The 66974-nt window shown below is 42.7% G+C and overlaps 52 non-coding genes across 52 annotated transcripts; all 52 read right to left on the reverse strand.

Annotated features, from left to right (window-relative positions):
- Nucleotides 1-18607: 18607 nt before the first annotated feature.
- On the reverse strand, nt 18608-18714 carry LOC130168759 (U6 spliceosomal RNA). Its single transcript, XR_008827687.1, has one exon. It is a non-coding gene; the product is annotated as a U6 spliceosomal RNA (small nuclear RNA).
- A 477-nt stretch (nt 18715-19191) lies between these two features.
- Nucleotides 19192-19298, reverse strand: LOC130168762 (U6 spliceosomal RNA). The gene has a single exon (XR_008827689.1). It is a non-coding gene; the product is annotated as a U6 spliceosomal RNA (small nuclear RNA).
- Nucleotides 19299-19857: 559 nt separating this feature from the next.
- LOC130168763 (U6 spliceosomal RNA) lies at nt 19858-19964 on the reverse strand. The gene has a single exon (XR_008827690.1). It is a non-coding gene; the product is annotated as a U6 spliceosomal RNA (small nuclear RNA).
- A 477-nt stretch (nt 19965-20441) lies between these two features.
- LOC130168764 (U6 spliceosomal RNA) lies at nt 20442-20548 on the reverse strand. Its single transcript, XR_008827691.1, has one exon. It is a non-coding gene; the product is annotated as a U6 spliceosomal RNA (small nuclear RNA).
- Nucleotides 20549-21025: 477 nt separating this feature from the next.
- LOC130168765 (U6 spliceosomal RNA) lies at nt 21026-21132 on the reverse strand. The gene has a single exon (XR_008827692.1). It is a non-coding gene; the product is annotated as a U6 spliceosomal RNA (small nuclear RNA).
- Nucleotides 21133-21609: 477 nt separating this feature from the next.
- On the reverse strand, nt 21610-21716 carry LOC130168766 (U6 spliceosomal RNA). Its single transcript, XR_008827693.1, has one exon. It is a non-coding gene; the product is annotated as a U6 spliceosomal RNA (small nuclear RNA).
- Nucleotides 21717-22208: 492 nt separating this feature from the next.
- On the reverse strand, nt 22209-22315 carry LOC130168767 (U6 spliceosomal RNA). The gene has a single exon (XR_008827694.1). It is a non-coding gene; the product is annotated as a U6 spliceosomal RNA (small nuclear RNA).
- A 477-nt stretch (nt 22316-22792) lies between these two features.
- On the reverse strand, nt 22793-22899 carry LOC130168768 (U6 spliceosomal RNA). Its single transcript, XR_008827695.1, has one exon. It is a non-coding gene; the product is annotated as a U6 spliceosomal RNA (small nuclear RNA).
- A 477-nt stretch (nt 22900-23376) lies between these two features.
- On the reverse strand, nt 23377-23483 carry LOC130168809 (U6 spliceosomal RNA). Its single transcript, XR_008827735.1, has one exon. It is a non-coding gene; the product is annotated as a U6 spliceosomal RNA (small nuclear RNA).
- A 387-nt stretch (nt 23484-23870) lies between these two features.
- On the reverse strand, nt 23871-23977 carry LOC130168769 (U6 spliceosomal RNA). The gene has a single exon (XR_008827696.1). It is a non-coding gene; the product is annotated as a U6 spliceosomal RNA (small nuclear RNA).
- A 578-nt stretch (nt 23978-24555) lies between these two features.
- LOC130168770 (U6 spliceosomal RNA) lies at nt 24556-24662 on the reverse strand. The gene has a single exon (XR_008827697.1). It is a non-coding gene; the product is annotated as a U6 spliceosomal RNA (small nuclear RNA).
- Nucleotides 24663-25240: 578 nt separating this feature from the next.
- On the reverse strand, nt 25241-25347 carry LOC130168771 (U6 spliceosomal RNA). Its single transcript, XR_008827698.1, has one exon. It is a non-coding gene; the product is annotated as a U6 spliceosomal RNA (small nuclear RNA).
- Nucleotides 25348-25824: 477 nt separating this feature from the next.
- Nucleotides 25825-25931, reverse strand: LOC130168773 (U6 spliceosomal RNA). The gene has a single exon (XR_008827700.1). It is a non-coding gene; the product is annotated as a U6 spliceosomal RNA (small nuclear RNA).
- Nucleotides 25932-26509: 578 nt separating this feature from the next.
- Nucleotides 26510-26616, reverse strand: LOC130168774 (U6 spliceosomal RNA). The gene has a single exon (XR_008827701.1). It is a non-coding gene; the product is annotated as a U6 spliceosomal RNA (small nuclear RNA).
- A 578-nt stretch (nt 26617-27194) lies between these two features.
- Nucleotides 27195-27301, reverse strand: LOC130168775 (U6 spliceosomal RNA). The gene has a single exon (XR_008827702.1). It is a non-coding gene; the product is annotated as a U6 spliceosomal RNA (small nuclear RNA).
- Nucleotides 27302-27878: 577 nt separating this feature from the next.
- On the reverse strand, nt 27879-27985 carry LOC130168777 (U6 spliceosomal RNA). The gene has a single exon (XR_008827703.1). It is a non-coding gene; the product is annotated as a U6 spliceosomal RNA (small nuclear RNA).
- A 477-nt stretch (nt 27986-28462) lies between these two features.
- On the reverse strand, nt 28463-28569 carry LOC130168778 (U6 spliceosomal RNA). The gene has a single exon (XR_008827704.1). It is a non-coding gene; the product is annotated as a U6 spliceosomal RNA (small nuclear RNA).
- A 493-nt stretch (nt 28570-29062) lies between these two features.
- LOC130168779 (U6 spliceosomal RNA) lies at nt 29063-29169 on the reverse strand. Its single transcript, XR_008827705.1, has one exon. It is a non-coding gene; the product is annotated as a U6 spliceosomal RNA (small nuclear RNA).
- Nucleotides 29170-29885: 716 nt separating this feature from the next.
- Nucleotides 29886-29992, reverse strand: LOC130168780 (U6 spliceosomal RNA). Its single transcript, XR_008827706.1, has one exon. It is a non-coding gene; the product is annotated as a U6 spliceosomal RNA (small nuclear RNA).
- Nucleotides 29993-30469: 477 nt separating this feature from the next.
- LOC130168810 (U6 spliceosomal RNA) lies at nt 30470-30576 on the reverse strand. The gene has a single exon (XR_008827736.1). It is a non-coding gene; the product is annotated as a U6 spliceosomal RNA (small nuclear RNA).
- Nucleotides 30577-30963: 387 nt separating this feature from the next.
- On the reverse strand, nt 30964-31070 carry LOC130168781 (U6 spliceosomal RNA). Its single transcript, XR_008827707.1, has one exon. It is a non-coding gene; the product is annotated as a U6 spliceosomal RNA (small nuclear RNA).
- A 495-nt stretch (nt 31071-31565) lies between these two features.
- Nucleotides 31566-31671, reverse strand: LOC130168813 (U6 spliceosomal RNA). The gene has a single exon (XR_008827739.1). It is a non-coding gene; the product is annotated as a U6 spliceosomal RNA (small nuclear RNA).
- Nucleotides 31672-31994: 323 nt separating this feature from the next.
- Nucleotides 31995-32101, reverse strand: LOC130168782 (U6 spliceosomal RNA). The gene has a single exon (XR_008827708.1). It is a non-coding gene; the product is annotated as a U6 spliceosomal RNA (small nuclear RNA).
- A 495-nt stretch (nt 32102-32596) lies between these two features.
- Nucleotides 32597-32703, reverse strand: LOC130168783 (U6 spliceosomal RNA). Its single transcript, XR_008827709.1, has one exon. It is a non-coding gene; the product is annotated as a U6 spliceosomal RNA (small nuclear RNA).
- A 387-nt stretch (nt 32704-33090) lies between these two features.
- On the reverse strand, nt 33091-33196 carry LOC130168814 (U6 spliceosomal RNA). The gene has a single exon (XR_008827740.1). It is a non-coding gene; the product is annotated as a U6 spliceosomal RNA (small nuclear RNA).
- A 231-nt stretch (nt 33197-33427) lies between these two features.
- On the reverse strand, nt 33428-33534 carry LOC130168811 (U6 spliceosomal RNA). The gene has a single exon (XR_008827737.1). It is a non-coding gene; the product is annotated as a U6 spliceosomal RNA (small nuclear RNA).
- Nucleotides 33535-34027: 493 nt separating this feature from the next.
- Nucleotides 34028-34133, reverse strand: LOC130168815 (U6 spliceosomal RNA). Its single transcript, XR_008827741.1, has one exon. It is a non-coding gene; the product is annotated as a U6 spliceosomal RNA (small nuclear RNA).
- Nucleotides 34134-34456: 323 nt separating this feature from the next.
- LOC130168785 (U6 spliceosomal RNA) lies at nt 34457-34563 on the reverse strand. The gene has a single exon (XR_008827711.1). It is a non-coding gene; the product is annotated as a U6 spliceosomal RNA (small nuclear RNA).
- A 387-nt stretch (nt 34564-34950) lies between these two features.
- Nucleotides 34951-35057, reverse strand: LOC130168812 (U6 spliceosomal RNA). The gene has a single exon (XR_008827738.1). It is a non-coding gene; the product is annotated as a U6 spliceosomal RNA (small nuclear RNA).
- A 493-nt stretch (nt 35058-35550) lies between these two features.
- On the reverse strand, nt 35551-35657 carry LOC130168786 (U6 spliceosomal RNA). Its single transcript, XR_008827712.1, has one exon. It is a non-coding gene; the product is annotated as a U6 spliceosomal RNA (small nuclear RNA).
- Nucleotides 35658-36150: 493 nt separating this feature from the next.
- Nucleotides 36151-36257, reverse strand: LOC130168787 (U6 spliceosomal RNA). The gene has a single exon (XR_008827713.1). It is a non-coding gene; the product is annotated as a U6 spliceosomal RNA (small nuclear RNA).
- Nucleotides 36258-36752: 495 nt separating this feature from the next.
- On the reverse strand, nt 36753-36859 carry LOC130168788 (U6 spliceosomal RNA). Its single transcript, XR_008827714.1, has one exon. It is a non-coding gene; the product is annotated as a U6 spliceosomal RNA (small nuclear RNA).
- Nucleotides 36860-37354: 495 nt separating this feature from the next.
- Nucleotides 37355-37461, reverse strand: LOC130168789 (U6 spliceosomal RNA). The gene has a single exon (XR_008827715.1). It is a non-coding gene; the product is annotated as a U6 spliceosomal RNA (small nuclear RNA).
- A 695-nt stretch (nt 37462-38156) lies between these two features.
- LOC130168790 (U6 spliceosomal RNA) lies at nt 38157-38263 on the reverse strand. Its single transcript, XR_008827716.1, has one exon. It is a non-coding gene; the product is annotated as a U6 spliceosomal RNA (small nuclear RNA).
- Nucleotides 38264-38756: 493 nt separating this feature from the next.
- On the reverse strand, nt 38757-38863 carry LOC130168791 (U6 spliceosomal RNA). The gene has a single exon (XR_008827717.1). It is a non-coding gene; the product is annotated as a U6 spliceosomal RNA (small nuclear RNA).
- Nucleotides 38864-39358: 495 nt separating this feature from the next.
- Nucleotides 39359-39465, reverse strand: LOC130168792 (U6 spliceosomal RNA). The gene has a single exon (XR_008827718.1). It is a non-coding gene; the product is annotated as a U6 spliceosomal RNA (small nuclear RNA).
- Nucleotides 39466-39960: 495 nt separating this feature from the next.
- Nucleotides 39961-40067, reverse strand: LOC130168757 (U6 spliceosomal RNA). Its single transcript, XR_008827685.1, has one exon. It is a non-coding gene; the product is annotated as a U6 spliceosomal RNA (small nuclear RNA).
- A 479-nt stretch (nt 40068-40546) lies between these two features.
- LOC130168793 (U6 spliceosomal RNA) lies at nt 40547-40653 on the reverse strand. The gene has a single exon (XR_008827719.1). It is a non-coding gene; the product is annotated as a U6 spliceosomal RNA (small nuclear RNA).
- A 479-nt stretch (nt 40654-41132) lies between these two features.
- LOC130168794 (U6 spliceosomal RNA) lies at nt 41133-41239 on the reverse strand. The gene has a single exon (XR_008827720.1). It is a non-coding gene; the product is annotated as a U6 spliceosomal RNA (small nuclear RNA).
- Nucleotides 41240-41840: 601 nt separating this feature from the next.
- LOC130168796 (U6 spliceosomal RNA) lies at nt 41841-41947 on the reverse strand. The gene has a single exon (XR_008827722.1). It is a non-coding gene; the product is annotated as a U6 spliceosomal RNA (small nuclear RNA).
- A 479-nt stretch (nt 41948-42426) lies between these two features.
- Nucleotides 42427-42533, reverse strand: LOC130168797 (U6 spliceosomal RNA). Its single transcript, XR_008827723.1, has one exon. It is a non-coding gene; the product is annotated as a U6 spliceosomal RNA (small nuclear RNA).
- Nucleotides 42534-43134: 601 nt separating this feature from the next.
- LOC130168798 (U6 spliceosomal RNA) lies at nt 43135-43241 on the reverse strand. Its single transcript, XR_008827724.1, has one exon. It is a non-coding gene; the product is annotated as a U6 spliceosomal RNA (small nuclear RNA).
- A 493-nt stretch (nt 43242-43734) lies between these two features.
- LOC130168799 (U6 spliceosomal RNA) lies at nt 43735-43841 on the reverse strand. Its single transcript, XR_008827725.1, has one exon. It is a non-coding gene; the product is annotated as a U6 spliceosomal RNA (small nuclear RNA).
- A 492-nt stretch (nt 43842-44333) lies between these two features.
- LOC130168807 (U6 spliceosomal RNA) lies at nt 44334-44440 on the reverse strand. Its single transcript, XR_008827733.1, has one exon. It is a non-coding gene; the product is annotated as a U6 spliceosomal RNA (small nuclear RNA).
- Nucleotides 44441-44917: 477 nt separating this feature from the next.
- LOC130168800 (U6 spliceosomal RNA) lies at nt 44918-45024 on the reverse strand. The gene has a single exon (XR_008827726.1). It is a non-coding gene; the product is annotated as a U6 spliceosomal RNA (small nuclear RNA).
- Nucleotides 45025-45501: 477 nt separating this feature from the next.
- On the reverse strand, nt 45502-45608 carry LOC130168801 (U6 spliceosomal RNA). The gene has a single exon (XR_008827727.1). It is a non-coding gene; the product is annotated as a U6 spliceosomal RNA (small nuclear RNA).
- A 477-nt stretch (nt 45609-46085) lies between these two features.
- On the reverse strand, nt 46086-46192 carry LOC130168802 (U6 spliceosomal RNA). Its single transcript, XR_008827728.1, has one exon. It is a non-coding gene; the product is annotated as a U6 spliceosomal RNA (small nuclear RNA).
- A 475-nt stretch (nt 46193-46667) lies between these two features.
- Nucleotides 46668-46774, reverse strand: LOC130168808 (U6 spliceosomal RNA). Its single transcript, XR_008827734.1, has one exon. It is a non-coding gene; the product is annotated as a U6 spliceosomal RNA (small nuclear RNA).
- A 477-nt stretch (nt 46775-47251) lies between these two features.
- On the reverse strand, nt 47252-47358 carry LOC130168803 (U6 spliceosomal RNA). The gene has a single exon (XR_008827729.1). It is a non-coding gene; the product is annotated as a U6 spliceosomal RNA (small nuclear RNA).
- A 477-nt stretch (nt 47359-47835) lies between these two features.
- On the reverse strand, nt 47836-47942 carry LOC130168804 (U6 spliceosomal RNA). The gene has a single exon (XR_008827730.1). It is a non-coding gene; the product is annotated as a U6 spliceosomal RNA (small nuclear RNA).
- A 477-nt stretch (nt 47943-48419) lies between these two features.
- Nucleotides 48420-48526, reverse strand: LOC130168805 (U6 spliceosomal RNA). The gene has a single exon (XR_008827731.1). It is a non-coding gene; the product is annotated as a U6 spliceosomal RNA (small nuclear RNA).
- Nucleotides 48527-49019: 493 nt separating this feature from the next.
- Nucleotides 49020-49126, reverse strand: LOC130168758 (U6 spliceosomal RNA). The gene has a single exon (XR_008827686.1). It is a non-coding gene; the product is annotated as a U6 spliceosomal RNA (small nuclear RNA).
- Nucleotides 49127-66974: the final 17848 nt, after the last annotated feature.

A 66974-nucleotide genomic window follows, 5' to 3' on the forward strand; every position in this document is an offset into this window, starting at 1 on the left:
AAAAGCCAATAATACTATTAAATCCATGTGTTGATGTAGAACTCTAAAGGATCTATTTTTATCAACAACGGACTGAATGTGGATACGCAACATATACAGTGCATTCAGAATGTAATATTGCAACCTTATGCTAAAATTAAAAAAAAATCTCTCATCAATCTACACTCAATACCCCATAATGATGAAGCAAAGTATGCCCCTGATCTTATTAACATTTTATTGATGCCTGCGTGTTTTTCAGAGCTGAGCAGGCCTATATGCTCAAGTTGCGTAGGGCTTCGCAAACTATGCAAGGACCCTATCTCAGCTTCGAGTGAAAGTGTGTGCTAATGTTTACAACTTCATGAGAGGATAAAGTGAAACTATCCTTCTGTTCACAAAATGAGAAAAAAACACCATGAGAATGAATTGCAAAAACAACAATCTGGTAAACTTGTCCTCTCCTCTCCAAGTTTGATGTCAGCAAATAACAGTAGGCTCATGTTAAGTACTAGCTTGCAGTGCATCTCACTAGTCTGTCTGTCTCGTTAACCGAGCTGGGCAGTGCGTCTCTTGCTCTGTTCTGTGACTTTGTGCCTGACAAAGGTTAGAGTGAAATACAAGTATTTATTAAGTTTGATAAACACATAATAAATAGCAACCTTAAACATATTATAAAATCCAAAATATACAGACAATCGAGAAGGCAGATATTTGCATTCTGTTTACACTCTTAAAGTACTATAGCCACTCCCACAGATGTGATACAACAGACATTATGTAAACCAAAGGAACTTTATTCCTCTATTTCACTTCAGCATTTTCTTTCCAAAGTTTAGCATATGAAAATCAGACTGCAATAAAGGGAAGCAAATGAAAAGGACTGAATATAACTGTGTCAGCGTGACAGGAGAATAAAGGCAGCACCAAGTCATTTTGGATGCAGTGTGACTGGCCCTCTCTCAGCCCCTTTTTAGCAGGGCAGGGGTTCATAATTACAACATAGCCTACAGACAAATGCACAAACCTGTGGCACTCTCATTATTGTTCTTATTGAGGACACATTTCCACAAAAGGAAAACAGTCATAAATACTGCCTTATAGGAAAATAACCGATGCTGTTTTATTAGTTCGAGTGTTTTTTTCCCCCCATTTCCTATTGAAAATTCAATAAATCTGTATAAATTCACACAGTCACACGCAAACTGCCTTGTGCAGCTTATCCTTGCAGGCATTTTGTCCCAATCTCAGACACTGGCTAGTCAAGAGATGGCAACAACAGTGATATTACAGTCTGTGTCATTATCACAGACCTTATCAGGCCTCATAAGCACTTATATTCAAGAAGTAATGTATTAAACATAGAAAAAAACACAAAGTAATATCTTTTGTTTGTTTCAGAGCAGAAACCATATGAAAAATGTAATATATGGTCCTTCTTGAAGACAGCAATACTGTGTATACCAGTCAACAAAAGCACAAATTAATTAATATGAAAGCTGATGTTAACATTTTCTAGCATTTCTCTCACTTTGGAAAATAGGTATGCATGTTCACTGAATGCTGATTTTGAAAGTGTGGAACGATGAAAAACGACTGTAGACGATAAAGAGTGAAAAAAGGAAGGACATAAGAAGGACTTTAATATTTCAAGAGTTCAATCATTCTTCAGCCTAAGATGGCTTGGTGAAATTGTGTTGAAGTGTGTGTGGGTGGATGTGCCAGCTCTGACAATAGTCAGGTACATCAACTATGCAGTCATAATCCCTCTCACGCTGCTGGGGACCCACTGCAGTTATGAAGGTGCTGTTCCATACAAATACACTGGATTACCCAGAGTACCCAGCAACAGCAAACAGATGTCACAGAACACCGTACTGTCAATTTCTCAAGACAGGTGGGAATCACGCTTCAATCGGTGACACTGTAAATCAGGCTTGCTAGTGAATTACAGTATATTGAGACAAGCCAGTGGGAAATATCTGCTATCTTTTCATACTGTAATGTTTAGGGGAGGGACAGAAGTCATGTTACTATCAAAGAACAACTTGACAAAAGGCTAAAATATATATATAGTGGAAGTATAGTATATATAGTGACTCTTTTGGTTAAAAATTTCAAGTCTGCATGTAAAAAAGCCTGGCACACTTCAGTGCATTTACAGCTCTAAACCATACCACAAAAGATCTACTAGCCTTCCCTCCACCATTGTTGTTGAGGGTTTAGAGTCACACTTTTAAGTACCCATAAAAGACATTTAGAAACACTGCTTTCAGTCTTCACCTTTTAACTGGTCCAATCAATCAGTATCAACCCTTAAACCATGTACATAATTTCACAGGAACCTATGTCCCGTGGTCCGTCCCTGAAAGATGCCAGAGCAAAAGCGTCCCATCACGTCAGAGCCTCCAGTGTGGCCTTTATTAGTCTGTGAGTTTATATTGAGCAGGCATCTCTATTACACCGTAACTTTTTCCAGCTGGGGTAATCTGGGCAGCATTCAGTGACAAAACACTTTGATGAATTTATAAAGCAATGGATTTTACCCCCAAAATGACACCAGAGTAGTTTCTGAGGTGAATGAGAGGCACAAGGAAGTACAGCCAATGAAATGTTCAATACCACACCACATAACTCTGCTTGTGGGTTTAAAATAAATTATAATAAAATTAAATTTAAAATTTGTCATTGTTTGTGTGCAAAGTCTTAGCTTTGAACAGAAGTGCAAATTCTACAATGACAACACTATCAGCAACTCACCAGAATCTCATGAGCCCATCACAATCTGTGACAATGAGTTTTGGCCAAGAATGTCAGGATTTTTTTCCCCAATCCTTTTTTCCTCTTTTTTCATTTGGCTTGGCATGCCATGAAGTAAAGTCTAATTAAACAATCAAGCCCATGCAGTCTCATTCCCCCTCTGTCCTATTGACTTTGTCACAGCACTCATCCACTCCCCAGTATAAAGTCCCATGTCTAATGCCAGCCAGGGAGAAGGGCTGTTGTCACACACTGTTTGTTCTCCTATCTCTCTTCGTCTCTGTGAGCACAGAGTCAGCATCAAAGCAGCAGTCGTTGAGCTCTGAGAGAGCAAACTAAAGCTTTGAGTGTAGAGTTTAAGCAAAACTGCTGAGCACAAATATGACTGAAGTTGTATTGCAGACTTGCATCTCTAAAGTGTATTTTAATGACTTTCTCTTTATTAGAGGATGCAAGAAATTAACCATTTGACACAGCGCTCACTCTTAACAAGGTGCAAGGATACATAGGCACTTCAATGCAAAAAACTACACTATTCACCAACAATGTCACCCACAGTAAATATCAATCTCAACAAAGTTATATAAAGTTAACAGCAAAAGACTCCAGGTTCATTATTTGAGTTGTAAGTTGCATCACAATGTATTTATATTATGTAAATGAGCATAAACACAAGCATAAAACACACTTGTGTATTTGAGTTTTCTTTGAATTTGTATTCTTTTTCTAACAGTCTCATTTTTACTGGGAAATATTTAACTCTCTTTATTGTCAATTGAACCTATTAAAGTTACAAAAGTTTTAAGGTGGGTGAGTGAAAGTAGTCATCGTTCACATGGGGATAATGGTGCAGTCTCTCCTGCAAGGCATTCATAGTGTCGTAGTCATTTATACCCATGAAAAGTGACAAAAGTGATTGTGAAAGGAATATAAATAAGAGCAAGAGACTGAAATTAAAACCCCGCCTACTTTCTCACTTCTGCACACCTGGCTGGTCATTACATGAAGTGGGTGAGATCTCGATTGTTGGTTTCAGTAAGTAACAATACTTTTTGGACGCAGCCCCCAAAATTCAATATCAGCAAGGTGCAAGTGGAAGGGGTCTCAGGCACTGTTCAACCAGCTAGCAAGCACTTTGGTTGAAGCACCTTAAGCACAGCTACACACAGACTGAACATCCTGCTCATGCTGCCATCTAGCAGTTGTGGTGTGCTCTGTCCTCACCTTGAGGCACTCTTCTGGAGCCAACCACAGTTATATACACAGACATCAGAACCACTCAGATTTTGACCCCCATCTTAACTACAACACTCCCAGTGTTTTCTGCTCATAATGGTCGAATATGTACTATAATTTGCAATGTATCTATAATGCACTGCACTGCAATAGCATAACACAGATTGGAATGGTCAGAAGTACAATAGATATGAATAGAATTCAATCCATAAAGTGCATATTTATAGTGTATAATTCTTGCCTGAGTGTTAAGTTGCTCTTGAAATATGGAATTTTTGAATGTGAGAAATATGGGAGATGGCATGAGAATGAAGTGTGTTAAAATGTTACAGACATATTGAGGGGTTTCATATTTGTACACTGAGTCTGTTGTGATGTTGTTATCACAGGTGTTATCACATTTGAAGGTGTTTTAAATCATGGTCCCCAGGAACTCAAACCAGTCAGTCATGTAAACAGTCATGGCATCTATTTCTCATGGGAAATCATCAGGCAACTTCAGTCGGCTCAGAGAGTTGTACCTGTAAAGGTTGATCAAGTTGTCAAGTTCCAAAAACATGTACTGACAAGTCACCTGCTCCAGGTAAGCAATCTTGTGGATTTTAAAGACCATAGGGGTGGTGTCTTTTCTAAATTCAGCAATTTAAATGGAGTCACTGGTGACATTTATTCAACAGTATACAAGGAGTAGATAAAGTCAGGAGCAAGTAACTTTGTGGTGCACTTATGTTCACTGTTAAAGAACAAGGAATACTTGGTTTGCAAATATTGTGTTGTGTTTTTTATAAAGTCAAAGATTAACAGTAGATAAAAGATAAACATTTTCATTTTGCTGTGCTCTGTGGTGATTGTTTTGCTAAAAATCTACAAAAACGTGCTGAAATCTTTGTTGATTACACCGTCTCAAAGTCTTATGGTAAAGATATACTCTTTCAGGTCAATGTCATCCACAGTTTAAAAAAAAAAGCTGTATATACAGCAGCATTTTTTTGAACGTCGAAATTTGAAGATGTGGCGAGATACTGATTGTTATAGATAGTCTAGGAACTACAAAGCGCACGTGTTTGTACAAGAGATCAATAAACAGGCTAGAAAATAAAAGTTGGCATTAAATACTTGATCAGATTCAACTTATATAATTATTATTATATATAATATTTCCTGATCTAAGTAATAATTTAAATATCATTTTAACTTTTAAAGGTAGTGCAATTTGTTTGTTGCAGTTGTTTGTGTTAACAAATCATTGAATTGAGTTGAATTCTGCCAAATTAAAGTAAAAAAGCTTTAGAGAAAAACCTATAAATGAGGCTTTTTACAAACACCCTAGTTTGAGTGATTAGTTAGTTATTATTAATTAGTTATTCGTTTCTGTACCAAATATATTGGCATCAGTTTTGGAAAGTGCCACCAATGCCATCCGCCTTATCAGACTGCCTGGTTTGCATAGGTGTGTTATCTGTAAACTTCTCAGATTACTACATATGATGCGTTATGGTTTATGAATAACACTCACTTGACTTTAAAAAAAAAACCCCAAAAAAAACATAATAGCTTAAATGTTAACTTTTTAATTGTGATTAAAAAAGCAAAAAACTAAATTATTATTATCTGGCTCATGTACTTGGCTCATTTCAAATCTTACAAACTTGATTACAAATTTTACAAATCTTATAATTTAGAAAATCAGTCACTACTGATTGAAGAGCAGTGATTCAAGTGTTGTTAGTGTTGTTTATGTAACACTGCTGGTGATTACTAGGTTTCCCTGTGAGCTGTCATGGTTTCTGCTACAGCACGCAGCGGCTTCAGACCACACCCTGTCTCTCTCAGCAGTGGCATTGAGTATGCACACGTGCCAGCCCTGGGCATCAGCAGAGAGATGGTGTAGAGGGCTGAGAACACTCAGTCGTACTACTCAGGATGGATGTTTCCCATCATGCAGCTCAATCAGCCGCCCAATGATTCATTTCACAGACACTTGGCTAATTATAGGAGTCTGCTCTTCACCTCTAGGGATGAAACTGCATGAGCACAGCCAGGGTGGGGAGTGGGGGTGGGTGGTGGTTGGTGGAAGAAGCAAAGACGGAGTGAGAAGTAAGTGAGTGAAAACAAAGAGACAGGAATTACGAAAGTGAAGATGGAGTAGGAGATGCAATGAAATTAATTTAACTGATGTCAGTGGTCTTGCTCAGGAAAAACAATATTTTCATTGACTCCACAATGAAGCAAACTAATCAGTCCTTTGTGAGCCCTGCAAACCATTTACAACTAATGTGACAGAACAAACAAATGTAATGAAAACATACAGCACATGACCTTTTAAGGTGGAAAGTAAAACAAAGGCTGTAAAAAGGTCTCTATGGTGGGGCAGGAATAAAGATGCATGATGAAAGACTAAAAAGAGCTTGTGAAGAACACAGGTGATGAAAAGTGTGCAAGCTCCCCCTATTGATGAAACTGAGAAAGCATTTTTACACCATGTACCCTCAGCACAAGTCCTACGTGGACATACAGCAGCGTTTTAGGCTCAAACATCCATTCAGTTAAACATTATGGTATGCTCTGTATATGAAGGATGTTTCTGAATCAAGCAGCAACTAAACAGAACAATCAGGAGGTAAAAAAAAGAACTTTTCAAGATTTTCATGAACTCAATAGTCTAGTGAGTTCAATGGAGTGTACAGAATATTGATTTGGATGACAATAATTGCATGGAAAAGTGTGGGGGAGACTGGTTCAAAAAAACAAGGTTGTGGGAGCTGTTTCAATCGTTACGCAGTGCTAAGGATGTAAAGGGAGCCCATTGATTCTTTTGTGTTTGTTTCCAAATGTGAGATATTCATAGTGGATCTGTACTTAAGCGTATCAGATTGAACTGGCTGACTAATTTTGCTCAGTGGACTGTTTATAGCCTTTAATGGCCCAGGATTTCACTTCCAAGTGAATCATTTGTAGTTGCATTGCCCAGTGTATGTAGGAGTCTGTGTGTCAACTGTAACATTCAGTCCCATCGACAGCCAAAAACCATGTTGAAGTGTCTTGAAGAAGATACTAAAACATAGTTGTCCCTTTCATTGTCAGACACCCTGGATAAGAGAGTCAGTCAAATACATTATTTGTAATAAAGTCATTTCATGTAGCTCTGTGACAGACACTCTGTTAATCAATTGGTCAAAACTATAACTATATTTGTGACAGTCAAAAAAATAGGAAATAATTTAAATATTGACTTTTATAATAGTTTACTAAACTAAGATGGTGAATTATTATGTTTGCATATTCTTGCTATGTCTAATGGGAAATTTTTGAGCTCAAAAGGTCATTTTAAGACCTTAACAGAATTTTTTTGATCAGTGGTTATCTCAAAATAATTACATTTTAAAATCATTCTTTGTAGGGCATGTGTTTGCATGAGGTATGCTACAAATGTAAAGCAACAACTAAGATGATCTACCTCTCTTTCCTGTGTTTCTGTCTCTACTCCTCCTCCTCCCCATGCCCCCTCCCATCCTCCTCAAGCATTTTCTATCCATGTTGTGACTATTTTTCTATAGCCTCCAGTGCTGTGTTCAGAAATGTGATGCTTTGTTAGAAATTCCAAGGCTATGGAGAGCAGGTGCAGGGCCATTGTGACAAGCACAATTTATCGGCTGCTCCCAAGCAAGGGAACACATTCAATAATGTGCTGGGAAGATTAATCCATCCCCCACATGGGGCTGGGCTCATAGGGTGCGGCAACAGAGGTAATTTACACTTTCAGGTATCCCAACTCAGCAGTTGAGGCCTTTGAGTTGTAAAATACCTGTATATTAGCAGTTCCAATCCATTTAATTACACTTTAAACTTTCTGGTCTGACACCATCATAATTTAAAACTACAAGGCTGCCACATAGACTATATATTATGACCTCTTGTATTGTTTGTTCTAGGACATCCTATGTGACTTCTAAAACATGCTCCTTCTGCACACTATATCTCGGCGTAGTTCATTAATATGAGGTATGTGATTATGAACAAAGGCCAGGTGAAAGAAAATATGCTTTACAAGTGAATACACTACTCAGGATAGTGGGAATGTTTCACCAAACCTCTACTTTATCCAGAGATAAACGAGGAACTGCTCATCGCCATCATATTGCATAAGTCTGAAGGTAAACCACAGGAGTGCTCCTAGCTGAAGGCTACAGTGCCAGTTTCTGCTTTCTTCCATAGAAGGAAAGGATACAGGAGGGTGGATCATTGACAGGCAGTGAGAGCAGCAGGCAGTTAGACAGACATGATATACAGCTCTGCATAATCAGCTCTCAGCCCCATTAATCTGGGCAGACTGCAGCACTTGATGAGACTGTGATGCATTTGGTGAAAGGTCCCTCCCTCAGATGTCATTTTGAAGAACAGTGTCAGTGCTACAGCCAAAGCAGGAGCCCAATGATGCGGCCACACCTCTTACCACAATACCATCATGCTCAGAGGACAAATGCTCCAACACTCTGAGGACATCTGGAGTCTTACCACTCCAGCAGTACAGCTAAACTTATAATCACACTGATGAACATGGAAAAAAACCAACAAACAAGCAAAAAAACAAAAAAACAAAATCACATGCATAGTCAGCATCTGCTGGTGCAAGCACAGACACTGGGTCTCATTTCAGAAATCAAACAGATCTCCTTCATGATTGTCTCTCCAAGGGCATGCAGTGATATGCCTAAATCCTAAGTACATAGCTCTTATAGCCACAGGATCACAATGAGAAAATGTGATCTGGGCTCCTCTTGTGGTATCTTGAAGTGCTCATGTGAAGAAGTGATAACCGCAGACACGTCTTTACTTGCAATCAAAAATAAATTTATTTACAAGAAAGAAACAGTGTCAAAAAATGCCGAATCTTGGAGTATCTCTGCCAATGTGAGATCTCTCTCATACTGTCTCACAAACCCCTCTATTTATCTGTCTCATCCCACCTTTGGGATGTGCCCTTCTTTTAATAGAAGGAGCCTTCACCCAAATGGTTGACCATATCTGGTCAACGACCTCTGGTCTCTGGCCTTTTGACCTTTTAGGCCAGAAAAAAACCCCACATCCTGAACCTCTTATATTGTAGGAGACAGAAAACCGATGGGTAAGCAGGTCTGCCCCCTAATGCACATTCCTTAAACTTAACTTAGTGGTTCAAAGTAACCTTTGACAAAGCCTTAGTTGACACCTTTCCTTAACTTATTAATAAAACTTACACAAAAGAAGAACCTACAACAATTTAGACTGTTTAAAGAGGAGGAAATGAAGTGGATAATACACTACACTCTCAAAGGAAAAAGTGCATCATACAAGTGTGCACAATGCATGACTTACTGTATAGGATGACAAGGTTAACTGGACCTTTTCCTCCGTAGCTTTAGCTCTTTCCTCAAGGTAGGTTGCAGTAACATGCTTAAATATAGGCAGTGTTCATTTCTGTAAATCAAATGAAATTGTAGCTGCAAAGTATTCATGAAGTTCTCCTTATTATGGGTAAGTGGCTGACCTTTATTTGGATACCATGACAGTGGATTCACAAACCATACTTGTGGTGCAGCTGCTAAATGGACCTTATGGTGAGACCCATTTGTAAAAGTAAAAAAAAAAAGCTTACAAGAGAAATAAGACTAAGTTATCCTGACTTTTACTTCCCAGAGTAAGTCAAGCTCCAAAAAACACAACCAAGAGCATATTTTGTTACTCTATATTCATCTGTTAAAAGGGCAATAGTGCTATTCGGCTGTACAACACCCTGTGGAGGCACACTCTGATTCCTGGATCCTGACGCAGCTGGACGAGTACAAGGCCAGGATCACGTCCACCTTCAGATCCATCTTGAAGATGGATTTGAGTAAGAAGGTGAGTAAAGTTTATCAGAGTTTATTAGGTTCTTACAGCTGCTGTTACATCACACGTTTCATGTCTCATAGCTTGCAATTACGCTTATCATGTATTCATATGACATGCAAAAGTAAATTCCATTTTTGATCCAAACCCCTTTTCCTCAAGGACACGAGCTAGTGCCTGGTTGATGGATGGTGAGGTGGAATGAGGACTGCGCAGCCGCAGCTGCACCGCCAGCCGCAGCTGAGGAACAGGTAGTGCCTTTGCACTCCTACTGTGGCCACCTCAAGCACGTCCTTAACCAGAAGAGCCAAAGGGTGCTTGGCGTTCAGATGGTTAAAGACTGCACCAAGCCTGCTGAGTACACAGGTACGTGATGTCAAACTTCATAACTAGACGCTAACGTTTGAACTATGACAAAAGGATCACTCATCAGATCCAGAGCTCTGTCTTTGCTGTCTCGCAAGGGAACTCATCGGGGTGGAATTTCTGTTTGACCAGACAGGCAGAGTGCTTGAGGACTTCAGCATGGACCCTGACATTCTGGACGAGGCCACTGCCGTCGAGTTGCTGGAGGAGGTGGATGAGGGTATCCGGGAGGACGTCGACCACCCCACCGTCTTTGGGCCGGATAACCCATCCACCATCGCGGTGGCCCAGTCAGGTGATCCAGCTGACGCACCCAGGTCTGAACCATCCAGTCCAGCCGCCTCTGACCAAGATGCCCCTCCTGAGGCCCCCGAGGTTGAGGTCCCTGCTCCCTAGCAGCCCTCCTCAGACTCTGATGTATGTTGACTAAGTGTAAAAAAATGATAGTAGGAATAATAATGATAATAATGAAATTCTTTTTGCTTTAATTTGGAAATATGCAACATTTTATGCTGCCTGCCTCTCAATGTTTGTCTCCCCCCACCTCATTTTTCTTCTCAGGAGGAGACCCATGGGTCCAATGGCCAGCCGGGATACCAGGATGTCTTGAAGCTGGCCGTGGCCCTGGTGGAAGCAAGGGGCCTGCGGGGGCTTTCTGACAGGAGGGTAGACAGACTCATCAGGCTCTGGCACCACCTGCTGGAGCCCGACAAATGGTGGGCCGTCTACCCTCCCAGACACCAGGAGGGGCAGGCCAAGGGGCGGTTCAAGGCAGTTAAGGGGAGGGAAACCTCCTATCCTGTGGAACAGAATGTTGAGCGGTATTATTAGCTTCAAATATCAACGTTTCCTCTAAGGAAGATCAGATCTACGTTAATGCACTCTGCCCTCTACGATTACCTTTCAGCTGTCTTGTCGGAGTGAACTCGGGTCCCACAACATGGCCCAGTGTCAGACACTGAGGGGAGGCCATTTGCAGCCAGCTCTGCCGTCCTCACCCCAAGGCCATGCAGTACTGAGGGATCACCACATCTCATTGGACCCTCATCCTGCAGGACTACGTGGCCATTAAAGAGGCAGTGCTGGCCAGCCCGAGGCTGATGACAAACATCCAGCTATTTGAGGTGAACGGGAGGACCTTGTCTCAGTGGTAAGAGTTTGTCATGTTGCTGTGTTGTAATCTGTCCTGTGATTTCTATTCAAAAAGTCTGAAACAGTCTGAAAGACAATGTTAAGGACAGCCGATACTCAAGCTGTTGAGGATGGGCGAAGTGGCTGTCCTTGATTCAGGTGGGACAAGGACAGCTCTTCAGCTTTTACGTTCCAGGGGAGCAGCCTGGGCCCTCTGACAGGGGTCTGCCTTCTCCCCCTCCTGATGAGGAAGAAACTCAACCCTTGTTTTGATACTGGCGCCCCTCCCCTCACGCCGCTCCAATCATCCTCTCCACTGCCCATTCCTCATTTGGCCACGCCTGTTTTATGTACTGCTTTCAGTTGCAAAGCCTTGCAAGGAATACCAGTCATTCCATAAAATGCAATGGGCAGCCGTCCTCATTCCTCTTTTTGCCATGCCTGATCTATGTACTGCTTACAGTTGGAAAGCTTCGCAAAGAACACCAGTGATTCCACACATGCAACAGACAACCGTCCCCATTCCTCATTTTGCCACGCCTGCTCTATATACTGCTTTCGGTTGCAAAGCCTAGCAAGGAACACCACTCATTCCACACATGCAACAGGCAGCAGTCCTCATTCCTCTTTTTACCAGTTCCTCATTTGGCCATACCTGCTCTATGTACTGCTTACAGTTGCAAAGTCTCGGAAAGAAAACAAGTCATTCCACACAAGCAACAGGCAGCCGTCCTCATTCCTCTTTTTGCCAGTTCCTCATTTGGCAATGCCTGCTCTTTGTAATGCTCAAAGTTGCAAAACCTCGCAAGGAACACCAGTGATTCCACACATGCAACAGGCAAACGTTCCCATTCCTCATTTGGCCACGCTTACTCTCTGCACTGCTTTTGGTTGCAAAGCCTCGCAAGGAACACCAGTCAGTCCACACATGCAACAGGCAACCGTCTTCATTCTTCTATTGCCAGTTCCTCATTTGGCCACGCCTGCTCTATGTACTACTCACAATTGCAAAGCCTCGCAAAGAACACCAGTGATTCCGCACATGCAACAGGCAACCGTTCCCATTCCTCATTTGGCCACGCCTGCTCTATATACTGCTTTCGGTTGCAAAGCCTAGCAAGGAACACCACTCATTCCACACATGCAACAGGCAGCAGTCCTCGTTCCTCTTTTTACCAGTTCCTCATTTGGCCATACCTGCTCTATGTACTGCTTACAGTTGCAAAGTCTCGGAAAGAAAACAAGTCATTCCACACAAGCAACAGGCAGCCGTCCTCATTCCTCTTTTTGCCAGTTCCTCATTTGGCAATGCCTGCTCTTTGTAATGCTCAAAGTTGCAAAACCTCGCAAGGAACACCAGTGATTCCACACATGCAACAGGCAAACGTTCCCATTCCTCATTTGGCCACGCTTACTCTCTGCACTGCTTTTGGTTGCAAAGCCTCGCAAGGAACACCAGTCAGTCCACACATGCGACAGGCAACCGTCTTCATTCTTCTATTGCCAGTTCCTCATTTGGCCACGCCTGCTCTATGTACTACTCACAATTGCAAAGCCTCACAAAGAACACCAGTGATTCCACACATGCAACAGGCAACCGTTCCCATTCCTCATTTGACCACGCCTACTCTCTGTACTGCTTTCGGTTGCAAAGCCTCGCAACGAACACCAATCATTCCACACATGCAACAGGCAGCCGTCCTCGTTCCTCTTTTTTCCAGTTCCTCATTTGGCCATGACTGCTGTATGTACTGCTCACAATTGCAAAGCCTCACAAAGAACACCAGTGATTCCACACATGCAACCGTTCCCATTCGGCCATGCCTGCTCTATGTACTGCTTTCGGTTGCAAAGCCTCGCAATGAACACCAGTCATTGCTAACATGCAACAGGCAGCCGTACTCATTCCTCTTTTTGCCAGTTCCTCATTTGGCCATGCCTGCTCTATGTACTGCTTACAGTTGCAAAGCCTCGCAAGGAAGACCAGTCAGTCCACACAAGTAACTGGCAACCCTCACTTTTAGTTGTGTAGCGTACATACATGGCCTGGCATCAGTCAAAAGCCATTAAGGAAGTTCATTATAAGGACCTGCAGAGTTAAGGACCCACAATTGATACTTTGCGACTCTTTCCACCATCAAACTATCAGATTGATAGGAAACAGAGACAAAGGACCCCTCTTCCACAAGCAGACCATGCTGTTAGCATGGCCGAACGACACAGAACCAGACCAAAGATCAAAGGGTCAGCTCCAGAGGATCAACCAATGGACACCAGACAACTGGAGACTATAGGCAAAATCTCCAGTTTGTAACAATAAGACTTTGTTTAATGATATTTGATTGTTTCTTGTATAGGACAAGTAACAACAAAAGGACTGATTAACACTAAGGTGTGAATCCTGCTCTGTCTGTGCCATGCATGAACACACAAACGCACACACACCAACCTCCCTTCCTCTGTCCCTCTCTAGATAAGAGTCATAAACTACAACCCACATTCCAATCCTGGGTAGTGACCAGCAGAACACTCTTCACAGACACAGATCACAGGATGAATGTATAATTAAATATCTAACTGTTCCCTAATTTATGAGATTTTCCTATGCAATAGTTTAATCCCAAACTTCTATCCCATAGACTGTTTGAAATGTAACATGTAGACTTTAAGACAATGTCCTTCATGTGACCATACTGTCAGCATCCTTCACACGAGGTAACACACACTACATGACATCCAGAATGTCCATATTATCATTATTACAGTCGAAGAACTGCTGTGTAATCCATATGTATAGACCATTAGCTTTGGGAAATGTTTATATTGTTGTTTGATCAATTAACCACTTGTATCATAATTAATTCCAGGTTTGAAGAATGTAATATGAAATCGTCATCGTCGTCGTCTCCCGCTTATCCGGATCCGGGTCGCGGGGGCAGCAGCCTCAGCAAAGAGGTCCAGACGGCCCTCTCCCCACCCACTTCCACCAGTTCCTCCGGGAGAATCCCGAGGCGTTCCAAGGCCAGCCGGGAGATATAATCTCTCCGGCGTGTCCTTGGTCGGCCCCGAGGCCTCCTCCCGGTGGGACATGCCCAAAACACCTCCCCGGGGAGGCGTCCAGGAGGCATCCTCACCAGATGCCCGAACCACCTCAACTGGCTCCTCTCGACATGGAGGAGAAGCGGCTCTACTCCGAGCCCCTCCCGGATGACCGAGCCCGGCCACCCTGCGGAGGAAACTCATTTCGGCCGCTTGTATTCGTGTTCTCGTTCTTTCGGTCATTACCCAAAGCTCATGACCATTGGTGAGGATTGGAACGTATATCGACTGGAAATTCGAGAGCTTCGCCTTCTGGCTTAGCTCCCTCTTCCCCACAATGGACCGATTCAGCGCCCGCATCACTGCTGACGCCGCCCCAATCCGCCTGTCGATCTCCCGCTCCATCCTACCCTCACTCGTGAACAAGATCCCGAGATACTTAAACTCCTCCACCTGAGGCAGAGCCTCCCCCCCGACCCGGAGCAGGCAATCCACCCGTTTCCGGCTGAGAACCATGGCCTCAGACTTGGAGGTGCTGATCTTCATCCTAGCCGCTTCACACTCGGCCGCGAACCGCCCCAGCGAGAGCTGAAGGTCAGTGCTCGATGAAGCTAAGAGGACCACATCCTCCGCAAAAAGCAGAGACGAGATCCTCCCGCCACCGAACCCAAACCCGCCCACCACCCGGGTGCGCCTAGAAATTCTGTCCATAAAAGTTATGAACAGAACCGGTGACAAAGAGCAGCCCTGGCGGAGTCCAACCCTCACCGGGAACAGGTCCGACTTACTGCCGACTACGCGAACCAGACTCACACTCCTTTGGTACAAGGACTTAATGGCCGCTAACAAGGGGCCATCCACCCCATACTCCTGTAGCACCCCCCATAGGGAGCTCCTGGGAACACGGTCGTAAGCTTTCTCCAAATCCACAAAACACATGTGGACTGGATTGGCAAACTCCCATGCTCCCTCCAGCACCCTAGCGAGGGTAAAGAGCTGGTCCACAGATCCACGCCCAGGACGAAAACCACATTGCTCCTCCTCGATCTGAGGTTCAACTATCGACCGGACCCTCTTTTCTAGTACCCTGGCATAGACCTTACCAGAGAGGCGTGACCAGAGTGTAATTCCCCGGTAGTTGGAACACACCCTCTGGTCACCCTTCTTAAAGATGGGGATCACCAACCCGGTTTGCCACTCCAGAGGCACTGCCCCCGATGTCCACGCAATGTTGCAGAGGCGTGTCAACCAAGACAGTCCTACAACATCCAGAGCCTTGTGATACCCAGGGCGGATCTCATCAACCCCCGGGGCTTCGCCACCGCGCAGTTGTTTCACTACCTCGGTGACTTCTGCCCCGGAGATTAGACCATCCACCACCAGGTCTCTTGGCTCTGTTTCCTCCATGGAATACGTGTTGGTGGGATTGACCAGCTCCTTAAAGTATTCCTTCCACCGTCCGACTATATCCTCAGTTGATGTCAGCAGTTCCGCGCCCCCACTGTAAACAGTGTGAGCGAGTTGCCGCCTTCCTCCCCTGAGGCGACGGACGGTTTGCCAGAACCTTTTTGGAGCTGAACGATAGTGTTCCTCCATTGTCTCACCAAACTCCTCCCACACCCGAGTTTTTGCCTCAGCAACTGCCGCGGCTGCACTCCGCTTGGCCCGCCGGTACCAGTCAGCTGATTCCGGAGACCCACAGGCCAACCACGCCCTGTAGGCCTCCTTCTTCAGCCTGACGGCTTCCCCCACCCCTGGTGTCCACCAGCGGGTACGGGGGTTACCACCACGACTGGTCCCAGCTACCTTGCGGCCGCAGCTTGCAACAGCCGCCTCAACAATAGCAGAGCGGAACAAGGCCCATTCGGACTCAATGTCCCCCACCGCCCTCGGGACGCGATCGCCGGAGGTGTGCGTTGAAAATCATCTTGACGGGTTCTTCCGCCAGGCTTTCCCAGCAGACCCTCACAACCCGTTTGGGCCTGCCAGGTCTGCGCGGCGTCTTCCCCCGCCATCTGATCCAACTCATCACCAGGTGGTGGTCGGTTGACAACTCTGCTCCTCTCTTCACCCGGAGTGTCCAAAACATGCGGCCGCAGGTCTGATGATACGACTACAAAGTCGATCATAGACCAGCGACCTAGGGTGTCCTGGTGCCACGTGCACCTGTGGACATCCTTATGTTTGAACATGGTGTTAGTTATGGCCAAGCTGTGACTAGCACAGAAGTCCAATAACTGAACGCTGCTCGGGTTCAGATCGGGCAGGCCGTTCCTCCCCACCACACCTTTCCAGGTCACGCTGTCATTGCCCACGTGAGTGTTGAAGTCTCCCAATAGGACAATGGAGTTCCCTTTCGGGGCACTTTCCAGCACCCGTCCCAAGGACTCCAAAAAAAGCGGGTAGTCTGAACTGCTGTTTGGTGCATAGGCACCGACAACAGTGAGAACCCGATCCCCGACCCGAAGGCTCAGGGACGCAACCCTTTCGTCCGACAGGGTAAACTCCAACATACAGGTAGAGAGCCTGGGGGACACCAAATAGCCCACCCCGGCCCTCCGGAGCAACTCCAGCAAAGAGGAGAGATCAGCCCCTCTCAAGGACTTGGGTTCCGGAGCCAACGCTATGTGTCGAAGTGAGGCCGACTATATCTAGCCGGTATCGCTCAACCTCTTCCACAAGCTCCCGCTCCTTCCCCGCCAGAGAGGTGACGTTCCATGTTCCAAAAACCAATTTCCGTAACCGAGGATCGGATTGCCAAGGCCTCCGCCTTGGTCTGCTGCCCAATCCACACTGCACCGGATCCCGCTGACTCTTCCTGCAGGTGGTGAGCCCACTGGGAGACAAACCCATGTAACTGGTTCGGGCTGGGCCTCGTCCACGGGCCCCAACCCCAGGCCTGGCTCCAGGGCGGGGCCCCGGTGTCCCTCCGGGCCGGGTACTCGGGTTCTTGCTTTTATTCATCATTAGGATCTTCTGAACCGTTCTTCGTCTGGCCCTTCACCTAGAACCAATCTGCCTTGGGAGACCCTACCAGGGGCAAAATGCCCCCGACAACATAGCTCCTAGGGTCATTAGGGCTCTCAAACTCCTCCACCACGGTAAGGTGACGGTTCAAGGAGGAGAATATGAATTCAACACTCCTATTACTCCTCTCTGCTATTATTAGTGCAAGTACTTTTATGTTATTTCATTTAATATTTTGTGGTCATGGTGGAAGAATGATGTGCGAGTTTATAGGTAAACTCTAGATTTAAATTATTCTAAAGTTCAGTGGAAACACAGGAGAAGATGGGTGACGCCCCTGAAACATGCGCCAGCCCCCAGGGGATAAAACAGTTGTGAACAATTCACACATAGCCTATTCTAAGCCTATTCTAAAGCCAAAAGCAAGCCTAAGCCAATTCCAGGCCTAAGCCTAAATCAGAGTTCACAGACAAGAAGATGCGAGAAACGATGCAGAAACTAGAAGTTGAGAACTTTGCTCAAAGCTCAGAGTCCCGGCTCAAAGCCCGGCTCTGTAGCCATGTAAACTCTTAGCTATAAGCTGCTAGCCAAAAACTCATGGCTCTTAGTAATTTTTGCACTTTCGGTGTATTTTATTTTTCTTTGCCACAAGCTACAAATAACATGATTTTTGTCTACATGCGCAATCTTTTATTTTTATAAGCCAAGTCAAGCCCAACTGAACCAAAGCAACAGAAGTGCCTCAGAGTAATTTTGTAACTTTTAATCATCAAGTTTTCCTTTTTGAAGATTTTGACAACTTTAGAGTCATCTGGTCAAAGCCAGTCTGCTCTAAAGTTAGCTAATCTTCTCTGTATCGATTCCAATTTTTCATATGTGCTGCCTGAGCAAGCACACTGGTCCCCATTCCTCATTAGGCCACGCCTGTTTTATGTACTGTTTCCGGTTGCAAAGCCTCGCAAGGAACACCACTCATTCCACACATGCAACAGGCAACCGTTCCCATTCCTCTATTTACCAGTTCCTCATTTGGCCATGCTTGCTCTATGTACTGCTTACAACTGCAAAGCCTCACAAGGAAGACCAGTCAGTCCACACAAGCAACAGGTAACCGTCCTCATTTTGCCAGTTTTGCCAGTTCCTCATTTGGTCATGCCTGCTCTATGTACTGCTCGCAGTTGCAAAGCCTGGCAAGGAAAACCAGTCAGTCCACACAAGTAACTGGCAACCCTCACTTTTAGTTGCTCTACGGCAGCAGATGAAAATGTGGAAACGCTTCACGAATTTGCGTGTCATCCTTTCGCAGGGGCCATGCTAATCTTCTCTGTATCGATTCCAATTTTTCATATGTGCTGCCTGAGCAAGCACATTGGTCCTTGTGCGACGGCTGCATTATATACCCAGGTCGGGAGATCAACCCCGTTGCAGTGGTGCAGACTCAAGTTCTCCCATCCCTAATAGGTGGCATCACAAGAATGGGAGTAGTTATTTCTTCACTTATCAATTTTACATTTGTAATAATAGTATACTAACTACTTAATTACATGATTACAAAATTAACTAGCACAGTACGACCAAAATCTCTGAAACTGAAAACAATTTTTCCAGCCTCAACAGGAAACCATCCCCATTCCTCATTAGGCCACGCCTGTTTTATGTACTGCTTACAGTTGCAAAGCCTCACAAGGAAGACCAGTCAGTCCACACAAGCAACAGGCAACCAACCTCATTTTGCCATGCCTGCTCTATATACTGCTCACAGTTGCAAAGCCTCGCAAGGAAGACCAGTCAGTCCACACAAGTAACTGGCAACCCTCACTTTTAGTTGCTCTACGGCAGCAGATGAAAATGTGGAAACGCTTCACGAATTTGCGTGTCATCCTTTCGCAGGGGCCATGCTAATCTTCTCTGTATCGATTCCAATTTTTCATATGTGCTGCCTGAGCAAGCACATTGGTCCTTGTGCGACGGCTGCATTATAAGCCCAGGTCGGGAGATCAACCCCGTTGCAGTGGTGCAGACTCAAGTTCTCCCATCCCTAATAGGTGGCATCACAAGTATGGGAGTAGTTATTTCTTCACTTATCAATTATACATTTGTAATAATAGTATACTAACTGCTTAATTACATGATTACAAAATTAACTAGCACAGTACGACCAAAATCTCTGACACTGAAAACAATTTTTCCAGCCTCAACAGGAAACCGTCCCCATTCCTCATTAGGCCACGCCTGTTTTATGTACTGCTTACAGTTGCAAAGCCTCACAAGGAAGACCAGTCAGTCCACACAAGCAACAGGCAACCAACCTCATTTTGCCATGCCTGACACTGAAAAATCTCTGACACTGAAAACAATTTTTCCAGCCTCAACAGGAAACCGTCCCCATTCCTCATTAGGCCACGCCTGTTTTATGTACTGCTTACAGTTGCAAAGCCTCACAAGGAAGACCAGTCAGTCCACACAAGTAACTGGCAACCCTCACTTTTAGTTGCTCTACAGCAGCAGATGAAAATGTGGAAACGCTTCACGAATTTGCGTGTCATCCTTTCGCAGGGGCCATGCTAATCTTCTCTGTATCGATTCCAATTTTTCATATGTGCTGCCTGAGCAAGCACATTGGTCCTTGTGCGACGGCTGCATTATATACCCAGGTCGGGAGATCAACCCCGTTGCAGTGGTGCAGACTCAAGTTCTCCCATCCCTAATAGGTGGCATCACAAGAATGGGAGTAGTTATTTCTTCACTTATCAATTTTACATTTGTAATAATAGTATACTAACTGCTTAATTACATGATTACAAAATTAACTAGCACAGTACGACCAAAATCTCTGAAACTGAAAACAATTTTTCCAGCCTCAACAGGAAACCATCCCCATTCCTCATTAGGCCACGCCTGTTTTATGTACTGCTTACAGTTGCAAAGCCTCACAAGGAAGACCAGTCAGTCCACACAAGCAACAGGCAACCAACCTCATTTTGCCATGCCTGCTCTATATACTGCTCACAGTTGCAAAGCCTCGCAAGGAAGACCAGTCAGTCCACACAAGTAACTGGCAACCCTCACTTTTAGTTGCTCTACGGCAGCAGATGAAAATGTGGAAACGCTTCACGAATTTGCGTGTCATCCTTTCGCAGGGGCCATGCTAATCTTCTCTGTATCGATTCCAATTTTTCATATGTGCTGCCTGAGCAAGCACATTGGTCCTTGTGCGACGGCTGCATTATAAGCCCAGGTCGGGAGATCAACCCCGTTGCAGTGGTGCAGACTCAAGTTCTCCCATCCCTAATAGGTGGCATCACAAGTATGGGAGTAGTTATTTCTTCACTTATCAATTATACATTTGTAATAATAGTATACTAACTGCTTAATTACATGATTACAAAATTAACTAGCACAGTACGACCAAAATCTCTGACACTGAAAAAAATTTTTCCAGCCTCAACAGGAAACCGTCCCCATTCCTCATTAGGCCACGCCTGTTTTATGTACTGCTTACAGTTGCAAAGCCTCACAAGGAAGACCAGTCAGTCCACACAAGCAACAGGCAACCAACCTCATTTTGCCATGCCTGCTCTATATACTGCTCACAGTTGCAAAGCCTCGCAAGGAAGACCAGTCAGTCCACACAAGTAACTGGCAACCCTCACTTTTAGTTGCTCTACGGCAGCAGATGAAAATGTGGAAACGCTTCACGAATTTGCGTGTCATCCTTTCGCAGGGGCCATGCTAATCTTCTCTGTATCGATTCCAATTTTTCATATGTGCTGCCTGAGCAAGCACATTGGTCCTTGTGCGACGGCTGCATTATATGCCCAGGTCGGGAGATCAACCCCGTTGCAGTGGTGCAGACTCAAGTTCTCCCATCCCTAATAGGTGGCATCACAAGTATGGGAGTAGTTATTTCTTCACTTATCAATTATACATTTGTAACAATAGTATACTAACTGCTTAATTACATGATTACAAAATTAACTAACACAGTACGACCAAAATCTCTGACACTGAAAACAATTTTTCCAGCCTCAACAGGAAACCGTCCCCATTCCTCATTAGGCCACGCCTGTTTTATGTACTGCTTACAGTTGCAAAGCCTCACAAGGAAGACCAGTCAGTCCACACAAGCAACAGGCAACCAACCTCATTTTGCCATGCCTGCTCTATATACTGCTCACAGTTGCAAAGCCTCGCAAGGAAGACCAGTCAGTCCACACAAGTAACTGGCAACCCTCACTTTTAGTTGCTCTACGGCAGCAGATGAAAATGTGGAAACGCTTCACGAATTTGCGTGTCATCCTTTCGCAGGGGCCATGCTAATCTTCTCTGTATCGATTCCAATTTTTCATATGTGCTGCCTGAGCAAGCACATTGGTCCTTGTGCGACGGCTGCATTATAACCCAGGTCGGGAGATCAACCCCGTTGCAGTGGTGCAGACTCAAGTTCTCCCATCCCTAATAGGTGGCATCACAAGTATGGGAGTAGTTATTTCTTCACTTATCAATTATACATTTGTAATAATAGTATACTAACTGCTTAATTACATGATTAGAAAATTAACTAGCACAGTACGACCAAAATCTCTGAAACTTAAAACAATTTTTCCAGCCTCAACAGGAAACCGTCCCCATTCCTCATTAGGCCACGCCTGTTTTATGTACTGCTTACAGTTGCAAAGCCTCACAAGGAAGACCAGTCAGTCCACACAAGCAACAGGCAACCGTCCTCATTTTGCCAGTTCCTCATTTGGCCATGCCTGCTCTATGTACTGCTCGCAGTTGCAAAGCCTGGCAAGGAAAACCAGTCAGTCCACACAAGTAACTGGCAACCCTCACTTTTAGTTGCTCTACGGCAGCAGATGAAAATGTGGAAACGCTTCACGAATTTGCGTGTCATCCTTTCGCAGGGGCCATGCTAATCTTCTCTGTATCGATTCCAATTTTTCATATGTGCTGCCTGAGCAAGCACATTGGTCCTTGTGCGACGGCTGCATTATATGCCCAGGTCGGGAGATCAACCCCGTTGCAGTGGTGCAGACTCAAGTTCTCCCATCCCTAATAGGTGGCATCACAAGAATGGGAGTAGTTATTTCTTCACTTATCAATTTTACATTTGTAATAATAGTATACTAACTGCTTAATTACATGATTACAAAATTAACTAGCACAGTACGACCAAAATCTCTGAAACTGAAAACAATTTTTCCAGCCTCAACAGGAAACCATCCCCATTCCTCATTAGGCCACGCCTGTTTTATGTACTGCTTACAGTTGCAAAGCCTCACAAGGAAGACCAGTCAGTCCACACAAGCAACAGGCAACCAACCTCATTTTGCCATGCCTGCTCTATATACTGCTCACAGTTGCAAAGCCTCGCAAGGAAGACCAGTCAGTCCACACAAGTAACTGGCAACCCTCACTTTTAGTTGCTCTACGGCAGCAGATGAAAATGTGGAAACGCTTCACGAATTTGCGTGTCATCCTTTCGCAGGGGCCATGCTAATCTTCTCTGTATCGATTCCAATTTTTCATATGTGCTGCCTGAGCAAGCACATTGGTCCTTGTGCGACGGCTGCATTATAAGCCCAGGTCGGGAGATCAACCCCGTTGCAGTGGTGCAGACTCAAGTTCTCCCATCCCTAATAGGTGGCATCACAAGTATGGGAGTAGTTATTTCTTCACTTATCAATTATACATTTGTAATAATAGTATACTAACTGCTTAATTACATGATTACAAAATTAACTAGCACAGTACGACCAAAATCTCTGACACTGAAAACAATTTTTCCAGCCTCAACAGGAAACCGTCCCCATTCCTCATTAGGCCACGCCTGTTTTATGTACTGCTTACAGTTGCAAAGCCTCACAAGGAAGACCAGTCAGTCCACACAAGCAACAGGCAACCAACCTCATTTTGCCATGCCTGCTCTATATACTGCTCACAGTTGCAAAGCCTCGCAAGGAAGACCAGTCAGTCCACACGAGTAACTGGCAACCCTCACTTTTAGTTGCTCTACGGCAGCAGATGAAAATGTGGAAACGCTTCACGAATTTGCGTGTCATCCTTTCGCAGGGGCCATGCTAATCTTCTCTGTATCGATTCCAATTTTTCATATGTGCTGCCTGAGCAGGCACATTGGTCCTTGTGCGACGGCTGCATTATAAGCCCAGGTCGGGAGATCAACCCCGTTGCAGTGGTGCAGACTCAAGTTCTCCCATCCCTAATAGGTGGCATCACAAGTATTGGAGTAGTTGTTTCTTCACTTATCAATTACACATTTGTAACAATAGCATACTAACTGCTTAATTACATGATTACAAAATTAACTAACAAAGTATGACCAAAATCTCTTTGACACTGAAAACAATTTTTCCAGCCTCAACAGGAAACCGTCCCCATTCCTCATTAGGCCACGCCTGTTTTATGTACTGCTTACAGTTGCAAAGCCTCGCAAGGAAGACCAGTCAGTCCACACAAGTAACTGGCAACCCTCACTTTTAGTTGCTCTACGGCAGCAGATGAAAATGTGGAAACGCTTCACGAATTTGCGTGTCATCCTTTCGCAGGGGCCATGCTAATCTTCTCTGTATCGATTCCAATTTTTCATATGTGCTGCCTGAGCAAGCACATTGGTCCTTGTGCGACGGCTGCATTATATGCCCAGGTCGGGAGATCAACCCCGTTGCAGTGGTGCAGACTCAAGTTCTCCCATCCCTAATAGGTGGCATCACAAGTATGGGAGTAGTTATTTCTTCACTTATCAATTATACATTTGTAATAATAGTATACTAACTGCTTAATTACATGATTACAAAATTAACTAACACAGTACGACCAAAATCTCTGACACTGAAAACAATTTTTCCAGCCTCAACAGGAAACCGTCCCCATTCCTCATTAGGCCACGCCTGTTTTATGTACTGCTTACAGTTGCAAAGCCTCACAAGGAAGACCAGTCAGTCCACACAAGCAACCAACCTCATTTTGCCATGCCTGCTCTATATACTGCTTACAGTTGCAAAGCCTCACAAGGAAGACCAGTCAGTCCACACAAGCAACAGGCAACCGTCCTCATTTTGCCAGTTCCTCATTTGGCCATGCCTGCTCTATGTACTGCTCGCAGTTGCAAAGCCTGGCAAGGAAAACCAGTCAGTCCACACAAGTAACTGGCAACCCTCACTTTTAGTTGCTCTACGGCAGCAGATGAAAATGTGGAAACGCTTCACGAATTTGCGTGTCATCCTTTCGCAGGGGCCATGCTAATCTTCTCTGTATCGATTCCAATTTTTCATATGTGCTGCCTGAGCAAGCACATTGGTCCTTGTGCGACGGCTGCATTATATACCCAGGTCGGGAGATCAACCCCGTTGCAGTGGTGCAGACTCAAGTTCTCCCATCCCTAATAGGTGGCATCACAAGAATGGGAGTAGTTATTTCTTCACTTATCAATTTTACATTTGTAATAATAGTATACTAACTGCTTAATTACATGATTACAAAATTAACTAGCACAGTACGACCAAAATCTCTGAAACTGAAAACAATTTTTCCAGCCTCAACAGGAAACCATCCCCATTCCTCATTAGGCCACGCCTGTTTTATGTACTGCTTACAGTTGCAAAGCCTCACAAGGAAGACCAGTCAGTCCACACAAGCAACCAACCTCATTTTGCCATGCCTGCTCTATATACTGCTTACAGTTGCAAAGCCTCACAAGGAAGACCAGTCAGTCCACACAAGCAACAGGCAACCGTCCTCATTTTGCCAGTTCCTCATTTGGCCATGCCTGCTCTATGTACTGCTCGCAGTTGCAAAGCCTGGCAAGGAAAACCAGTCAGTCCACACAAGTAACTGGCAACCCTCACTTTTAGTTGCTCTACGGCAGCAGATGAAAATGTGGAAACGCTTCACGAATTTGCGTGTCATCCTTTCGCAGGGGCCATGCTAATCTTCTCTGTATCGATTCCAATTTTTCATATGTGCTGCCTGAGCAAGCACATTGGTCCTTGTGCGACGGCTGCATTATATACCCAGGTCGGGAGATCAACCCCGTTGCAGTGGTGCAGACTCAAGTTCTCCCATCCCTAATAGGTGGCATCACAAGAATGGGAGTAGTTATTTCTTCACTTATCAATTTTACATTTGTAATAATAGTATACTAACTGCTTAATTACATGATTACAAAATTAACTAGCACAGTACGACCAAAATCTCTGAAACTGAAAACAATTTTTCCAGCCTCAACAGGAAACCGTCCCCATTCCTCATTAGGCCACGCCTGTTTTATGTACTGCTTACAGTTGCAAAGCCTCACAAGGAAGACCAGTCAGTCCACACAAGCAACAGGCAACCAACCTCATTTTGCCATGCCTGCTCTATATACTGCTCACAGTTGCAAAGCCTCGCAAGGAAGACCAGTCAGTCCACACAAGTAACTGGCAACCCTCACTTTTAGTTGCTCTACGGCAGCAGATGAAAATGTGGAAACGCTTCACGAATTTGCGTGTCATCCTTTCGCAGGGGCCATGCTAATCTTCTCTGTATCGATTCCAATTTTTCATATGTGCTGCCTGAGCAAGCACATTGGTCCTTGTGCGACGGCTGCATTATAAGCCCAGGTCGGGAGATCAACCCCGTTGCAGTGGTGCAGACTCAAGTTCTCCCATCCCTAATAGGTGGCATCACAAGTATGGGAGTAGTTATTTCTTCACTTATCAATTATACATTTGTAATAATAGTATACTAACTGCTTAATTACATGATTAGAAAATTAACTAGCACAGTACGACCAAAATCTCTGAAACTTAAAACAATTTTTCCAGCCTCAACAGGAAACCGTCCCCATTCCTCATTAGGCCACGCCTGTTTTATGTACTGCTTACAGTTGCAAAGCCTCACAAGGAAGACCAGTCAGTCCACACAAGCAACCAACCTCATTTTGCCATGCCTGCTCTATATACTGCTTACAGTTGCAAAGCCTCACAAGGAAGACCAGTCAGTCCACACAAGCAACAGGCAACCGTCCTCATTTTGCCAGTTCCTCATTTGGCCATGCCTGCTCTATGTACTGCTCGCAGTTGCAAAGCCTGGCAAGGAAAACCAGTCAGTCCACACAAGTAACTGGCAACCCTCACTTTTAGTTGCTCTACGGCAGCAGATGAAAATGTGGAAACGCTTCACGAATTTGCGTGTCATCCTTTCGCAGGGGCCATGCTAATCTTCTCTGTATCGATTCCAATTTTTCATATGTGCTGCCTGAGCAAGCACATTGGTCCTTGTGCGACGGCTGCATTATATACCCAGGTCGGGAGATCAACCCCGTTGCAGTGGTGCAGACTCAAGTTCTCCCATCCCTAATAGGTGGCATCACAAGAATGGGAGTAGTTATTTCTTCACTTATCAATTTTACATTTGTAATAATAGTATACTAACTGCTTAATTACATGATTACAAAATTAACTAGCACAGTACGACCAAAATCTCTGAAACTGAAAACAATTTTTCCAGCCTCAACAGGAAACCATCCCCATTCCTCATTAGGCCACGCCTGTTTTATGTACTGCTTACAGTTGCAAAGCCTCACAAGGAAGACCAGTCAGTCCACACAAGCAACCAACCTCATTTTGCCATGCCTGCTCTATATACTGCTTACAGTTGCAAAGCCTCACAAGGAAGACCAGTCAGTCCACACAAGCAACAGGCAACCGTCCTCATTTTGCCAGTTCCTCATTTGGCCATGCCTGCTCTATGTACTGCTCGCAGTTGCAAAGCCTGGCAAGGAAAACCAGTCAGTCCACACAAGTAACTGGCAACCCTCACTTTTAGTTGCTCTACGGCAGCAGATGAAAATGTGGAAACGCTTCACGAATTTGCGTGTCATCCTTTCGCAGGGGCCATGCTAATCTTCTCTGTATCGATTCCAATTTTTCATATGTGCTGCCTGAGCAAGCACATTGGTCCTTGTGCGACGGCTGCATTATATACCCAGGTCGGGAGATCAACCCCGTTGCAGTGGTGCAGACTCAAGTTCTCCCATCCCTAATAGGTGGCATCACAAGAATGGGAGTAGTTATTTCTTCACTTATCAATTTTACATTTGTAATAATAGTATACTAACTGCTTAATTACATGATTACAAAATTAACTAGCACAGTACGACCAAAATCTCTGAACTGAAAACAATTTTTCCAGCCTCAACAGGAAACCATCCCCATTCCTCATTAGGCCACGCCTGTTTTATGTACTGCTTACAGTTGCAAAGCCTCACAAGGAAGACCAGTCAGTCCACACAAGCAACCAACCTCATTTTGCCATGCCTGCTCTATATACTGCTTACAGTTGCAAAGCCTCACAAGGAAGACCAGTCAGTCCACACAAGCAACAGGCAACCGTCCTCATTTTGCCAGTTCCTCATTTGGCCATGCCTGCTCTATGTACTGCTCGCAGTTGCAAAGCCTGGCAAGGAAAACCAGTCAGTCCACACAAGTAACTGGCAACCCTCACTTTTAGTTGCTCTACGGCAGCAGATGAAAATGTGGAAACGCTTCACGAATTTGCGTGTCATCCTTTCGCAGGGGCCATGCTAATCTTCTCTGTATCGATTCCAATTTTTCATATGTGCTGCCTGAGCAAGCACATTGGTCCTTGTGCGACGGCTGCATTATATACCCAGGTCGGGAGATCAACCCCGTTGCAGTGGTGCAGACTCAAGTTCTCCCATCCCTAATAGGTGGCATCACAAGTATGGGAGTAGTTATTTCTTCACTTATCAATTTTACATTTGTAATAATAGTATACTAACTGCTTAATTACATGATTACAAAATTAACTAGCACAGTACGACCAAAATCTCTGAAACTGAAAACAATTTTTCCAGCCTCAACAGGAAACCGTCCCCATTCCTCATTAGGCCACGCCTGTTTTATGTACTGCTTACAGTTGCAAAGCCTCACAAGGAAGACCAGTCAGTCCACACAAGCAACAGGCAACCAACCTCATTTTGCCATGCCTGCTCTATATACTGCTCACAGTTGCAAAGCCTCGCAAGGAAGACCAGTCAGTCCACACAAGTAACTGGCAACCCTCACTTTTAGTTGCTCTACGGCAGCAGATGAAAATGTGGAAACGCTTCACGAATTTGCGTGTCATCCTTTCGCAGGGGCCATGCTAATCTTCTCTGTATCGATTCCAATTTTTCATATGTGCTGCCTGAGCAAGCACATTGGTCCTTGTGCGACGGCTGCATTATAAGCCCAGGTCGGGAGATCAACCCCGTTGCAGTGGTGCAGACTCAAGTTCTCCCATCCCTAATAGGTGGCATCACAAGTATGGGAGTAGTTATTTCTTCACTTATCAATTATACATTTGTAATAATAGTATACTAACTGCTTAATTACATGATTACAAAATTAACTAACACAGTACGACCAAAATCTCTGAAACTTAAAACAATTTTTCCAGCCTCAACAGGAAACCGTCCCCATTCCTCATTAGGCCACGCCTGTTTTATGTACTGCTTACAGTTGCAAAGCCTCACAAGGAAGACCAGTCAGTCCACACAAGCAACAGGCAACCGTCCTCATTTTGCCAGTTCCTCATTTGGCCATGCCTGCTCTATGTACTGCTCGCAGTTGCAAAGCCTGGCAAGGAAAACCAGTCAGTCCACACAAGTAACTGGCAACCCTCACTTTTAGTTGCTCTACGGCAGCAGATGAAAATGTGGAAACGCTTCACGAATTTGCGTGTCATCCTTTCGCAGGGGCCATGCTAATCTTCTCTGTATCGATTCCAATTTTTCATATGTGCTGCCTGAGCAAGCACATTGGTCCTTGTGCGACGGCTGCATTATATGCCCAGGTCGGGAGATCAACCCCGTTGCAGTGGTGCAGACTCAAGTTCTCCCATCCCTAATAGGTGGCATCACAAGTATTGGAGTAGTTGTTTCTTCACTTATCAATTACACATTTGTAACAATAGCATACTAACTGCTTAATTACATGATTACAAAATTAACTAACAAAGTATGACCAAAATCTCTTTGACACTGAAAACAATTTTTCCAGCTGCAACAGGAAACCGTCCCCATTCCTAATTAGGCCACGCCTCTTATGTACTGTTTCCTGTTGCAAAGCCTCGCAAGGAACACCACTCATTCCACACATGCAACAGGCAGCTGTCCTAATTCCTCTTTTTGCCAGTTCCTCATTTGGCCATGCCTGCTCTATGTACTGCTTACAGTTGCAAAGCCTCACAAGGAAGACCAGTCAGTCCACACAAGCAACAGGCAACCGTCCTCATTTTGCCAGTTCCTCATTTGGCCATGCCTGCTCTATGTACTGCTCACAGTTGCAAAGCCTGGCAAGGAAGACCAGTCAGTCCACACAAGCAACAGGCAACCGTCCTCATTTTGCCAGTTCCTCATTTGGCCATGCCTGCTCTATATACTGCTCACAGTTGCAAAGCCTGGCAAGGAAGACCAGTCAGTCCACACAAGTAACTGGCAACCCTCACTTTTAGTTGCTCTACGGCAGCAGATGAAAATGTGGAAACGCTTCACGAATTTGCGTGTCATCCTTTCGCAGGGGCCATGCTAATCTTCTCTGTATCGATTCCAATTTTTCATATGTGCTGCCTGAGCAAGCACATTGGTCCTTGTGCGACGGCTGCATTATAAGCCCAGGTCGGGAGATCAACCCCGTTGCAGTGGTGCAGACTCAAGTTCTCCCATCCCTAATAGGTGGCATCACAAGTATGGGAGTAGTTATTTCTTCACTTATCAATTATACATTTGTAATAATAGTATACTAACTGCTTAATTACATGATTACAAAATTAACTAGCACAGTACGACCAAAATCTCTGACACTGAAAAAAATTTTTCCAGCCTCAACAGGAAACCATCCCCATTCCTCATTAGGCCACGCCTGTTTTATGTACTGCTTACAGTTGCAAAGCCTCACAAGGAAGACCAGTCAGTCCACACAAGCAACAGGCAACCAACCTCATTTTGCCATGCCTGCTCTATATACTGCTCACAGTTGCAAAGCCTCGCAAGGAAGACCAGTCAGTCCACACAAGTAACTGGCAACCCTCACTTTTAGTTGCTCTACGGCAGCAGATGAAAATGTGGAAACGCTTCACGAATTTGCGTGTCATCCTTTCGCAGGGGCCATGCTAATCTTCTCTGTATCGATTCCAATTTTTCATATGTGCTGCCTGAGCAGGCACATTGGTCCTTGTGCGACGGCTGCATTATAAGCCCAGGTCGGGAGATCAACCCCGTTGCAGTGGTGCAGACTCAAGTTCTCCCATCCCTAATAGGTGGCATCACAAGTATTGGAGTAGTTGTTTCTTCACTTATCAATTACACATTTGTAACAATAGCATACTAACTGCTTAATTACATGATTACAAAATTAACTAGCACAGTACGACCAAAATCTCTTTGACACTGAAAACAATTTTTCCAGCCTCAACAGGAAACCGTCCCCATTCCTCATTAGGCCACGCCTGTTTTATGTACTGCTTACAGTTGCAAAGCCTCGCAAGGAAGACCAGTCAGTCCACACAAGTAACTGGCAACCCTCACTTTTAGTTGCTCTACGGCAGCAGATGAAAATGTGGAAACGCTTCACGAATTTGCGTGTCATCCTTTCGCAGGGGCCATGCTAATCTTCTCTGTATCGATTCCAATTTTTCATATGTGCTGCCTGAGCAAGCACATTGGTCCTTGTGCGACGGCTGCATTATATGCCCAGGTCGGGAGATCAACCCCGTTGCAGTGGTGCAGACTCAAGTTCTCCCATCCCTAATAGGTGGCATCACAAGTATGGGAGTAGTTATTTCTTCACTTATCAATTATACATTTGTAATAATAGCATACTAACTGCTTAATTACATGATTACAAAATTAACTAACACAGTACGACCAAAATCTCTTTGAGACTGAAAACAATTTTTCCAGCCTCAACAGGAAACCGTCCCCATTCCTCATTAGGCCACGCCTGTTTTATGTACTGCTTACAGTTGCAAAGCCTCACAAGGAAGACCAGTCAGTCCACACAAGCAACAGGCAACCGTCCTCATTTTGCCAGTTCCTCATTTGGCCATGCCTGCTCTATATACTGCTCACAGTTGCAAAGCCTCGCAAGGAAGACCAGTCAGTCCACACAAGTAACTGGCAACCCTCACTTTTAGTTGCTCTACGGCAGCAGATGAAAATGTGGAAACGCTTCACGAATTTGCGTGTCATCCTTTCGCAGGGGCCATGCTAATCTTCTCTGTAGTTATTTCTTCACTTATCAATTATACATTTGTAATAATAGTATACTAACTGCTTAATTACATGATTACAAAATTAACTAACACAGTACGACCAAAATCTCTGACACTGAAAACAATTTTTCCAGCCTCAACAGGAAACCGTCCCCATTCCTCATTAGGCCACGCCTGTTTTATGTACTGCTTACAGTTGCAAAGCCTCACAAGGAAGACCAGTCAGTCCACACAAGCAACAGGCAACCAACCTCATTTTGCCATGCCTGCTCTATATACTGCTCACAGTTGCAAAGCCTCGCAAGGAAGACCAGTCAGTCCACACAAGTAACTGGCAACCCTCACTTTTAGTTGCTCTACGGCAGCAGATGAAAATGTGGAAACGCTTCACGAATTTGCGTGTCATCCTTTCGCAGGGGCCATGCTAATCTTCTCTGTATCGATTCCAATTTTTCATATGTGCTGCCTGAGCAAGCACATTGGTTCTTGTGCGACGGCTGCATTATATGCCCAGGTCGGGAGATCAACCCCGTTGCAGTGGTGCAGACTCAAGTTCTCCCATCCCTAATAGGTGGCATCACAAGTATGGGAGTAGTTGTTTCTTCACTTATCAATTACACATTTGTAATAATAGCATACTAACTGCTTAATTACATGATTACAAAATTAACTAACACAGTACGACCAAAATCTCTTTGAGACTGAAAACAATTTTTCCAGCCTCAACAGGAAACCGTCCCCATTCCTCATTAGGCCACGCCTGTTTTATGTACTGCTTACAGTTGCAAAGCCTCACAAGGAAGACCAGTCAGTCCACACAAGCAACAGGCAACCGTCCTCATTTTGCCAGTTCCTCATTTGGCCATGCCTGCTCTATGTACTGCTCGCAGTTGCAAAGCCTGGCAAGGAAAACCAGTCAGTCCACACAAGTAACTGGCAACCCTCACTTTTAGTTGCTCTACGGCAGCAGATGAAAATGTGGAAACGCTTCACGAATTTGCGTGTCATCCTTTCGCAGGGGCCATGCTAATCTTCTCTGTATCGATTCCAATTTTTCATATGTGCTGCCTGAGCAAGCACATTGGTCCTTGTGCGACGGCTGCATTATATGCCCAGGTCGGGAGATCAACCCCGTTGCAGTGGTGCAGACTCAAGTTCTCCCATCCCTAATAGGTGGCATCACAAGTATGGGAGTAGTTGTTTCTTCACTTATCAATTACACATTTGTAACAATAGCATACTAACTGCTTAATTACATGATTACAAAATTAACTAGCACAGTACGACCAAAATCTCTTTGACACTGAAAACAATTTTTCCAGCCTCAACAGGAAACCGTCCCCATTCCTAATTAGGCCACGCCTGTTTTATGTACTGCTTACAGTTGCAAAGCCTCACAAGGAAGACCAGTCAGTCCACACAAGTAACTGGCAACCCTCACTTTTAGTTGCTCTACGGCAGCAGATGAAAATGTGGAAACGCTTCACGAATTTGCGTGTCATCCTTTCGCAGGGGCCATGCTAATCTTCTCTGTAGTTATTTCTTCACTTATCAATTATACATTTGTAATAATAGTATACTAACTGCTTAATTACATGATTACAAAATTAACTAGCACAGTACGACCAAAATCTCTGACACTGAAAACAATTTTTCCAGCCTCAACAGGAAACCGTCCCCATTCCTCATTAGGCCACGCCTGTTTTATGTACTGCTTACAGTTGCAAAGCCTCGCAAGGAAGACCAGTCAGTCCACACGAGTAACTGGCAACCCTCACTTTTAGTTGCTCTACGGCAGCAGATGAAAATGTGGAAACGCTTCACGAATTTGCGTGTCATCCTTTCGCAGGGGCCATGCTAATCTTCTCTGTATCGATTCCAATTTTTCATATGTGCTGCCTGAGCAGGCACATTGGTCCTTGTGCGACGGCTGCATTATATGCCCAGGTCGGGAGATCAACCCCGTTGCAGTGGTGCAGACTCAAGTTCTCCCATCCCTAATAGGTGGCATCACAAGTATGGGAGTAGTTATTTCTTCACTTATCAATTATACATTTGTAATAATAGTATACTAACTGCTTAATTACATGATTACAAAATTAACTAGCACAGTACGACCAAAATCTCTGACACTGAAAACAATTTTTCCAGCCTCAACAGGAAACCGTCCCCATTCCTCATTAGGCCACGCCTGTTTTATGTACTGCTTACAGTTGCAAAGCCTCACAAGGAAGACCAGTCAGTCCACACAAGCAACAGGCAACCGTCCTCATTTTGCCAGTTCCTCATTTGGCCATGCCTGCTCTATGTACTGCTCGCAGTTGCAAAGCCTGGCAAGGAAAACCAGTCAGTCCACACAAGTAACTGGCAACCCTCACTTTTAGTTGCTCTACGGCAGCAGATGAAAATGTGGAAACGCTTCACGAATTTGCGTGTCATCCTTTCGCAGGGGCCATGCTAATCTTCTCTGTAGTTATTTCTTCACTTATCAATTATACATTTGTAATAATAGTATACTAACTGCTTAATTACATGATTACAAAATTAACTAGCACAGTACGACCAAAATCTCTGACACTGAAAACAATTTTTCCAGCCTCAACAGGAAACCGTCCCCATTCCTCATTAGGCCACGCCTGTTTTATGTACTGCTTACAGTTGCAAAGCCTCACAAGGAAGACCAGTCAGTCCACACAAGCAACAGGCAACCAACCTCATTTTGCCATGCCTGCTCTATATACTGCTCACAGTTGCAAAGCCTCGCAAGGAAGACCAGTCAGTCCACACAAGTAACTGGCAACCCTCACTTTTAGTTGCTCTACGGCAGCAGATGAAAATGTGGAAACGCTTCACGAATTTGCGTGTCATCCTTTCGCAGGGGCCATGCTAATCTTCTCTGTATCGATTCCAATTTTTCATATGTGCTGCCTGAGCAAGCACATTGGTCCTTGTGCGACGGCTGCATTATATGCCCAGGTCGGGAGATCAACCCCGTTGCAGTGGTGCAGACTCAAGTTCTCCCATCCCTAATAGGTGGCATCACAAGTATGGGAGTAGTTGTTTCTTCACTTATCAATTACACATTTGTAATAATAGCATACTAACTGCTTAATTACATGATTACAAAATTAACTAACACAGTACGACCAAAATCTCTTTGAGACTGAAAACAATTTTTCCAGCCTCAACAGGAAACCGTCCCCATTCCTCATTAGGCCACGCCTGTTTTATGTACTGCTTACAGTTGCAAAGCCTCGCAAGGAAGACCAGTCAGTCCACACAAGTAACTGGCAACCCTCACTTTTAGTTGCTCTACGGCAGCAGATGAAAATGTGGAAACGCTTCACGAATTTGCGTGTCATCCTTTCGCAGGGGCCATGCTAATCTTCTCTGTATCGATTCCAATTTTTCATATGTGCTGCCTGAGCAGGCACATTGGTCCTTGTGCGACGGCTGCATTATATGCCCAGGTCGGGAGATCAACCCCGTTGCAGTGGTGCAGACTCAAGTTCTCCCATCCCTAATAGGTGGCATCACAAGTATGGGAGTAGTTATTTCTTCACTTATCAATTATACATTTGTAATAATAGTATACTAACTGCTTAATTACATGATTACAAAATTAACTAGCACAGTACGACCAAAATCTCTGACACTGAAAACAATTTTTCCAGCCTCAACAGGAAACCGTCCCCATTCCTCATTAGGCCACGCCTGTTTTATGTACTGCTTACAGTTGCAAAGCCTCACAAGGAAGACCAGTCAGTCCACACAAGCAACAGGCAACCGTCCTCATTTTGCCAGTTCCTCATTTGGCCATGCCTGCTCTATATACTGCTCACAGTTGCAAAGCCTCGCAAGGAAGACCAGTCAGTCCACACAAGTAACTGGCAACCCTCACTTTTAGTTGCTCTACGGCAGCAGATGAAAATGTGGAAACGCTTCACGAATTTGCGTGTCATCCTTTCGCAGGGGCCATGCTAATCTTCTCTGTATCGATTCCAATTTTTCATATGTGCTGCCTGAGCAAGCACATTGGTCCTTGTGCGACGGCTGCATTATATGCCCAGGTCGGGAGATCAACCCCGTTGCAGTGGTGCAGACTCAAGTTCTCCCATCCCTAATAGGTGGCATCACAAGTATGGGAGTAGTTATTTCTTCACTTATCAATTATACATTTGTAATAATAGTATACTAACTGCTTAATTACATGATTACAAAATTAACTAGCACAGTACGACCAAAATCTCTGACACTGAAAACAATTTTTCCAGCCTCAACAGGAAACCGTCCCCATTCCTCATTAGGCCACGCCTGTTTTATGTACTGCTTACAGTTGCAAAGCCTCACAAGGAAGACCAGTCAGTCCACACAAGCAACAGGCAACCGTCCTCATTTTGCCAGTTCCTCATTTGGCCATGCCTGCTCTATATACTGCTCACAGTTGCAAAGCCTCGCAAGGAAGACCAGTCAGTCCACACAAGTAACTGGCAACCCTCACTTTTAGTTGCTCTACGGCAGCAGATGAAAATGTGGAAACGCTTCACGAATTTGCGTGTCATCCTTTCGCAGGGGCCATGCTAATCTTCTCTGTATCGATTCCAATTTTTCATATGTGCTGCCTGAGCAAGCACATTGGTCCTTGTGCGACGGCTGCATTATAAGCCCAGGTCGGGAGATCAACCCCGTTGCAGTGGTGCAGACTCAAGTTCTCCCATCCCTAATAGGTGGCATCACAAGTATGGGAGTAGTTATTTCTTCACTTATCAATTATACATTTGTAATAATAGTATACTAACTGCTTAATTACATGATTACAAAATTAACTAACACAGTACGACCAAAATCTCTTTGAGACTGAAAACAATTTTTCCAGCCTCAACAGGAAACCGTCCCCATTCCTCATTAGGCCACGCCTGTTTTATGTACTGCTTACAGTTGCAAAGCCTCACAAGGAAGACCAGTCAGTCCACACAAGCAACAGGCAACCAACCTCATTTTGCCAGTTCCTCATTTGGCCATGCCTGCTCTATATACTGCTCACAGTTGCAAAGCCTCGCAAGGAAGACCAGTCAGTCCACACAAGTAACTGGCAACCCTCACTTTTAGTTGCTCTACGGCAGCAGATGAAAATGTGGAAACGCTTCACGAATTTGCGTGTCATCCTTTCGCAGGGGCCATGCTAATCTTCTCTGTATCGATTCCAATTTTTCATATGTGCTGCCTGAGCAAGCACATTGGTTCTTGTGCGACGGCTGCATTATAAGCCCAGGTCGGGAGATCAACCCCGTTGCAGTGGTGCAGACTCAAGTTCTCCCATCCCTAATAGGTGGCATCACAAGTATGGGAGTAGTTGTTTCTTCACTTATCAATTACACATTTGTAATAATAGTATACTAACTGCTTAATTACATGATTACAAAATTAACTAACACAGTACGACCAAAATCTCTTTGAGACTGAAAACAATTTTTCCAGCCTCAACAGGAAACCGTCCCCATTCCTCATTAGGCCACGCCTGTTTTATGTACTGCTTACAGTTGCAAAGCCTGGCAAGGAAGACCAGTCAGTCCACACAAGCAACAGGCAACCGTCCTCATTTTGCCAGTTCCTCATTTGGCCATGCCTGCTCTATGTACTGCTCGCAGTTGCAAAGCCTGGCAAGGAAAACCAGTCAGTCCACACAAGTAACTGGCAACCCTCACTTTTAGTTGCTCTACGGCAGCAGATGAAAATGTGGAAACGCTTCACGAATTTGCGTGTCATCCTTTCGCAGGGGCCATGCTAATCTTCTCTGTATCGATTCCAATTTTTCATATGTGCTGCCTGAGCAAGCACATTGGTTCTTGTGCGACGGCTGCATTATATGCCCAGGTCGGGAGATCAACCCCGTTGCAGTGGTGCAGACTCAAGTTCTCCCATCCCTAATAGGTGGCATCACAAGTATGGGAGTAGTTATTTCTTCACTTATCAATTATACATTTGTAATAATAGCATACTAACTGCTTAATTACATGATTACAAAATTAACTAACACAGTACGACCAAAATCTCTTTGACACTGAAAACAATTTTTCCAGCCTCAACAGGAAACCGTCCCCATTCCTCATTAGGCCACGCCTGTTTTATGTACTGCTTACAGTTGCAAAGCCTCACAAGGAAGACCAGTCAGTCCACACAAGCAACAGGCAACCAACCTCATTTTGCCATGCCTGCTCTATATACTGCTCACAGTTGCAAAGCCTCACAAGGAAGACCAGTCAGTCCACACAAGCAACAGGCAACCGTCCTCATTTTGCCAGTTCCTCATTTGGCCATGCCTGCTCTATGTACTGCTTACAGTTGCAAAGCCTCACAAGGAAGACCAGTCAGTCCACACAAGCAACAGGCAACCGTCCTCATTTTGCCAGTTCCTCATTTGGCCATGCCTGCTCTATGTACTGCTCGCAGTTGCAAAGCCTGGCAAGGAAAACCAGTCAGTCCACACAAGTAACTGGCAACCCTCACTTTTAGTTGCTCTACGGCAGCAGATGAAAATGTGGAAACGCTTCACGAATTTGCGTGTCATCCTTTCGCAGGGGCCATGCTAATCTTCTCTGTATCGATTCCAATTTTTCATATGTGCTGCCTGAGCAAGCACATTGGTCCTTGTGCGACGGCTGCATTATAAGCCCAGGTCGGGAGATCAACCCCGTTGCAGTGGTGCAGACTCAAGTTCTCCCATCCCTAATAGGTGGCATCACAAGTATGGGAGTAGTTATTTCTTCACTTATCAATTATACATTTGTAATAATAGTATACTAACTGCTTAATTACATGATTACAAAATTAACTAACACAGTACGACCAAAATCTCTGACACTGAAAACAATTTTTCCAGCCTCAACAGGAAACCGTCCCCATTCCTCATTAGGCCACGCCTGTTTTATGTACTGCTTACAGTTGCAAAGCCTCACAAGGAAGACCAGTCAGTCCACACAAGCAACAGGCAACCGTCCTCATTTTGCCAGTTCCTCATTTGGCCATGCCTGCTCTATATACTGCTCACAGTTGCAAAGCCTCGCAAGGAAGACCAGTCAGTCCACACAAGTAACTGGCAACCCTCACTTTTAGTTGCTCTACGGCAGCAGATGAAAATGTGGAAACGCTTCACGAATTTGCGTGTCATCCTTTCGCAGGGGCCATGCTAATCTTCTCTGTATCGATTCCAATTTTTCATATGTGCTGCCTGAGCAAGCACATTGGTTCTTGTGCGACGGCTGCATTATATGCCCAGGTCGGGAGATCAACCCCGTTGCAGTGGTGCAGACTCAAGTTCTCCCATCCCTAATAGGTGGCATCACAAGTATGGGAGTAGTTATTTCTTCACTTATCAATTACACATTTGTAATAATAGCATACTAACTGCTTAATTACATGATTACAAAATTAACTAACACAGTACGACCAAAATCTCTTTGAGACTGAAAACAATTTTTCCAGCCTCAACAGGAAACCGTCCCCATTCCTCATTAGGCCACGCCTGTTTTATGTACTGCTTACAGTTGCAAAGCCTCACAAGGAAGACCAGTCAGTCCACACAAGCAACAGGCAACCGTCCTCATTTTGCCAGTTCCTCATTTGGCCATGCCTGCTCTATATACTGCTCACAGTTGCAAAGCCTCGCAAGGAAGACCAGTCAGTCCACACAAGTAACTGGCAACCCTCACTTTTAGTTGCTCTACGGCAGCAGATGAAAATGTGGAAACGCTTCACGAATTTGCGTGTCATCCTTTCGCAGGGGCCATGCTAATCTTCTCTGTATCGATTCCAATTTTTCATATGTGCTGCCTGAGCAAGCACATTGGTCCTTGTGCGACGGCTGCATTATAAGCCCAGGTCGGGAGATCAACCCCGTTGCAGTGGTGCAGACTCAAGTTCTCCCATCCCTAATAGGTGGCATCACGAGTATGGGAGTAGTTGTTTCTTCACTTATCAATTACACATTTGTAATAATAGCATACTAACTGCTTAATTACATGATTACAAAATTAACTAACACAGTACGACCAAAATCTCTTTGAGACTGAAAACAATTTTTCCAGCCTCAACAGGAAACCGTCCCCATTCCTCATTAGGCCACGCCTGTTTTATGTACTGCTTACAGTTGGAAAGCCTCACAAGGAAGACCAGTCAGTCCACACAAGCAACAGGCAACCGTCCTCATTTTGCCAGTTCCTCATTTGGCCATGCCTGCTCTATATACTGCTCACAGTTGCAAAGCCTCGCAAGGAAGACCAGTCAGTCCACACAAGTAACTGGCAACCCTCACTTTTAGTTGCTCTACGGCAGCAGATGAAAATGTGGAAACGCTTCACGAATTTGCGTGTCATCCTTTCGCAGGGGCCATGCTAATCTTCTCTGTATCGATTCCAATTTATCATATGTGCTGCCTGAGCAAGCACATTGGTCCTTGTGCGACGGCTGCATTATAAGCCCAGGTCGGGAGATCAACCCCGTTGCAGTGGTGCAGACTCAAGTTCTCCCATCCCTAATAGGTGGCATCACAAGTATGGGAGTAGTTATTTCTTCACTTATCAATTATACATTTGTAATAATAGTATACTAACTGCTTAATTACATGATTACAAAATTAACTAACACAGTACGACCAAAATCTCTTTGAGACTGAAAACAATTTTTCCAGCCTCAACAGGAAACCGTCCCCATTCCTCATTAGGCCACGCCTGTTTTATGTACTGCTTACAGTTGCAAAGCCTCACAAGGAAGACCAGTCAGTCCACACAAGCAACAGGCAACCAACCTCATTTTGCCATGCCTGCTCTATATACTGCTCACAGTTGCAAAGCCTCGCAAGGAAGACCAGTCAGTCCACACGAGTAACTGGCAACCCTCACTTTTAGTTGCTCTACGGCAGCAGATGAAAATGTGGAAACGCTTCACGAATTTGCGTGTCATCCTTTCGCAGGGGCCATGCTAATCTTCTCTGTATCGATTCCAATTTTTCATATGTGCTGCCTGAGCAAGCACATTGGTCCTTGTGCGACGGCTGCATTATAAGCCCAGGTCGGGAGATCAACCCCGTTGCAGTGGTGCAGACTCAAGTTCTCCCATCCCTAATAGGTGACATCACAAGTATGGGAGTAGTTATTTCTTCACTTATCAATTATACATTTGTAATAATAGTATACTAACTGCTTAATTACATGATTACAAAATTAACTAACACAGTACGACCAAAATCTCTTTGAGACTGAAAACAATTTTTCCAGCCTCAACAGGAAACCGTCCCCATTCCTCATTAGGCCACGCCTGTTTTATGTACTGCTTACAGTTGCAAAGCCTCACAAGGAAGACCAGTCAGTCCACACAAGCAACAGGCAACCAACCTCATTTTGCCATGCCTGCTCTATATACTGCTCACAGTTGCAAAGCCTCGCAAGGAAGACCAGTCAGTCCACACGAGTAACTGGCAACCCTCACTTTTAGTTGCTCTACGGCAGCAGATGAAAATGTGGAAACGCTTCACGAATTTGCGTGTCATCCTTTCGCAGGGGCCATGCTAATCTTCTCTGTATCGATTCCAATTTTTCATATGTGCTGCCTGAGCAAGCACATTGGTCCTTGTGCGACGGCTGCAATATAAGCCCAGGTCGGGAGATCAACCCCGTTGCAGTGGTGCAGACTCAAGTTCTCCCATCCCTAATAGGTGGCATCACAAGTATGGGAGTAGTTGTTTCTTCACTTATCAATTACACATTTGTAATAATAGCATACTAACTGCTTAATTACATGATTACAAAATTAACTAACCCAGTACGACCAAAATCTCTGACACTGAAAACAATTTTTCCAGCCTCAACAGGAAACCGTCCCCATTCCTCATTAGGCCACGCCTGTTTTATGTACTGTTTCCGGTTGCAAAGCCTCGCAAGGAACACCACTCATTCCACACATGCAACAGGCAGCTGTCCTAATTCCTCTTTTTGCCAGTTCCTCATTTGGCCATGCCTGCTCTATGTACTGCTTACAACTGCAAAGCCTCACAAGGAAGACCATTCAGTCCACACAAGCAACCGTCCTCATTTTGCCAGTTCCTCATTTGGCCATGCCTGCTCTATATACTACTCACAGTTGCAAAGCCTCGCAAGGAAGACCAGTCAGTCCACACAAGTAACTGGCAACCCTCACTTTTAGTTGCTCTACGGCAGCAGATGAAAATGTGGAAACGCTTCACGAATTTGCGTGTCATCCTTTCGCAGGGGCCATGCTAATCTTCTCTGTATCGATTCCAATTTTTCATATGTGCTGCCTGAGCAAGCACATTGGTCCTTGTGCGACGGCTGCATTATAAGCCCAGGTCGGGAGATCAACCCCGTTGCAGTGGTGCAGACTCAAGTTCTCCCATCCCTAATAGGTGGCATCACAAGTATGGGAGTAGTTATTTCTTCACTTATCAATTACACATTTGTAATAATAGCATACTAACTGCTTAATTACATGATTACAAAATTAACTAACACAGTACGACCAAAATCTCTTTGAGACTGAAAACAATTTTTCCAGCCTCAACAGGAAACCGTCCCCATTCCTCATTAGGCCACGCCTGTTTTATGTACTGCTTACAGTTGGAAAGCCTCAGAAGGAAGACCAGTCAGTCCACACAAGCAACAGGCAACCAACCTCATTTTGCCATGCCTGCTCTATATACTGCTCACAGTTGCAAAGCCTCGCAAGGAAGACCAGTCAGTCCACACGAGTAACTGGCAACCCTCACTTTTAGTTGCTCTACGGCAGCAGATGAAAATGTGGAAACGCTTCACGAATTTGCGTGTCATCCTTTCGCAGGGGCCATGCTAATCTTCTCTGTATCGATTCCAATTTTTCATATGTGCTGCCTGAGCAAGCACATTGGTCCTTGTGCGACGGCTGCAATATAAGCCCAGGTCGGGAGATCAACCCCGTTGCAGTGGTGCAGACTCAAGTTCTCCCATCCCTAATAGGTGGCATCACAAGTATGGGAGTAGTTGTTTCTTCACTTATCAATTACACATTTGTAATAATAGCATACTAACTGCTTAATTACATGATTACAAAATTAACTAGCACAGTACGACCAAAATCTCTGACACTGAAAACAATTTTTCCAGCCTCAACAGGAAACCGTCCCCATTCCTCATTAGGCCACGCCTGTTTTATGTACTGTTTCCGGTTGCAAAGCCTCGCAAGGAACACCACTCATTCCACACATGCAACAGGCAGCTGTCCTAATTCCTCTTTTTGCCAGTTCCTCATTTGGCCATGCCTGCTCTATGTACTGCTTACAACTGCAAAGCCTCACAAGGAAGACCATTCAGTCCACACAAGCAACCGTCCTCATTTTGCCAGTTCCTCATTTGGCCATGCCTGCTCTATATACTACTCACAGTTGCAAAGCCTCGCAAGGAAGACCAGTCAGTCCACACAAGTAACTGGCAACCCTCACTTTTAGTTGCTCTACGGCAGCAGATGAAAATGTGGAAACGCTTCACGAATTTGCGTGTCATCCTTTCGCAGGGGCCATGCTAATCTTCTCTGTATCGATTCCAATTTTTCATATGTGCTGCCTGAGCAAGCACATTGGTCCTTGTGCGACGGCTGCAATATATGCCCAGGTCGGGAGATCAACCCCGTTGCAGTGGTGCAGACTCAAGTTCTCCCATCCCTAATAGGTGGCATCACAAGTATGGGAGTAGTTATTTCTTCACTTATCAATTATACATTTGTAATAATAGTATACTAACTGCTTAATTACATGATTACAAAATTAACTAACACAGTACGACCAAAATCTCTGACACTGAAAACAATTTTTCCAGCCTCAACAGGAAACCGTCCCCATTCCTCATTAGGCCACGCCTGTTTTATGTACTGCTTACAGTTGCAAAGCCTCACAAGGAAGACCAGTCAGTCCACACAAGCAACAGGCAACCGTCCTCATTTTGCCAGTTCCTCATTTGGCCATGCCTGCTCTATATACTACTCACAGTTGCAAAGCCTCGCAAGGAAGACCAGTCAGTCCACACAAGTAACTGGCAACCCTCACTTTTAGTTGCTCTACGGCAGCAGATGAAAATGTGGAAACGCTTCACGAATTTGCGTGTCATCCTTTCGCAGGGGCCATGCTAATCTTCTCTGTATCGATTCCAATTTTTCATATGTGCTGCCTGAGCAAGCACATTGGTCCTTGTGCGACGGCTGCATTATATGCCCAGGTCGGGAGATCAACCCCGTTGCAGTGGTGCAGACTCAAGTTCTCCATCCCTAATAGGTGGCATCACAAGTATGGGAGTAGTTATTTCTTCACTTATCAATTATACATTTGTAATAATAGTATACTAACTGCTTAATTACATGATTACAAAATTAACTAACACAGTACGACCAAAATCTCTGACACTGAAAACAATTTTTCCAGCCTCAACAGGAAACCGTCCCCATTCCTCATTAGGCCACGCCTGTTTTATGTACTGCTTACAGTTGCAAAGCCTCACAAGGAAGACCAGTCAGTCCACACAAGCAACAGGCAACCGTCCTCATTTTGCCAGTTCCTCATTTGGCCATGCCTGCTCTATATACTACTCACAGTTGCAAAGCCTCGCAAGGAAGACCAGTCAGTCCACACAAGTAACTGGCAACCCTCACTTTTAGTTGCTCTACGGCAGCAGATGAAAATGTGGAAACGCTTCACGAATTTGCATGTCATCCTTTCGCAGGGGCCATGCTAATCTTCTCTGTATCGATTCCAATTTTTCATATGTGCTGCCTGAGCAAGCACATTGGTCCTTGTGCGACGGCTGCAATATATGCCCAGGTCGGGAGATCAACCCCGTTGCAGTGGTGCAGACTCAAGTTCTCCCATCCCTAATAGGTGGCATCACAAGTATGGGAGTAGTTATTTCTTCACTTATCAATTATACATTTGTAATAATAGTATACTAACTGCTTAATTACATGATTACAAAATTAACTAACACAGTACGACCAAAATCTCTGACACTGAAAACAATTTTTCCAGCCTCAACAGGAAACCGTCCCCATTCCTCATTAGGCCACGCCTGTTTTATGTACTGCTTACAGTTGCAAAGCCTCACAAGGAAGACCAGTCAGTCCACACAAGCAACAGGCAACCAACCTCATTTTGCCATGCCTGCTCTATATACTGCTCACAGTTGCAAAGCCTCGCAAGGAAGACCAGTCAGTCCACACGAGTAACTGGCAACCCTCACTTTTAGTTGCTCTACGGCAGCAGATGAAAATGTGGAAACGCTTCACGAATTTGCGTGTCATCCTTTCGCAGGGGCCATGCTAATCTTCTCTGTATCGATTCCAATTTTTCATATGTGCTGCCTGAGCAAGCACATTGGTCCTTGTGCGACGGCTGCATTATATGCCCAGGTCGGGAGATCAACCCCGTTGCAGTGGTGCAGACTCAAGTTCTCCCATCCCTAATAGGTGGCATCACAAGTATGGGAGTAGTTATTTCTTCACTTATCAATTATACATTTGTAATAATAGTATACTAACTGCTTAATTACATGATTACAAAATTAACTAACACAGTACGACCAAAATCTCTGACACTGAAAACAATTTTTCCAGCCTCAACAGGAAACCGTCCCCATTCCTCATTAGGCCACGCCTGTTTTATGTACTGCTTACAGTTGCAAAGCCTCACAAGGAAGACCAGTCAGTCCACACAAGCAACAGGCAACCAACCTCATTTTGCCATGCCTGCTCTATATACTGCTCACAGTTGCAAAGCCTCGCAAGGAAGACCAGTCAGTCCACACAAGTAACTGGCAACCCTCACTTTTAGTTGCTCTACGGCAGCAGATGAAAATGTGGAAACGCTTCACGAATTTGCGTGTCATCCTTTCGCAGGGGCCATGCTAATCTTCTCTGTATCGATTCCAATTTTTCATATGTGCTGCCTGAGCAAGCACATTGGTCCTTGTGCGACGGCTGCATTATAACCCCAGGTCGGGAGATCAACCCCGTTGCAGTGGTGCAGACTCAAGTTCTCCCATCCCTAATAGGTGGCATCACAAGTATGGGAGTAGTTATTTCTTCACTTATCAATTATACATTTGTAATAATAGCATACTAACTGCTTAATTACATGATTACAAAATTAACTAACACAGTACGACCAAAATCTCTGACACTGAAAACAATTTTTCCAGCCTCAACAGGAAACCGTCCCCATTCCTCATTAGGCCACGCCTGTTTTATGTACTGCTTACAGTTGCAAAGCCTCACAAGGAAGACCAGTCAGTCCACACAAGCAACAGGCAACCAACCTCATTTTGCCATGCCTGCTCTATATACTGCTCACAGTTGCAAAGCCTCGCAAGGAAGACCAGTCAGTCCACACGAGTAACTGGCAACCCTCACTTTTAGTTGCTCTACGGCAGCAGATGAAAATGTGGAAACGCTTCACGAATTTGCGTGTCATCCTTTCGCAGGGGCCATGCTAATCTTCTCTGTATCGATTCCAATTTTTCATATGTGCTGCCTGAGCAAGCACATTGGTCCTTGTGCGACGGCTGCATTATAACCCCAGGTCGGGAGATCAACCCCGTTGCAGTGGTGCAGACTCAAGTTCTCCCATCCCTAATAGGTGACATCACAAGTATGGGAGTAGTTATTTCTTCACTTATCAATTATACATTTGTAATAATAGTATACTAACTGCTTAATTACATGATTACAAAATTAACTAACAGTACGACCAAAATCTCTGACACTGAAAACAATTTTTCCAGCCTCAACAGGAAACCGTCCCCATTCCTCATTAGGCCACGCCTGTTTTATGTACTGCTTACAGTTGCAAAGCCTCACAAGGAAGACCAGTCAGTCCACACAAGCAACAGGCAACCAACCTCATTTTGCCATGCCTGCTCTATATACTGCTCACAGTTGCAAAGCCTCGCAAGGAAGACCAGTCAGTCCACACGAGTAACTGGCAACCCTCACTTTTAGTTGCTCCACGGCAGCAGATGAAAATGTGGAAACGCTTCACGAATTTGCATGTCATCCTTTCGCAGGGGCCATGCTAATCTTCTCTGTATCGATTCCAATTTTTCATATGTGCTGCCTGAGCAAGCACATTGGTCCTTGTGCGACGGCTGCATTATAAGCCCAGGTCGGGAGATCAACCCCGTTGCAGTGGTGCAGACTCAAGTTCTCCCATCCCTAATAGGTGGCATCACAAGTATGGGAGTAGTTATTTCTTCACTTATCAATTATACATTTGTAATAATAGTATACTAACTGCTTAATTACATGATTACAAAATTAACTAACACAGTACGACCAAAATCTCTGACACTGAAAACAATTTTTCCAGCCTCAACAGGAAACCGTCCCCATTCCTCATTAGGCCACGCCTGTTTTATGTACTGCTTACAGTTGCAAAGCCTCACAAGGAAGACCAGTCAGTCCACACAAGCAACAGGCAACCAACCTCATTTTGCCATGCCTGCTCTATATACTGCTCACAGTTGCAAAGCCTCGCAAGGAAGACCAGTCAGTCCACACGAGTAACTGGCAACCCTCACTTTTAGTTGCTCTACGGCAGCAGATGAAAATGTGGAAACGCTTCACGAATTTGCGTGTCATCCTTTCGCAGGGGCCATGCTAATCTTCTCTGTATCGATTCCAATTTTTCATATGTGCTGCCTGAGCAAGCACATTGGTCCTTGTGCGACGGCTGCATTATAACCCCAGGTCGGGAGATCAACCCCGTTGCAGTGGTGCAGACTCAAGTTCTCCCATCCCTAATAGGTGACATCACAAGTATGGGAGTAGTTATTTCTTCACTTATCAATTATACATTTGTAATAATAGTATACTAACTGCTTAATTACATGATTACAAAATTAACTAACACAGTACGACCAAAATCTCTGACACTGAAAACAATTTTTCCAGCCTCAACAGGAAACCGTCCCCATTCCTCATTAGGCCACGCCTGTTTTATGTACTGCTTACAGTTGCAAAGCCTCACAAGGAAGACCAGTCAGTCCACACAAGCAACAGGCAACCAACCTCATTTTGCCATGCCTGCTCTATATACTGCTCACAGTTGCAAAGCCTCGCAAGGAAGACCAGTCAGTCCACACAAGTAACTGGCAACCCTCACTTTTAGTTGCTCCACGGCAGCAGATGAAAATGTGGAAACGCTTCACGAATTTGCGTGTCATCCTTTCGCAGGGGCCATGCTAATCTTCTCTGTATCGATTCCAATTTTTCATATGTGCTGCCTGAGCAAGCACATTGGTCCTTGTGCGACGGCTGCATTATATGCCCAGGTCGGGAGATCAACCCCGTTGCAGTGGTGCAGACTCAAGTTCTCCCATCCCTAATAGGTGGCATCACAAGTATGGGAGTAGTTATTTCTTCACTTATCAATTATACATTTGTAATAATAGTATACTAACTGCTTAATTACATGATTACAAAATTAACTAACACAGTACGACCAAAATCTCTGACACTGAAAACAATTTTTCCAGCCTCAACAGGAAACCGTCCCCATTCCTCATTAGGCCACGCCTGTTTTATGTACTGCTTACAGTTGCAAAGCCTCACAAGGAAGACCAGTCAGTCCACACAAGCAACAGGCAACCAACCTCATTTTGCCATGCCTGCTCTATATACTGCTCACAGTTGCAAAGCCTCGCAAGGAAGACCAGTCAGTCCACACAAGTAACTGGCAACCCTCACTTTTAGTTGCTCTACGGCAGCAGATGAAAATGTGGAAACGCTTCACGAATTTGCGTGTCATCCTTTCGCAGGGGCCATGCTAATCTTCTCTGTATCGATTCCAATTTTTCATATGTGCTGCCTGAGCAAGCACATTGGTCCTTGTGCGACGGCTGCATTATATGCCCAGGTCGGGAGATCAACCCCGTTGCAGTGGTGCAGACTCAAGTTCTCCCATCCCTAATAGGTGGCATCACAAGTATGGGAGTAGTTATTTCTTCACTTATCAATTATACATTTGTAATAATAGTATACTAACTGCTTAATTACATGATTACAAAATTAACTAACACAGTACGACCAAAATCTCTGACACTGAAAACAACTTTTCCAGCCTCAACAGGAAACCGTCCCCATTCCTCATTAGGCCACGCCTGTTTTATGTACTGCTTACAGTTGCAAAGCCTCACAAGGAAGACCAGTCAGTCCACACAAGCAACAGGCAACCGTCCTCATTTTGCCAGTTCCTCATTTGGCCATGCCTGCTCTATATACTGCTCACAGTTGCAAAGCCTCGCAAGGAAGACCAGTCAGTCCACACAAGTAACTGGCAACCCTCACTTTTAGTTGCTCTACGGCAGCAGATGAAAATGTGGAAACACTTCACGAATTTGCGTGTCATCCTTTCGCAGGGGCCATGCTAATCTTCTCTGTATCGATTCCAATTTTTCATATGTGCTGCCTGAGCAAGCACATTGGTCCTTGTGCGACGGCTGCATTATAAGCCCAGGTCGGGAGATCAACCCCGTTGCAGTGGTGCAGACTCAAGTTCTCCCATCCCTAATGGGTGGCATCACAAGTATGGGAGTAGTTGTTTCTTCACTTATCAATTACACATTTGTAATAATAGCATACTAACTGCTTAATTACATGATTACAAAATTAACTAACCCAGTACGACCAAAATCTCTGACACTGAAAACAATTTTTCCAGCCTCAACAGGAAACCGTCCCCATTCCTCATTAGGCCACGCCTGTTTTATGTACTGTTTCCGGTTGCAAAGCCTCGCAAGGAACACCACTCATTCCACACATGCAACAGGCAGCTGTCCTAATTCCTCTTTTTGCCAGTTCCTCATTTGGCCATGCCTGCTCTATGTACTGCTTACAACTGCAAAGCCTCACAAGGAAGACCAGTCAGTCCACACAAGCAACAGGCAACCGTCCTCATTTTGCCAGTTCCTCATTTGGCCATGCCTGCTCTATGTACTGCTCACAGTTGCAAAGCCTCGCAAGGAAGACCAGTCAGTCCACACAGTAACTGGCAACCCTTACTTTTAACTATTAATTTAGCTATACAGACTAATGAGCAGCGATAACTAACATGTCTTTGGGGTCATCAGGTGGTAACCTCCTTTCACCAGTGTTTCGTCTAGTTGGTCCCACGACACTTCCAGGAGGCTAGACAGCGATCACTGGCGTCCCAGAATCACTCCCCTAATGCCAGCCATCACTGCTCCTCACACAACTATTTTCTCCTTTATCTTGCCTATGCTACCACAAACAACACTATCATCAACTAGGACAAAACACACTAGCAGATTCAGCAAACAAAAACTCCCCTAAACAGTTCTGTTCTTTTGGACTAGATTTTTTTTTTTTCCCCAGAAAGTGGCGGCAATTCTGAATGAGGGAGGTAGAGTCAGGGAGAGATGCCTTGTTAAGCTAAACACTCCCCCGCCGGATTAGGCTGTGTTCTACCTCCCCCTACTCCCCCACTCTCCAAGCAAATACAACTCACCATACAACTCACCTAAAACAAACAAACTCACCTAAACAGTCAAAGACACACTACAAACCAATTCAAAGCAATACAAACAAACAATACAGGCCAACTCACCTGGACTAACCTCATGGTCTCAAAGATGCTTACACAGGCCACACCCCCACTTAAAAACACTTCTTCTTCCTGGATTTCTTCCTTGCTTCTCCTAAGAGTCTGTCTATCCTAAGTGCTCCTCCTGCTGGGCCCCCAGGTACCATTATTTCTTCTCATCCAAATCCACTGACTGGATCTTACTGCCTCATCTGACATGTCTTTTACTATTTTCCTCACACTCTGTCCACTTCCTCCTAACTCCCTCACCAAAGAGACAACAGACCTTGCTACAAATCCTCTACATCCTACTTCCACTGGACAAATCCTAACTTTCCATCCTTGCTGATCTGCTTCTGCCCCCAACTCTACATACCTAAGCTTTTTCCTTTCATATGCTTCTACAACTAAGGCCTCCCACGGAACAGTCAGCTCTATGAAATATACTCTCATTCTACTCCTAGACCACAAGACTATGTCAGGCCTTAGCTTTGTACTGGCTATTTCCTGGGGAACAACAAGCTTTCCTCCTACATCTACCTGCATTTCCCAATCACCAGCATCCTCTAAGCTGCATTGCTGCCTTGCTGTCTTACTAACTTTCTCTCCCTCTTGAACAAACTTGATTGCAACTCTCTTTATTTTAGACCCTCCTAAATTTGCCTGCCTCCGTAAATCTTCAATTCCTGCAACTAAGCTTTTTAAAACCTGGTTATGTCGCCACGTATAACGGCCTTGCGACAGACTAACCTTACAGCCGGGCAAAATGTGCTTTAAAGTTGCAGTACCTGAACACAATGAACATAGCGGGTCTCCATTTACCCAAGAGTTTTAGGTTCTGGGGAGTTGGCAATACATCATATGTTGCCCCTATCAAAAATCTAATACTACTTTCCTCCATACTCCACAGCTCTTTCCAGCTAAGCTTTTTCTTGTCTACACCTTCCCAATTCAACCACTGTCCCTGCTTAGCCTGGGCTACTGCCTTTGCACCCTTTAATATTTCCTCCTGTCTACGAACCTGCTCCACAGCTAGCTTTCTCTTCGGGACCTGCTCTACTCCACACCGGTTTGCCTGGGCCAAGCCCCAAGCCTCCCCGGCCTATTTGGGCATTACCAACAATCTCTGTACACCTGAGCGTTGCTTCCGCCTCCTGCACTGCCATGCTTGGATTCCATTTTCTCCCCTTGATTGGGTTTGGAACCACCTTACTAACTACCACATCTTTACTCCCAGGTAACAGAGCTCTGTCCTAACCTTTGTACATTTAAACTCCTCCACTAGACTAGTTACTGGGAGCTGAAGTATGCCTTTCCCATACAGTGCCACCATACTGAAACATCTAGGAACACCTAGCCACTTCCTAATGTAATAGCTAACTAATCTTTCCATTTTTTCTGCAGCAGATAATAGAATCTCATATACAGACAGTGGCCACATCAACCTGGGAAATAACCCAAACTGCCAGCACCACAACTTCAACTTTCCTGGAAGCCCTGATTTATGTATTCTCCAGTCCCTAAGAAACATATTTCCGAAACTGCACTACCTGTTCTCCGTCATTCAACTCCACCTACCACCTACCTAGACTTTTTACAAATTCTTCCCTAATTACTTGAATTTCCTCTTCGTCTATTACAAACTTCTTATCACTTAACTTCCCTCTACTTATTGAGATACTTCTAGACTTACTAGGCTTGATCTTCATACTAGCCCACTTTAGGTTTTTGTTAAGTCTCTCAAGTACTCTTTTCATACATGGCACCGTTGTAGTTATCAACGTCATGTCATCCATGTAGGCCCTAATTGGTGTAAGGCGCATCCCATCCTGCCGCCTCTCTCCACCTACAACCCACTTAGAAGCTCTAATGATTACCTCTATCGCCATTGTGAATGCCAATGGAGAACTCGTGCACCCTGCCATAATGCCTATTTCTAGCCTCTGCCACCCTGTTGTAAAGCCTGCTGTACTTAAGCATAGTCTAATATCTTGGAAATACGACCTTACTAAATTAACCGCTACTCTAGGCACTCTAAAATAATCAAATGGCTCCAAAATAAGGCTATGTGGCACTGAACCAAACGCATTTGCTAAATCCAAAAATATGACATTCTATAACATTGAAAAGGTCCCCCAGAGCTATAGCAGAAATGTATGCATCAGTGAGGTGCCCCTTGAAAGGCCCAGAAAAACTTAATATACTTATAACAACTGGGGAAACTCCATCTTGAGATTGTGTTATACACTCAAAAGCTTCAGAGCTGCTATTAAATGGACCTTGTGGTTATACTTCTTTGTCAACTAACTTATGATTTCAACAGTAGGAGTCATGAAAATTTACAACCAGGCTTACACTCACAACAAAATATCATAATATAATAATATATAATATGTTTTTCCCTCCCCTGAACTCCTGAGAACAGTTTGCCTGTGAAGCTGATGATTTTGTAACTGAGGCCTTTTGTCTGTTGAACACTTTGGAAGTTGCTCTAGATAAGAGTGTCACCTAAGTGACAAAAATGAATTCAAATGCAAAATTCAAATTTCTTTGTTACGCTCACGTTCTCCAGGAAGACAATATAAAGGTCACAGCCTCATAATATAAACTTGTAGTGCATCACATTTATTTTATTTTGTAATTTTCCTCCTGTAAAATGGAATAAAAATGATCACAGAAATTTTTGTTAGAAAAGAGGTGATGCTAAAGGGAAGCATAAAGCCAGAGAGTTAGACTTAATGAGCCTTGGTGTGCATAGGGAGTGACAGGCAGTGACTGTGACTTAGTCCACTGGGACTTCACTCCCCTTGTTCTGTACTGAGCAGTAGATGTTCCATGGCTTTTATGGCCATCTGTAATACTTCATGACCTTATACATTGGTAAATCAGAGAAAAGCAGATGAAAAACACAACAGACCAAGTCCTCTAAAATAAATACTGCCACAAAAACCCTTTCAGAATGATGTCTTTTGGCTCAGTGACATTAGGGTCATCAAAATAAGCATGTGCAACCAGGCATCCTAAATGAACTCCCTAAATGGTGGTTTTCATAAGATGGCGTTAGAGTCATTTGCGTTGTAATGGAGTTACACCCTGCTGTGTTTTGGGGTTTTTTCATTTCACTACAACAACCATGTTTGGGCTGAATGAATCTAATGAATAACTTTGGCTTTTGTCTTTGATTGAATAAAGGAGATACTGGAGGCCCACTCTAAACCATTATGCTGTCTCTACTTAACAGAAATGTTTTGTTTAAAAAAATCTTAACCTAATTGAAGTGTAAATCTACAATGACACAGATACAAATAAAACATAACTGATGTGAATGCAAAACAAGGCATGACAGGGACAGATTTAATTGATGAAAGAATATTATAGCCTATATCACTTAATTGTACTTATCAAATAATTAAAGCCTTTGACCTTTTCCATGGCTCCCACTAGAAATGTAGGTTGAATTTTTGTTGTTTTACAAAAGCAATACTGCCATCTAGTGTGAGAAGGCATAAACAACATGTCCTCACTGGCTCAGCATATTCCCAAAAAATGCATTGTAAAACCAAACCATATATACTATTATAAGACAGAAAGGGTGCTGATCACAAAGCAGAAAAATTGGAAAATTATGTTGCACATTTGAGCTCCATATGAATTAATCTTTACTCTGTAATTTTTCTGCCACCTCGTTTTCTTTCAGATCACGATCCTATGTCTACCCAAATGTGTATGGAGAAATTCAGTCAATGGTACTTATTTATCACTATATGCTATATTGGCGGATGTCAGAAGATTAGGCACTGGAACCAGTTTGGGGAGAGAAGCAGGATTGTTGCTGCTCTGATAATGACACAAATTCAAATGTGAAATGTCACGGATCTTTATGCATTTGTTTACACTTTGTTGTAGAAACATTGAGATAGAGAGGAAGTCAGGTGTGAGGTTCTGTAACTCATTAACATTCAAGCTTTTTGTATTTTCTACTGTCATTTATGATCCACCCCAGAATGTGATGCCCATGGGTTGTGCCAAATAAGCCAAGACTCCTACTAAGATGTTCTTTCAGCAAGTCTACACTTCTGTTTCCTCTGTGCCACCACACTTCCACTTTGAATGTCTGCCATGCTCTCTTTAAGTTTTGAACATTGGCTCAGGTGCTGGGATCAACTAAATGCCTGCAGTGACAAATGGCATGACAGTCAGTTGTATTCTGCCTCGGTCTGAGCCCTCCGGCATGTTTGCTGGATATCAGCACATCATTACTTTACTTGAAGGAGACAGTGAGCTGTCAGGAGTGTGTTATGGCAAGCCATCACCATATTCTTCATCTATTACATTTAAAGAAAGCAATAGATCGAGAATACTGTTAATTCAAAATGGGTAATGTCATTGTGAACAACAATTGTACTTATGACTCTTGTTATACTACATCATAATGCATGAAGAAGACTTGTAGCAGCTCTTATGCTTTATGAAGATAAAGTTGTTGATTAGAGATAGGTTTCATATAAAGTGATACAGTTTAGTGATATGTGCTGTTCATTTAACACAAATAGACAAATAAAAAAGTACTTAAAAAAGGGGTTGAAAAAAATATGACTATTGCCAGTGTAATGAGACTCTCTGTGTCACAGGTTTGGGCACTTTTCAATGTGTAAATTAAAAACACTACACATAATAGAATCAGCTTGGCTGTCAAACTGTGCTTTCCCACACTAAACTTAAATACATTAGTGTCTTCATTGCGAGGTCACTCTGGTAGTCAAAGATTCAATATCCATTTATTCTTGGTAATAAAAAAAAAATCAATCTGCCAGGTGGTTGGCAGGCTTCCACAGCTGCTCTGATAAGGCAGAGTTGGCTTTTGGCACATTACAAGCAGCTGAAGTGCCTCCAGTGATGTACCCAGAGTATCTGAGAAATTACTTGCATATCATTCACATTGATTGTTTAATCAGAGATCGTGGCTTGGTCGAATTACCATAAACAGATGTATTAGAGCTGTATGACAGTTTAATGTGATTGCCCAAGAACAGCATCAAGAGCATACTTTCTATATTAGGGATTTAGATGATGGTCTTGAACAGACCAATTAAGGATGAGTGCAGCAGTATGATGAGCTCAAATTCCCAGCTCATATCAAGGTTTTACATATACCAAAAGTATGAAGGGCAAAGGGAACTATAGTGTGCTGCCGATAAATTCTCAGTCCACAGAATGATGACTTAATCTAAAAATCAAACAAACTGAATGCTAAGAATAGTGTTAGAGAAGAACTGTTGAAATCAATTGAAGTGGTATCACAGTAATTATATCATGACAAATTCATGAAATTGGACAACATAGCTGATATCACTAGGTAAACAGTGCACAACGGATCAAAAAAGATTGTAAAGATTTTCACAAGACCTACAGACACCCAGCTTTAACTCTTGGGCAAAGCCAACTGATACAGAATAGCAGGATTCAAAATTCAGATTCAAAATGAATGTGAATCTCTCTCTGTGTGGGAGGACTTTCTGATGTCATCAGTGTTTGATTAATGGCATAATAAATACAGTCAGAGCTGCAAAAAACAGTAAATATTGTGATAAATATATGCTTTCCCTGCAGATAACAGTAAAAAGATTCCGTTTTTATTCAGCTGAAAGAAAAGAAGGTTCCTTGTTATATAATATAAAGCCCTGTGGGACAAACCTTTTGTGAAATGTCCAACATTAATGTCTCAAAAGCCTGATTCTTAACGTGTGTTGGATGACGATGTTGCATTTTCACTGGTGTTTACTCAGCAAGTGGACTTCTAATGGCCATACCTGTGCAATTTTAATGATGAATTCTGAAAAATGTATGAGATGAGTTACTACTTGGACATCTTGTTCTCCCACCCACCACTCCAAAAAAAAAAAAGAAAAAACTATCTGCTTGAATGATTGGATTAACAACAATCTAACATCAATTATTTTTGCCATTCTCTTCAAATTTCACATAACATCTTGAAAACATTATAATAATGTAATGTAAAGCTTTTCTTTTTAAGCTTACACTGACATGACATCTTTATGAAGTTATTTTTTTCTGCCACCAATGTGACTTGTCATTGTTCACATCTGGCATGGCAAACTAAGCATGCAGGACAAGCTCACTCTCCTGACTGTGTCTCTGCAGCAGATAGTTCACCTTGACAAGAATACCATATCTTCAGCAGAAAGCACAGAACCATGGGAGGCAGAAAAGCTAAAAACCAGATGTTGGCCACAAGGAAAACAATAGTAAAAAGAAGTTAAACCTTACTCACACAGCACAGCAAACTCCTGATCCCATTGCTTACCACACATGTATATTCTGACAATTATTTAATTTTGACAGTTTGTAGTATCTAATTAGGCCACTTCTTGTTACAGTGTTTTTGTGGTTAAGTCTCTTCAGGATCACTAAAATCAGTTTCCATATGCAAAGATGCTGCATGTGGATTCAAGACATATTACAATCCAAATTTTAACTGGTCACATGGATCTCTGACAAGTACCAGGGGTACATGAAATAGTTAAAGGTATGGCAGTTAACATAAACTACAAATGAATCAACTGAAAAATAAAGAACACAATTTGTTGATGAGAGGGGACAAAGCAGAATGGTCAGACTGGTACAAGTTGGCAGAAAACGCTACAGTAAGTCAGATAACCGCTCACTGTGGTGAGCAGAAAAATATCTCAGAACAAGCATCATGTCGAACCTTGAGGTGGATGAGCTATAACGGCAGAAGACCTAACCAGGTTCCATTCCTGTCAGCCAAGAATAGAAATCTGAGGCTGCAATGGACACAGGCTCAACAAAACAGAACAGCTTTAGACTAGAAAAACGTAGCCTGGTCTGATGAATCTCGCAGATGGTAGGGGTCCGAATTTGGCATCTATGGCATGAATCCATTGACCCATCCTGCCTTGTGTCAACAGTCCAGGCTGGAGGTGATGGCCTAATGGTGTTGGGAATGTTTTCTTTTCGGGCCCCTTAATACCAGTCAATTATCATTTAAATGCCACAGTCTGAGTATTGTTGCTGACCATGTGCATTCCTTTATGGCCACAATGTACCATCTTCTAATGGCTACCTGGAGGATGATAATGCACCATGTCATTGACAATGAGCGCAGTGAACTTCAGTAGCCTCCTCAGTCACCAGATCTGAATCCAATGGAACACATTTGGAATGTGGTAGATCGGGACATTGGCAGCAGAATGTAAAGCTGATAAATCAGCGGAAATGATGTGATGCAGTTATGTCAACACAGACCTTACGAAATGTTTTCTACATCTTATGGAATCCATGCCACAAAGGCTGTTTTGACAACAAAGAAAGGTATTAGTATGGGGTTCCTAATAAAGTGCTTGATGAGTGTATAGTCTATGCAAATGAATAACAATACAGTTTATTACATTTATACAGTTTATGCTTATCGTCATCCCAGAGTGTTTGAGAGTTGGAAATGGTCAACCTGCCAGCCATAGCCCTTTCAGTAAATAATATAAAAATTGACTTTTCTTGCTAGATCCAGGCTTCCCAAAGTGATTCCACTTCTTCACTCCACTGCATGTCAATTTCCATGTTACTGCCAAATAAGTTTTAAGATTTAACCATAGCTACTTGCAACATTAGAATTAATAATCTTTACAAACCTGGTGTTAAGCAGCATGAGACAATTAAGCGGAACAATCAGGTTTCAGGCTTGAATATCAAGATTTTTGAAACCTTATTTCTTTATCTGTTGAATGAAAGTAACTAACTTACAACATAAGTGGGAGTAGTTCTCAATACTCACAGAGACAAAAGCAGCTGACAGAATATTTTTATTTATAAATAGAAAATGGTAACTGTAAACTAATTCTAAATGTCAGGTAAATGTCTGATATTTGGATATAAGGATGGCTCTAATCTTCTCCTGGGCTCGCACTATCCCGTCCTCCCACACGATTCACCCTGGCATATGCCAATGCTGAGGCCCATTAATCAAAGCTCATTTCATACGGGCTGAATACACTACTCCCTATTCTCATGCATTAACCTTGTTGCAGCCCCTTACCACCCCTGAAAGCTGGCAACATTGTGCTGCACGTGTGTGTGTGTGTGCATATTTTGAGCCCTTGTCACTTGTTAGTGTAGCAATTCCTGCCATGCTATAAATAAAACCAGTCACAGGGAGGGACGGAAGCCAGTGGAGTGCTTTGACAGCAGAGGGCATAGTGGCCTTGTCTCCCTAGGATATGAGGATTAAATATGGTCTACAAACTGATAGCTTACTACATACCTTATATACTGTACCTTTGCACATTGTACACCTGAATATAATTACTATATTTATTAAACATTCATTTTACTCAGTAGTGACTTAAGTGCTCTGTATCACATTGTAGTTGCTTCACTGTATGTTCCTTTTTCATAAATCTGGCACAGACTGTAACTTACTTTTTGTTCTATTTAAATATTGTTTTCATGATGTTTATAGAGTGGGAGCAATAAAGAACATTATGGTCCTATAGTATTTATCTAGTGGTCTGCACCTCTATTATCTATCTGTCAATAAATCAGTCTGTTTTTATCTGCCAAACTAGCAACCATATATGTGAACTGAACAGAAAAAAACAAAACATTTCAATGAATGAAGAATGGATAAAATGGTAGGACTGCGACCCTTATATCAGTCCCAAGACAGCTGCGAAAAATCATCAATTTCAATAAACTTAATCTGTTGGTTATTTTTAAGTAAACTGCTCTTGCTTCTTAACTATTGCATTTTTGTTGGACCACTTGTCCAAAATGCAAACATATTCAATTTACAATACTGAAAAAAAAAATAGAGAAAATCCTCACACTTGAGAGGCTAGAACCAGAGAATAACTGGCATTTGTACCTAATAATATAACATATGTGATGTATTTTGTGTCACTGAATTAATAATTTCAGCCTTATCCAAGAACAACACTTTATAAAACACTATCAATGAGAGGATTACTCTAGCATCACAGTAAGAAAAGGAATAGAAAAGTATAATTAAATAAGAAATATGTGTCACTCTGATCACAAATTGTGAGACTTGGCCATACACATGCTCTTAGTCTTGTGGCGGGGCCAAAAAGAAATAGAGTAGAAAACATCTAAGTCTTACCTTGACCCTGAGCATCCAATAAGAGACCACAGAGAATCAGAAGGTGCTGGAAGGTGGAAGAAGACACACCCAGTGAGAGCACTTTACATCCCACACAACTCTGGATACTTGCAGCCATGGCACCATTGGATACTGTGGGAAAATAAATAAATAGTGACAAATAGAGTATTAAGACATTGGCAAGAATTTCCATTTTACTTGCACATTTCTAAATATAGTTAAGGCAAAGGCCCATTAAGCACATGATATGAAAAACATGCGAGACTCCAGAGTTCATGAGGCCAGAAGGAAAAGATAAATCATCTGGTGGAAATTTAATTCACCAAATATTCAGCACTAAATATTAGTCTCTGGCTAAAGTACCACAGCTATTAATACAAATAGCATTCAATGACCAACAATTTATCAGATTCTGATGATAAAACCGTAAAAATTAATTCAAGAATAAAATGTATTTTGCTGCTATTATTTATTAGAACATTGAAGCAAATAAACAGTAAAGCATCTAGCAACAATGATGTATAAGTATCAAAATAGTTTAGATTAATCCCAGTAAAATATAATAAAGGTAACCTTCAGAATATGTCAGACTTCTTCAGAACTTCACCACTATTATTTTAATTTACCATTTATTTCTGATTGTGTATTTTTCCAAATAATTGGATTGATGGTATAGATGTGCTGGGACAATTTAGTTATTTTTTATAGGCTTTTAGGTATCAGGATTTAGGTATTTTGATATAATTGTATTTGTACATGCAGTGACTGGGACCCTATTCACAAGCCTCTGGAGTTTATTGGGGTATCTCATTTGCATGTCTATTTACAAGACATCAGAAACACTGGTCCTTCTATTCTGCCCTCACCATGCATGTAGGTGGAAAAAACAGTGAAAAAAAGCTCTTCATAATTTCTCAGAACCCACTGTGTCATCTTCAAAATGCCTATTTTGACCAATCAACACACCATAACCCAAAGACATTAAGTTTATTATCATATCACACAAATAAAATCACCAAATACCTGCTACAGGTGTACAAATAAAAAAGAACATATAAGAAACTAGAAAATATTTTTCTTTTCTTTTTTAACTGGCTATATAATTCTGATTCGGTGGTGGGAATAAAAAGGGTTATAATTTAGGAAATTGCTTGGTTTTCAAAAGTAAGACCAAGTCAAGGGTCTACAAACAATACACAAGCCTCTACTGATTACAAGGCTACACCTTGAAATTTGATTTATTGCCAGGGACAAAGGAGTCTGTCGCAGTGCTCTCAAATGAAACATAAGTAATCTATGCTCACAGACTTCTCATACATATTGGCAGTGGGCCATCTTCATGGGAGCTATGTACCCATTTGAATCGAATGCTTTTATCTTCCATTTTTTGGTTGCTCAAAACAGGTTGGCACGATAGATGCTAAACCTTTAAGAGCTTTCAGTTTGTCACTATTGCTGACTTCAATAGGAAAACAACCAACATTAAATGTGGGCAAAGCTCAGTCTTGTCACTCTAATAACTGATGCACACTGTGTGGCAAAGTTTACTAAGTGCTATAATTCACCTTGACATTTCACAACAGGCTTCCAAAGGAAGAATGAAATCAATAGGCCTATACTTTTTACCCACTGATTTATATTCACATCTTTACTTGACTTGAAGAGAGATTAGTTATTTGGCATCATTGGACAAATAATAAAACCAATTTGATGTGCTTTCAGATATAAAACAACACTATGCAAACAACAGGCATTTGATCACCAGCCATTACGTCTCATAGCAGCATATTGCTTTTGCCACCATCCAATAATGGTAAATAAATGAGTACTGAATATTGAATGGTATTTAAACCTCAAATTTATATATTACAATTATCAGACACTGAATTCTAAACATCAAAACCTGTGAGAATTTGTGAATATATGTGGGTATTAAAGTAATTTTACATTGTCCTCAAGTAACTTGTGGGGTAAATAAAGAAGCAACCTGGTTCCAGTCCTGTGAATGGTGGCCACTCTTAAGATTTTATTCAGCATTTCAAATAGGATTCAAATTCTGCTGTTGTGTTCATTGACAATCATTTCCCTGGTTAGATAATTAACAAGCCAAACCTTTGTTGACAGGAAGAAGCGAGGCGACTGCACCATGCAGCAAATTTTCAGATACCTTTGTTCAGATAGATAGTATTTTTTTGATACACCTATAGCACACTTATCTCATTTATCACAGTACCTTTTGTATCATCTACCTCATCGCTGCATGTAATTTTCAATAGAAACTTTTAACAATAAAATACAGGGATCCCAGTCCCAGTAACAGGATTGGGCCATATCTGTTATAAAAATGAAGACAACTGCAACCATTTTGAGAAGGTCGGATGTTGGTGCTTCAGATTGTGTAAACAAAATGTATAAAGTAAAGCCTGAGTAGCAACAGTTTGAATTTTAGCTTCCTAAAATATCAACATCTTAAATATAATGATCAGTCACATTTGAAATGTAGAATGTAGAATTTTTCCCAAGACGACAGCATGTTTGGTATCATATGAAACTAGTCTAGCCTTTCTAGCCTTGCCAAACAAATCACAATATGACCAACACAATTACTTAAGAACAAAACTTCATGGTTATGATTTTTCATCAAAGATGCTCAACACCAGTCTGTTACCTTCTTCCAATAGATACACTTAACTATTCATACTGGGAAGAGACTGATTTGTGAATTGAGGGTGACAACCACATTTAAGAAGGGAGTTTTGTGCCCTCTACTGTTTGTATAGAAGTAGATGCCCAAATTAACTTCAAACTTTGAGATAGCTCACAGTAAGATGTTTGTAACAACTGGTCAATTTACCAGTATATGTCATATGGAAGTCTGTGCTGCTTGTCTACCTCAAGCCCCCAGTAATGGAGGTGTACAATAAAAAACACTGCATGTGGAGATAACAGTTAAATGTCTGACTGGTGTATTGTGTGCAGAGAGTGATTATTAATGGAAACCAAATTATTCACAGTTAGATTACCTGGAAGAAAAGCTATTTAGCACATTTGGCACTCCAAATGGTTAAAATGGAGAGGCCACCTCGTACTATTGTTATTTCTTTCGCATAATATTTGAAAGAGTGGCAGCTTAGAATTGTTAGAACAAGTTCAGTAGCATCAATGTATACCAACTCATTTTATAAGGTTGTCATTCACTCTCTAATTTAAAAGTTTTACGCAAAATAAAAATTTCAGTTTTGCTTGAGTTTTTCTAATCTCATTCTCTCACTTGCCTGGTGATAAGGACAGGGAGACTTAGTGTATTTCAAAATTCTCCCAAGTGCCCCCTATCCATAGAGCCCAAGCTTGTTCATTTTGCCTTGCACTTGTAGAGCTACAGAATTGGTTAGGTTTTTTCAGTCAGAAATTGGAAAAAAAATTGCCTATGACTTAAGGGTTTAAGCAAAAATGATATATGATTCATGTAACATATAATGATTAAACTCAATGTAGGTATGTAAAAGATTAGATTTTATAATATCAAGCCAGCTGATAAACACTTTGTTTACATACATTTCTTTGGAGTCTGTAACTAACTTTTGAAATATGTTGTAAAAAATATTAAGGGGGTCTCAATATACTGCAAGTCTTCCATGCTGCAGTTAAAAACTCTAATAAAAAAAAAAAAAAACAATCATGAAGAACTCATAATTTAGTGATACAGATGACTATGTCACACCCCCATCACCCCAAACACACACATAAACTACCTGTACTGTATCTGCACCTCCGTGTTATTCCTGCTGTATATTCCACAAATGAGTCCAGTTCCCACTCGTGCCTGAGTGACTTTCTTCTCTTTGCCGCTGCTGTACACTCACAACTGGCACAGCTCTCCTCCCGTTCACCGGCCAAATAACCCATCTGCGAAGACAGAGGGAGGGAAAAGAGCGGAAAAGGAAAAAAGAGAAATGAGAGGGAAACCAATGGATGAAAATGGGAAGAAAAGGAAAAAGGAGACAGATTGCTTTGATAATGTTAAGTGTCAGGAGCTGCATTCTTGGTAAGCCAACATGCACAAAGTAAAAATTTGAGGAGTTAAACTAATTTGATTTCACATTCCCTCACCGCTGCAGTATCCTTTTCTATTCATTTGTGTGCATTTCAGCTTTTGAGCTCCAAGTCACAAGCCTGGCTGCAGTGCACTTAAATCAGAATCTGTGCAGGATCTTACTGAAGCACTAGAAAGCATACCCCTTAACGGGACATTTGAAATTCACAATACATGAAAAGTATTGTGGAAAAAAAAGATTCTGGTATCATTGGATGAAAGCTGCATGGATGTAATATGATGCTGCCTTAAATAAATGAAAAAAACATAACAAAAGACAAAGTAAAATAGTGGTAATAATATGGGGTAGATATATCGATATATGCTAAATAAAATGCTAAATATGTGCTTAAGATAATTTAGAAACAGTGTCTCAATTAGGTTGTCTACGAGAAATTAATATCAGACACTGTATTGTTCCCTTAATTTTTAAACTGTCAAATATCAATGTCTGCCTCACAAGTCCACACTGAAAAAAATGTGGAGTGTGATTTACTTAAAAAAACCTTGGTAACAATTTCCACACACAAATTCCTAGTAAATTTAACTTAGGATATTCTCAAGTAAAGTCTACATACCAATAAGTATTAAGTTTAACCAAGAAACACTTGTAAAGTTTATTAGCAAATTTCTGTTTTCATGAGTAAATTTTACTAATTCCCCTTCTGTAAAATTTACTCAAACTACCACTGCATTTACTTACAAATTTCTGTAAAAAAGTACTTGCTTTTTCCTAAGCTTTTAAATGGCTGGACCTAGTTCTTAATTTAGCATTATTTCAGTAACATTTACTTGAAAAAGACTCAGTAACAATTTCCACACAGAAATTCTTTGTAATTTTACTCTGGAAATTCTAATAAGAAACACATAACATGAAATAACCTTTTTAACACTACCTTTATTTTCCAACACTGGTGAAAGAGGTCACTGCTTACAGTATTCCAACATACTGACTCTGGCGCTGGCATTACCAGATACATTTCAAAACAGTGTTGCCAGTTAGAATTTAAGAACAACTTTCACTAAAAGCCATCAGTGTGTGGCTGTTTATTGTGTGCTCTGACACATTTTTAAATGGGACATTTGACCTCTGATGCTCTGTATGTCAGAGAGCCTTGACAAGAACATTTAAAAAGAAAATCTCCAATGAAATGCCTAAAGGTATCACTTTAAAGTGAAACAACTGCCAGTACCATAAAATGCAAAAACTGCAAGTAAGTGCAATAACGGTAAGTACCATAAAGTGCAAAAACTGCAAGAAACATGAAAGTGCAGTCAGAAATATGTTACTTTCTTTAAAAGGTAACTCCAACAATTGTATGTAACCATTCACAATGTGTTCTACCTGCAATACAATTCCATATGCCAGTTAGCATAACAGAATACACAAACTGGGCTCAGGCTCAACATTTAGAACAGGATATTTCTTTAACTAGTTTTTCTTACTAGCCACCAAGTATTTCCTCTGAACCACAAGTTAAACAATGCAGTTGGTTCAGAAACTTGCATGAAAACAGTCATCTCATGATATGAGTTTGTTGTGCAAAGCCCAGACTTTGGGAGACATCTTCAGGATGTCAAGCTCAAGAAAGAGCTACTGAAACACTTCGAATGTGTATTTCAACTTTGGTGGGTAACTCAGGTTCATTGCATAGATAAAGCCCATCAGCAGCAGGCAAGCCTTTGCCACACTTTTACAATCATCAAGAACCTCTTTTCCCTCGATGATGATCGACACATGGTCAGGGCTGTGGTCTTCCTGTGCAGTATTTCCATGGACGACAACGATCTTCAAGACGTGATGAGCATGGTCATCTCTGATGGTTTCTTTGCTGACATCCTGTCAAAAACATGTAAATCAGTGCTCAGAAGTCAATATACTATAGATATTTTCTTTAAAGTTCCTGAATATACAAGAGGTGATTTACAGGGTTGGCTAATTAAAGTGGCCATTTAATACTTATACAATAATGCAACAGAAATAAGATGTTCAGAACAAGACATTGGTTAAAGTATTTACACAAGTATTGATTTGAATCAATTTACTTTTACATAGATAAAGACTTAACTAAAGTTATTAAATGTCTTTTCACATGTTTCTCAGTTCAAGTTAACCCTACTTTGTGCCTTTCATGTATTAGTGTACATTTGGGTCAGAGGTAACAATCATATTTTCTCAGAGATGATAAACTGGCATTGTTTCAAAAACCCAGAAGGTTGTTAAAAACACTTGATATTTTCAGAATCTTCAAAGACTCTTGGAGAAAACAATCTTTTTGCATCACTGTTTTGTTTTGACTTAGAAACCCAGATGCAACTCAGGTAACAGGTTAATGATATTTTCACCAGACAATATTTTTTCAGTCAGGTATTTTTAGGGAAGTCTTGAGGACTATGAAAACACTGTCATACTAACAGTAGTTGTTTTTAAATATCCTTTTGGGTTTTTCAAACAACACAAGTAAATTATGTTTCACAGAGGTTGTTATCTCTGTGACCCAAAGTTGTGCTAATACATGGAGAGGCGGCCCTAGTTTGTGCTTTGCTCCAAGTAGGACATAAAAACATGTAAGTATACTGGATTCAGTGTAGAGGAAAAATGTGAGATTTGCCGTGGGTTTTTGATTCAACAAAAACAAATTCAAAAACTGGATAAAAATGAAAAGAATACATTGACATAAATGCACATTGAACATTTTTAAACATTTCAGGTATGAAATGATAATAGAACCAGTCATGTATCTTCTTTGCCAATTTAAGTTAATGAATTTATAAGGTTTTCCCCCACACACAGTATGAGTTACTTATCTAAAAATACATTAATATGCAAATATAAGAGGTAGTTTATTATGTTGGAGAACAGACAAATTTAATATGGTCTGAATAATAATAAAGTCACAAATTTTCAAAATTTACCTGATAGTCTTTGATGAGTTCTTCTGCAGACTCTCCAAGGAACTCCATCAAGCAGCGGATGACGACATCTCTTCTGCCTTCAGCATGTTGCTGTTACACAGACAGAAGTGAATTTATTGCTGAGAACAAATATATCAACTTTGTTCAAATGAGCTGAAGTGTCAACAGTTATCCTAAGTGTTTATGAGCTCAACATATGATGACAACAATTATATTTTTAAACTTTACCTGGCTCAGTGAATTCAGCATAGGCCTTATTTTGGTGCCTGCGACCCTGCCCTTGAAATATCTCCAGGAGTTTGGTAGAGTAACTGTCCAATTTTGACCAAAAGGTTCGCTCCAGATGAATTGTTGTGTTCCTTCTGAACTCTTCTTTGATCTGAAATAATTGACAATTAAAAAAACACAACAACATGATCACGACAACCCACCTTGCTAAAACAATAAAATAGTCCTCCCAGTGTGATACAATACTACTGAGCAGCAACACAATCTATAGCCTTAAAATGACCATCAATTTTAAGCAATACTTCTATTAAATTGTTTCAACAAAAGTTACA

This window comes from Seriola aureovittata, chromosome 4 (genome assembly GCF_021018895.1).
Source record: "Seriola aureovittata isolate HTS-2021-v1 ecotype China chromosome 4, ASM2101889v1, whole genome shotgun sequence".
In the NCBI taxonomy this organism is placed as follows: Eukaryota; Metazoa; Chordata; class Actinopteri; order Carangiformes; family Carangidae; genus Seriola; species Seriola aureovittata.